The 72,089-nt window shown below is 36.0% G+C and overlaps 3 protein-coding genes and 3 long non-coding RNA genes across 9 annotated transcripts; 3 read left to right on the plus strand and 3 right to left on the minus strand.

Moving 5' to 3' along the window:
* The first annotated feature begins 7,951 nt into the window (after positions 1–7,951).
* On the plus strand, positions 7,952–10,759 carry LOC120265046. Of its 2 annotated transcripts, XR_005537604.1 has the most exons (3): positions 7,952–8,343; positions 8,630–8,706; positions 10,107–10,759. It is a non-coding gene; the product is annotated as an uncharacterized LOC120265046 (long non-coding RNA). The 2 variants fall into 2 exon arrangements; XR_005537603.1 differs by lacking the exon at positions 10,107–10,759 and having other exon boundaries at positions 7,955–8,343; positions 8,630–8,881.
* A 5,655-nt stretch (positions 10,760–16,414) lies between these two features.
* On the plus strand, positions 16,415–18,017 carry LOC120265055. Of its 2 annotated transcripts, XR_005537606.1 has the most exons (5): positions 16,415–16,495; positions 16,916–17,190; positions 17,294–17,386; positions 17,468–17,574; positions 17,699–18,017. It is a non-coding gene; the product is annotated as an uncharacterized LOC120265055 (long non-coding RNA). The 2 variants fall into 2 exon arrangements; XR_005537605.1 differs by having other exon boundaries at positions 17,468–18,017.
* Positions 18,018–23,928: 5,911 nt separating this feature from the next.
* LOC120280172 (secreted RxLR effector protein 161-like) lies at positions 23,929–24,390 on the minus strand. The gene has a single exon (XM_039286960.1). The coding sequence runs from the start codon at positions 24,388–24,390 to the stop codon at positions 23,929–23,931; it is 462 nt and encodes a 153-aa protein (XP_039142894.1).
* Positions 24,391–26,633: 2,243 nt separating this feature from the next.
* On the minus strand, positions 26,634–29,198 carry LOC120270441 (tRNA dimethylallyltransferase 9). Its single transcript, XM_039277485.1, has 2 exons — positions 28,914–29,198; positions 26,634–28,830 (listed from the first exon to the last, which is right to left on the minus strand). The coding sequence occupies exons 1-2, from the start codon at positions 28,924–28,926 to the stop codon at positions 27,536–27,538; spliced, it is 1,308 nt and encodes a 435-aa protein (XP_039133419.1). The 5' UTR covers positions 28,927–29,198; the 3' UTR covers positions 26,634–27,535.
* Positions 29,199–30,026: 828 nt separating this feature from the next.
* On the minus strand, positions 30,027–55,191 carry LOC120265129 (sacsin). 2 transcript variants are annotated; one of them, XM_039273039.1, is made up of 14 exons: positions 54,773–55,191; positions 53,314–54,040; positions 45,414–51,391; positions 43,120–44,615; positions 42,679–42,942; positions 40,048–40,265; positions 38,271–38,542; positions 34,366–37,414; positions 34,007–34,139; positions 32,898–33,418; positions 31,878–32,795; positions 31,625–31,801; positions 30,286–30,515; positions 30,027–30,195 (listed from the first exon to the last, which is right to left on the minus strand). In XM_039273039.1, exons 1-13 carry the CDS (start codon positions 55,093–55,095, stop codon positions 30,318–30,320), a joined length of 14,274 nt encoding a protein of 4,757 aa, XP_039128973.1. In that variant the 5' UTR covers positions 55,096–55,191; the 3' UTR covers positions 30,027–30,195; positions 30,286–30,317. The 2 variants fall into 2 exon arrangements, with proteins under 2 accessions (XP_039128973.1, XP_039128970.1); XM_039273036.1 differs by having other exon boundaries at positions 30,027–30,515.
* A 2,831-nt stretch (positions 55,192–58,022) lies between these two features.
* On the plus strand, positions 58,023–59,022 carry LOC120251585. Its single transcript, XR_005533511.1, has 3 exons — positions 58,023–58,097; positions 58,199–58,553; positions 58,640–59,022. It is a non-coding gene; the product is annotated as an uncharacterized LOC120251585 (long non-coding RNA).
* Positions 59,023–72,089: the final 13,067 nt, after the last annotated feature.

The raw sequence follows: 72,089 nt of genomic DNA on the forward strand, positions 1-72,089 counted from the left end.
TGAATAATTCTCCCTATAATAATAATACTTTACTAATAATAATAAAAATAATGTTCAATAATTCAAATTATTAATAAAATAATTAGGAATAATTCCTTCTTTAATAACAATGAAATTATCAACAAAATAATTGAAAATAATTCTCCATATAATAATAATATACTAATAATAATAAAAATAATTTTCAATAATTCATACTTCAATAATTATCACTCTAATAATAATCAAGATATTAAAAAAATAATTTAAAATAATTCCGACTCTAATAATAATAATGAAATTATTACTAAAATAATTAGGAATAATTCCTTCTTTGATAATAATGAAATCATCAACAAAATAATTGAAAATAATTCTCCCTATAATGATAATAATAATAATTCCCGTTTGAATAATTTATAATAATAATTCTAATTTCAAATAATGTTTTATATTTAAATAACAATTTTTCTTAAAAAAAATTGGTTTAAACAAACCACAAATAAATTATTGAAATAATTATAAAAGAAATTTGGGGTTAATTTGCAAAAAATTAGTAATTAAAAACAAATAAAAGATTAAAATGATAAATTGTATAAAATTTAAAAATAACAAAATAAAAAAATAAAGAACTGGACAATCTGTCCCGTTTTCAGTGCAAATGCACTATAAATGGGATGATAAATCCTGTTTTTTTATAAAAAATAATTTTTTAAAAAGAATTAAAACAGTCATACTGTTTTCTGCGGAAACCCTTAAAAAAGATATACTTCATACCATTTTCTAACAAAATACACTAACACTGGTATCATCCTTACCGTTTTACCTAAATTCATAAATAATTTAAAAAATATTTATTTTTGTAATTAAAAAAATCGCATTATTTAAAAATAAAAGCCTTCAGGGAATGTTTATGCAAATTTATTTAGGCTGTGTTTGATTGCCCTTTTTTTCCCTGGAAAAATTTTCCACAGGTCATTTTTCATCAATTTAAGCTGTTTGTTTGCCAAAATTTTCCATGGAAAAATTTTCCACAACCCCTGTCACGTGACCTTACTTTCCCTCAAATTAGTGGAAAATTTTTCCTGCCTCCACCATGGGAAAAGTTTTTCAGGGAAAACATAAGGGCCTATGTGAAAAAATAACGTAAGGGCCTATGTGAAAAAATAACATGCAAGGCAAATATATTTCTCTACTATGCCTACCCCAAATCCCTAACTTGTTTTGAAACCCTAGAACCTCACCACCCCTTGCTTTCGGTCTCAATCCCTATCCGCTCTCTCCTCTCGATCGCTCTCAGTTTGCAGATATTCGTTAATCGCAACCCTTGTTATTCTAGTTTTATGGCATGCTTTTGATTCTCCATTGATTTAGGGTTTCTTTACTAACAAGATTATGCCATAGAGATGATTTGATTCTGGCAAAGACTGTGGTGTGGTGGCTCTCATGCAAATATTTGTGCATGAGGAAAAAGAAGCTCGTTTCTTCTTTAGGATTAATGATGAAGCGTTTTTGCATACTTGGGTTAATCACAAGCTCGGCAAGTGATCTATGTCATGGATTGTGTTTTGATTAAACAAAAGAAATATGTTTACATTACTATGAATTTTTTAGTTGTATTTGAAGCAATAGACATATTTGTAAAGATGATTTTGAAGTTTGTGGTTTACTAAATCAATGTTTTTAGGGATATATATTACGTTATTTGAATGGTTTACTAAATCTTTGTTTTTAGATATATATTACGGTGTTTGAATGGTATATATTACGTTGTTTGAATGGTTTACTAAATCTTTGTTTTTAGGTATATATTATGGTGTTTGAATGGTATATATTACGTTGTTTAAGGTAGCCAAAAAAAAATACAATTTCCATGGAGAAAATTTTCCATGGAAAATGTGACTTTTTACAGGGAAAATTGATGCAATCAAACAACAAATAATGTTTTTTCCACGGAAAATGTTACATTTTCTGTGGAAAATAAGAGCAATCAAACAACAAAATAAGAATTTTTCATCGAAATTTTTTGATTTTCTAGCTAGAAAATAATGCCATTCAAACAAGTATTTTTTATTTTCCACGGAAAATTTTTCCATGGAAAAATATTCCATGGAAAAATTTTCTTTTCCACCCATTTTCCATGTTGCCAATCAAACACAGCCTTAGGGTTGTTTTTGGCGTGAAAAGAAAAAAAAATCAAAAATGGAAGAGAAAGCTGGCATTAATTGCTTTATCACTTGTAATAAAGTGTACCTAAATTCAAATAAATAATTGCATTTAAATATGGTATGTTTGTTATTAGAATATTTATGAAAATTTATTTAGAATTATTATTATTATTTATTTTTTTTTAGAAAGGCGACAAGCACCAGAATCCAGGGACGTGCACGTGTGGGGAGCAAGGCTCAACGCCGACCCACGTGCCCTCACCTTGCGTAGGACATGAGGTTCGATCTCGGGTCCTCCCCGAAATGAACGCCCTATGCAAAGAACCCGATACCAATTGACCCAAAGGCCGTTGGTTTTATTTAAAATTATTGCTTGCCAAAAATAAATTGAATGTGATAAGTGTTATCATAAATCAATTGCTAAATATAAAAGAATCAAAATTAGCACAATGAAACTAATAAAAAAATAAAATTAATGAAAATGAATAAATTTTATAAACAAAACAGTAATACTTTCTCTACATTTATAAATTTTTTTAATAAAATAGTTTGAATTATCCAATGTTTTCAAATGTCAAGCCAGCAGGGCTTAATGACACGTGGTAGGAAGCGAGTGAGATGAATGGTTGAATCTCGCGCTTCTCTCGTGCTTTTTCACCGGTTCAATATTATTCTCCATTCCGGTTTGCATCGAACCAATGAACCGAACCGGAAATGAACCGAAAATGAACCAACCCGGATCTTTGATTTATGAACTCTATATAAACATCGAAAACCGTGCACTGGTTTCATTTCTCTTCCAAAACTAGTTTGCTCGTTCGCTTTGCTCTTCTCTCTCTCTCTCGCTCGGAGCGTCTCCTCGGTTGCTTCTCTAGCGATCGATCGAACCATTGCTTCAGATCTTTCACGTGATGCTGCCTGAAATCCCGATAGCACTTTTGTCGACAATGTGCATCCAGGTATCACCATCAGCGCTTGACGATGGCACTTAGCATCGAGTGACTTGTTGTTTGATTCTTTTTTATCTTTGGTGTTGAGTAGAAAGTGGGAGAATAGTTTTAAAATATGTTTTTATTATTTTCTCTCACTAAATTTACAACACTCACTCTATTATTTCTCTCACTATCCTCACTCTTAGCACTCACTCTCACTCTAGGATGATCAATTCACTCACTTAGCTTTCTTGTTTTTTCATGGTTACATTAGCAATGGAGAGCATGTATTTATAGGGTGGTAAGTCGGTGGTTAGAATGCTCTAGATTTATAGATTTTTTTAAATGTGTGAGGTGGTGAAACTTTGTGTGAAGCTTCTTTGATGATTCAGGAATGTTCTAGGTGCTGCTCCTTATCACTCCCCCTCAGCACCGTCTTCTCTTGAATTGATGCTTTCTTGAGTATCCCTAGTTGTGTACGTAAATCCTCAAATTTCTTTGTGCTGGGGCCTTTAGTGAAGATATCAGCAACTTGTTCTTCTATGGGCGTCAGCTTCATATGGATCTCATCTTGCAGCACATTTTCTATTAGGAAGTGGTAGTGCACTTCAATATGCTTGGTTCTAGCATGAAACATTGGATTTTCTGCTAGACACACTGCTGACCTGTTATCATAATGAAGTATTACCTGTTCAATCGGTTGATGAAGATTTCTTAGTAATTGCATCAACCACGTGCTTTCTTGTGCTGTCACAACTGCTGCTCTATACTCAGCTTCAGTGGTGGAGAAAGATATGGTAGGCTGCATCTTACTGCACCATGACATTACTCCTGATCCCAAACTGAAGATGTAACCTGTAGTCGATCACCTCGTATCACAATCTCCAGCGTAATCAGCGTCACAATATCCAGTTACTTGGCATTCTTCACCTTTACGATATAAAATGTCGTAATCCATAGTTCCTTTTAAATATCGAAGCATCCGCCGTACTGCTTCCAAGTGTGGCTTCTTGGGATTTTGTATATAGCGGCTTGCTACTCCAATTGCATATGCCAAGTCAGGTCGAGTAAGAGTTAGATAGATAAGACTACCTACCAATTGTCGATACATCCTTGGATCTTCCAAATCTTTCCCCTCTCCTGCATGAAGCTTAATGTTTGGCTCCATTGGTGTAGATAGTGGCTTGCACTCCAGCATCCTGTATGTTTCTAGAAGATCCTTTACATACTTTTGTTGACATAGGAACATACCTTCCTTTGTCTTCTCGACTTCGAGCCCTAGGAAATGCTTCAATTCTCCAAGCTCCTTCATCTGGAATCGGATTGAAGGATTTTCCTTCGTGCGCTGGATTTCTTCAATGAGATCTCTGGTTAAGATGATGCCATCAACGTATACCAGTACTATAGCCATCTTGTCTCCTATGTGTTTGACGAATAGGCTCGAATCTGATGCTGTCAACTTGTAGCCACTTTGTATAAGAAACTCTGCAATTTTCCCGTACCATGCTCTTGGAGCTGCTTCAAGCCATATAATGCCTTCTTGAGCTTGCATACATACTCTGGATGAACCTTGCTCTCAAATCCTTGTGGTTGATCCATGTAGATGTCTCTATCAAGCTCTCTGTGTAGGAAGAAATTCTTCACATCCATCTGCCAGAGCTTCCATCCTTTGCTTGTCGCTAGTGCCAATAGTACTCTCACCGTTGTTATATTTGCTACTCGACTAAATGTCTCATCGTAGTCTATTCCATACTGTTGTGAGAATCCTTGTGCCACAAGTCGAGCTTTGTACCTTTCGACTATTCCATCTGCTCGAGTTTTCACCTTATACACCCACTTACATGAGATTGGTTTTGCTTTTTCTGGCCTTGGCACCAACTCCCACGTCTGATTTTGCTTGAGAGCTGCTATCTCTTCCTCCATAGCTTTCTTCCATTTATCACTTTTAATTGCCTCTTGATAGGATGTTGCTTCTTCAACTTCCATGATTAGTGCAGCATTTGCATACTTAGGATTGGGATGTCTTATCCTGGATGATCTTTTTAAGTGTGGAGGCATTTCTTCTAGAAAATATGTAGGGTCTTCTTCAGCTTCTCCATGAACTCCTATCTTCCATGGGCTCTTAGTCTTTGATAATCTTGGACTTATGTCTTCTTTAGTTGTTATTGGTACCTCTTGAGCCTGGTCTTATAACTGTTCATCTACTATTGGCTCAGTCTCCTTCATATTTGGTTGAACTGAGTCTGTTGAAGGGCACCAAGCTGAAGCTTCATCAAAGACCACATTTTTGGATGTGTGGATGCGTCCAGACGTCGGGTCACAGCATCTCCATCCTTTTCTCTCATTATCATAACCGACAAAGATGCATCATACCGCCTTCTTATCAAATTTGGTACGAAGATGGTCTGGCACAAAAACATAACACACACATCCAAAGACTTTGAAATGACTTACTATGGGTTTGATTTTCCATAGTCTTTGGAATGGAAAGAGAAAGCCCATCTTCTCCTACGGAAGCCGGTTGATGATGTAAGCTGCCGTTCTCATGCATTCAGCCCAAAATCTCCTTGGCACATTCTTGGCATGTAGCATACTTCTGCATATTTCTGCTATATGCCGATTCTTCCTTTCAGCACCACCATTTTGCTGTGGAGTGTTGGGCAAGGTCAGTTGTCTTCGAATCCTATGCTCCTTCAGATAGGCATTAAACTCTTGAGAGAGATACTCTCTTCCATTGTCAGTACGAAGACACCGTACGTTCTTGTTGAGCTCACTCTCTACGTTCTCCTTGAACTCTATAAACTTGAAAAATACTTTAGATTTTTCTTTCATAAAGAATACCCAAACGTACCTTAAGAAGTCGTCAATAAAGGTCACCATATATTTGACACCACTTATAGATGCTTGTTTGACTGGGCCAAATACGTCAGAGTGCACCAACTCCAAAGGCTCCTTAGTTCTAAATTTAGATTGCTGAAAGGGAAGTTGATGAGCCTTACCGAATTGATACCCAGCGCATACTGTGTCAGTTCGTACTTCTATATCGGACAGGCCTTTGACCATTGACTTCTCCACCATCAACTTTAGCTTATGGTAGCTCACATGCCCCAGTCGTACGTGCTAGAGATCAGACGTCTCGTTCTTCCGGGTCTTGTCCACATAGGCTGATTCCGCAGACATCACATAGATAGACTCCAGTTTGCGGCCCTCCATTACTGGTGTACCTAATGCCTGTAGATTGCGGTACACCTTAACTTCTTATGGCCCAAATACCACATAGTTTCCTTGTGCTATCAGTTGTGAGACTGACAACAGGTTCTTCTTCATCCCGGGAACGTGATAGACGTCCTGCAGCTTAATTTGATTTGAATTGAAGCGTTGAGAGATGAGTGTCTTACCGATGTGGGTGATGGGCATCTTGGAGTTATTAGCTGTCACAATCACCTGCTTCCCCTTGTACTTCTCCAGGCCCTCTAATTTCTTGATGTCACCTATTATGTGGTTGGAGCAGCCAGAGTCGATGATCCAATCACTTTCATAATTGATCTTCTTCTGCTTTGTTAATGCTGTTAGAGTTACCTCCTCTTTCTCTTCTTGCTCCTCCACTTTAGTGGTGACCATTGCAAATGTTGCTTCAATACCTTCCTTGATGTTTGGTATCTTGGAAGCTTCTTGATGTTGCTACATTTCCTTGGCCTTTCTTCTTATGCCAACAGTTTCATGCATAGTACCCTTTCTTTCCACAGTTGTAGCAGATATCATCTCGAATGTCTCCTCCTTTGGACGGACGGTTGGTGCTACTTCTTTGATTGTGAGCTCCCCCTGAAAAGTTGGTCTTCTCCTTCAATCTTCTTTGCTGATTAGGTTTGTTCTTCGGTGTGGGCTTTTGGTCTTTTCTCCGGTTGCTAAACAACGCCTCTTCTTCCTGCTTTAGCGAGACATCAGCCATCTGCTTCGCTAAAGCTTCTTGATTAGCGAGCATATTTTCTAATTCCAACAAGGTTGGTTGAGTTGACCAACCTCGAATGGCAGCCATAACCCCACTATACTCAGATTTAAGGCCATTGATAATTATCCTCTTCATTCGCTGCTCACTAATCTTCTCTTCAGGGGCGACTTGTGCAATCTCACTACATAGGGACTTTACCTTGGTGAAGTACTGACTAATCGTCATACTCCCTTGCGAGATTGTCATCAGCTCACTTTCAAGTAGTTGGAGATGGGCGTCATTCTTCTTGGAGAATAGTGTAGCGAGAGTGTCCCATGCAACTTTTGGTGTAGCATCATCTCTGATATACTCCAACAGCTCATCTTCAACAGCTGTTCTCAGAACAAACATTGCCTTACCGGCCTTGATGCGCCACTTCCGCAGAGCTTCATCTTTTGACTTCTTTGCTGCTAGAGCCTTCTTCTCCTTTGATTTAGAATCACCAGCGGCATCTGCCACTTCTTCAAAAGTGACATCTGGTGGAGTCGTTTCCGACCCACCTACGACCTCCCATAGGTCCTGTCCTTGCAGATAGGACTCTATGCAGGCCTTCCAATTTATGTAATTATTATTGTTTAATTTCTTTAAACCACCAGTCGTACCTGTGAACTCCATCTCCATGTCTGGGTCACCTGATGTCCAGAATGCCGCCTCCTCGGTAGAATATCGGTACTTTACTTACTTCGACTAACGAACTTCTTATAGTACTGGTGAACTCCTGATACTATGCTCGAACACTCGTCAGTGATTCTGACAAACCGACCCGACAACCTGGCTCTGGTACCAGCAATGTTGAGTAGAAAGTGGGAGAATAGTTTTAAAATATGTTTTTATTATTTTCTCTCACTAAATTTACAACACTCTCTCTATTATTTCTCTCACTATCCTCACTCTTAGCACTCACTCTCACCCTAGGAAGATCAATTCACTCACTTAGCTTTCTTGTTTTTTCATGGTTACATTAGCAATGGAGAGCATGTATTTATAGGGTGGTAGAATGCTCTAGATTTATAAATTATTTTAAATGTGTGAGGCGGTGAAACTTTGTGTGAAGCTTCTTTGATGATTCAAGAATGTTCTAGGTGCTGCTCCTTATCATTTGGTGTAGGTTTTAAGGGTGGATTAATTGAGGGTAGGATTCGAGTAGGGTTTCTGCGATCGTGAGGATGGAGCCCGGGCGCCGGATGGGTGGCAACCGGGCCAAGTCGAAGGAGGAGTTGGTTCGGGGGATCTGGTACTGACCAAAGTGAAGGGATTCCTGGTGTGGCGTGCTAAGGTCTGTTCTTTTTCACTGGATTTTGAACTTTTTCTTTTTTAATTTGGAGATTTTGTTGTTCGGCTAATGTGGATGCCCTGTGTTATATTTATTGATGGAAGTCGAGATCTTTAGGGTTTCGAATTTTTGTTTTCATTGTTTGTGTAATGGTCCTAGTTAGGGTTTACTGAAATTTAAGAATCTTATTCTAATAGCTATTGCTGATCTTTTCGCATTGTTTAGGTTCTGACAAGTCAATAATTTTCATTTTTTTTGCTTTTGTTGTCTGACTGTTACCCTCTTGCAGATAAGCAGGCCAGAGGATTTCAACATGGAGCCTGAATCCCAGAAATTCTTTGTTCAGTTCTTTGCAACATGTGAAATGTGAGAATTATGATGAAAGAAGTCTTGATTGTTAACATCTTTTGGCATATGGTTAATGTTTTGATGGTTCTGATAGTGACTTAACAAACTTTTTGTCGTATTTATATGTCATGTATGTTTGTGTTATTTACACATTCTATTGATTTGATGAATTAAAAGTATTGTTTTCTCTCCATTTCAATCAATTCATATTAATTTAGCATACATTTGAATGTTTACATAAATGATTGTGTGATTTGAAGCATTGATAGTTGGGGCCACGATATGCTGTTAGCTTGCATCCTATGCATTTATCTGCCTTCTTTTATCCTTTGTTTTTCCCTGAAGCAATAAGGAAATGTTCTTAACTTTATATTTTTTATAACATTATAACAGCAGTTGGTGATCTTATTAATGTTAAGGTTTATTAGGGATTATGCTTGACCTCTAATTGGCACATACTATTTGGCGTACTTACATGCCATCTGTAATCACTATGGGTTTGCTGACTAAAAAATGCTCATTCTTTCCATCTCATTCAGTTTATGTTTATTTTATCGAATATGCCAATGGTCACCTTAATTTCTGGCTGATTGGAAGCATGCAGTTTGGGATTTATTATAAATTATGCTTGATTTCTAATAGTCACTTACGTATTTTTTGTCGTACTTGCATGGCATGCCATATAAGCTTATCATGGATCTGATGAATTAAGTGTGTTCATTCTTTCTACTTCATTTATGTTTATTTTTGAACAAACCTATGCTTACATGAATGACTGCCTGATTGGAATCATTGATTTTTGAGTAGTATTAATTATAATTTATGCTTGATATCTAATAGGCAAGTATTTTTTGTCGCATTTGCATGTCACATACATTTACTATTGATTTGATGAATCAGATATTTACATTCTTTCTGTTGTATTCCATTTATTTAGTTTTGCCAAACATGCCAAATGTCTTGAGAATAACTACCTGATTCGAAACAATGACCAGACAATATGCTATTGTGATGTATGTCTACAAATTTGTTAAAAACCTCTTTATGTTTTCTCGGAAGTAGTGAGCAACTGCCTTTTCTTTTGAATCGTTTATATGTTAAAATCAAGAGGAAGTTGCTTTTAGATTTTAAAAAGATAGGAATTTTTTCCATGACTACATAGATTAAGAAAGATGAGAGGTATGAATTTGTGAATCCTTTTCGGTGTTGGAACTTGATTGTTGTGTTAAGACTTTGGGATGATGATAACCAATCCTTTTGTTTAAGTTTACAATTACCATTTCAAAATTAACTTTTTATGAAACTATCTGTCCTGTTGCAACAACATCCCATTCTTTATATCGCTTGATTTGTATATGCTAGCTGTGAAATTTCATCCTTTCTTATCTCATACAGTCTTCACTTATTTTCATCTGCAGTGGTTTGGTTGCCTTGGCTGATATTTAAGTATTACTAGTTAATCAAAGACAATTAAATATTTTGCTCGTGCTGTGGAGGAGATATGTGATGCTTTTGAGAAAGAGCGCAAGAGCAGTTCAGTTGAACTCAGAGAGGTCAATGATGGGCATGCCCCTGTATCATCCTCAGCAATTGATAATGGAAATAGTGAGAATCTTGAATATCTTGAAACATTTCATTTAAATGCCTAGGTGACAAGTGAAAGCGATAGTCCCGCCAGGAAGAAGGAAGAATCACGGAGCAATGTGGGGATCTCAAAAATTGAGCATGTTCCTCTGTTATTGATGTCTGAAATATCTTGCCAGAAGGAGAAAAATTCAATTAGCCCTTGCTCTTGTGTTAATGAAGTCAAAGTGGCTCAGCTGAAAAGTCCTGCTGTGATAGGACGTAAATCTCTTGGTACTTGCGAAGGAGAGCACACAGATCAAGTTAATAATCAGACTTTCGTTGTACTACAATTTGATTCTAGAGAGGCATGTGACTGATAGGATCAAGTACATATAAATATATGTATTCAATAGAAACACTCAGACACTCAACTAACTTAACTCACCAATTGTATTAGAAGAAGAACTGATGAAAATAGAAACTGGAAAACTCTCTATTTCATTCATTGATGAACTGGGCATTTATACAAACATCTAATGTGCATGCCAGTAAAGCATCACAAATAGCACAACCAGAACATCCATACACTTAGTACAAACATACATCAAATTACCAATAAAAGCATAATAAAACTAATACAAACATTCATATAAGACATATGCAGCAAAAACTGAGCTTGTTACTGCATATTAGTCTAGCTTCACAGTTCTGTCCACTAGGCCTTGCATTTGAGGTTCTCCAGGTTGTCCACAGTCGCCTAGTATCACCCGAACCCTCTGATCAAACTTTAGACCTCAACACCTTCCCTTTGATCAGAGATATCTCCCACATGTAGCATGGTTCTCAGTGTCTCAAACTTAAGTTTGGGTAGTGCCTTAGTGAAAATATCAGCGACCTGAACATCTGTCTTGCATTGCTTGACTTCAATTGCATCATCCTTTATAAGATCACGGATAAAGTGAAACCTCGTATCAATATGTTTTGTCCGGCCATGAAGAATCGGATTTTTAGCAATAGCGATTGCAGATCGATTATCACAAACAATAACACTTGGAGTGCTCTATTTTCCACCAAAGTCTTCCAGCAAGCGCCTTAACCATACAACTTCACATGCTGCTGCAGTCAGAGAGATATACTCTGCTTCAGTACTTGACAGGGCAGTGATAGCTTGCTTTTTAGAGCTCCAAGCAATGATCCCTGATCCAAGTGAGAACACCCATCCAGTGGTGCTTTTACGGTCATCCTACGATCCACTCCAGTCACTGTCAGAATAGCCGAGCAGCTTGAATTCTTCATTTCTTCTGTAATGAATCCCATAATCAATTGTCCCACTAATATAGAGCATGATTCTCTTCACAGCTCCCAAATGATGCATGCTAGGTGACTGCATGAATCTAGATGCTATAGAAACAGCATAAGTTATATCAGGTCGGGTGTGAGATAAATAGAGCAACCCCCCAACAATCCTCCGATATCTCAAAGGATCAGTTTCACCAGAATTGTCAAGTAGATGGAGCTTCTCATTTGAGTTCATTGGTGTATCAATTGCATTACAATTCATCATCCCTGTTCTGTGAAGAAAGTCAGCTGCATATCTCTGTTGTGAAACAAAGATTGACCCTCTCTTCTGTACTACCTCCAGACCAAGGAAATACCTCATTGGTCCAAGATCAGTCATTTCAAAAGTATTCATCATTGAGCTTCTGAATTCCTTCAATTTCTTCTCAGATGATCCCATATATAATATATCGTCAACATATAAACATAATAAGATAACACAACCATCTCCTTCCTTCTTACTGTAAACTATGGGTTCATTCAAGCTGCGAACAAACCCTAATTGAATAAAATGAGTATCAATTCGACTGTACCAGGCTCTAGGCGCTTGACGGAGACCGTACAGAGCTTTGTGCAATTGATACACATGGTCTTCTTTGTCTCTGATAATAAAACCCTCTGGTTGCGAGACAATAACCTCCTCAGTGAGCTCCCTATTAAGGAAGGCGGATTAACATCGAGTTGATAGATAATCCACTCCTTCTGAGCACCAATGGATAGGAAAATCCTTACAGTTTCCATCTGTACAACTGGAGTGAAAATTTCTCTGAAATCTATCCCTTCTTGCTCTAAGTATCCTTTGGCCACAATGCGAGCTTTCTTCTTCAGTAATGTACCATCAGGCTTAAACTTTGATTTGAAATCCCATTTCAAACCAATTTCTTTCTTTCCTTCTAGTAGTGTGGTCAAGCTCCATGTTTGATTTATGTTAATTGCTTCCATTTCTTCTTTCATAGCTGCAATCCATTCACTGCTCTTTGCGGTGTCTTCATAGAAGATAGGATCTCCAGCTGTAAGCGCAAAAGAACAAGAATTGTAAATATCGGTGAGTTTTCGATACCTCGTCGGAGCACCACCATCTTCTCCGGCGACCATTTCTTCATTTGAAGAAGATGAATGATTAAGAAGATGATCATCTTGCCATTCATAGATCTGATCGAACAGTGTGGATTGAACAAGATCATTGTTAACTTGAGTCACGCCTTTATCACATGCTGACTCATAATTTGATGCATCCGAGTCACCTCGCTTCAGCCAATACTATTGCTTTTCTTCAAAAAAGCGCACGTTCCTGCTGACGTGTACGCGCTTAGAATCTAGGTCCAGGATTTTATAGGCTCTTGAATTCCAGCTGTAGCCAATAAACACTCCCGCCCGTGACCTGGAATCGAATTTAGTTCTCTGTTGTGAGTCAACGAGCATGTATGCAAGACATCCGAAGACCCTGAAATGCTCTACATTTGGTTTTCTCCAGTCAGTGCTTCCAATGGCGTCTAAAGCTTCACGGCTGAAGTCGGTGAGCGATTGAGAACGTAGACTACGGTAGCAACTACTTCAGCCCAATATTCTGGTGGCATCTCCATCTGCTTTAACAGAGTGTGTGCTGTCTTCGTGACAGTCCGATTCTTGCGCTCGGCAATGCCATTCTGCTGCGGCGTCCGAGGAGTGGACAATTGACGGTGAATCCCAGCATTAATACAGTATTCATCAAACTCCTTAGACATGAATTCTCCTCCACGGTCGGTTCGCAACACCTTAATTGGAAGAGAAAATTGTTTCTCCACTAACAACCTGAATTGCTTGAATTTTTGAAAGGTTTCCAGCTTCCTCTGTATGAAATACACCCATCTATACCTTGAGCAGTCGTCAGTTAATAATAGAAAGTACACATTACCTCCTATGGACGGAGTTTTAATTGGTCCGACGAGATTTGCGTGAACAAGCTCCAAGGGAACTACAGCTCTCCTTGCTGTACCCTTTGGAAATACCGTCCAAGTTTGCTTTCCCTGTAAACAAGCTTCACATGGTTGAACATTTGTGATTCTCGGTAAGCCCTCCACCAATTGTAAATCTGATAGTTGTTTTAATCTCTTTAGATTGATATGCCCGTATCTCTTATGCCAGAGATCAGTCATGTCTCCATCTTGTGCCAGATAGGCAGAGAGAACATCATCTGCTTCTAAAGGAAAGAGTTCGTGAGTAGTCATACACACTTGCGCCACCTTTGTCTTGGATTCGACATCTTTGATGTAGCACACACCCTTAGTGAATTCAACATCATATCCAGAATCCATCATTTGTCCAACGCTCAGCAAATTGTGAGCAAGATTTGGGACAAATTGTACATTATTCAAAGTGGTAGCCTTTCCTCTGCTTGAACAGAGAATTACACTTCCTGTTCCTTCAATTTTGAGAGCTTTTCCATCTCTGACTGTGATTGATCGACTCGGAGTAGCTTCAATGTACTGAAATAAATTCTTTTCACCTGACATGTGATGAGAACAACCGCTGTCAATGAGCCAGGTACCACCTGTCCTCTTTGACTCTTCATCAATTGCCATAAATGCAACTTCTTCTTCTTCTTCCTTTCCTTTCTCTTCTTTTACAACATTGGCTTCTTTATTCCTATACCAACATTCAAAGCTTCAACTGGGCTCTCCTCCTCAACTTGCCTCCATACGGCCAGCTTCAAAGCTTCTGCCGGGCCCACGTCCCCTTCCTCTGGAGAAGGAACGGCCTCGTCCTCTTCCACCTCTGTTGGGACCATCAAAGTGGTGCACAGAGCCACGACCAGCATGCAATGCCTTTTCTCCTTCAAGGTGAGTACCCTCTATATTGAGTATGGCTTCATGGTTCTTTAGTGAGCCACTTAGTTGCTCAACAGTAAGAGAGTTCAGAGCTTCAATAATTGAGTGAACTGCTTGTGAAAATCTAGGGGTTAAACTTTTGAATATTTTAGAAACCACTGCCTTTTGAGGAAGATCTTGCTTTAGCACTCTAATTTGATACCCAATATCCAAAACCCTGCTTACAAAGTCTTAAATACTTTCTCCTTGCTTCATCTTAATGGCATCAAATTCTCTTTGAAGTGCATGAAGATGTTTGTTGGAATTGTCTGAGTCTCCTTGAAATTCTGTTTTTATAATGTCTCATGCCTCCTTTGCTGTTTTTGCTTCAGAGATCCTCACCAGAATTCTAGCATCAAGGGCACGCTGGATCAAGTACATGGCCTTGGCATCCTTCTTGAGACTTTCATTAATTCTGGTTGCATCTCCTTCTTCACTGAAGCCTTTCTCTACTAGCTTCCATAGGTCTTTTGATCTGAACATAGTGTTCATCATCAATGCCCAAAGATTATAATTTTTACCTTTGAAATAAGGTACTTCAGTATCGTTTGTTGAAGAGGAGGAAGACATTCTCAACTAAGAATTTCAATAAGCTATCTCTGATACCACTGATAGGATCAAGTACATATAAATATATGTATTCAATAGAAACACTCAGACACCAGCTAACTTAACTCACCAATTGTATTAGAAGAAGAGCTGATGCAAATAGCAATTGGAAAACTCTCTATTTCATTCATTGATGAGCTGGGCATTTATACAAACATCTAATGTGCATGCCAGTAAAGCATCACAAATAGCACAACCATAACATCCATACACTTAGTACAAACATACATCAAATTACTAGTAAAAGCATAATAAAAGTAATACAAACATTCATATAAGACATATGCAGCAAAAACTGAGCTTATTACTGCATATTAGTCCAGCTTCACAGTTCTATCCACTAGGCCTTGCATTTGAGGTTCTCCAGGTTGTCCACAGTCGCCTAGTATCACCCGAACCCTCTGATCAAACTTTAGACCTCAACAATTGTGACGATGAAGGACTGCTACATGAAGGATCATCATCTTCTACGGCAAACAGACGAGAAGAAACCCTTGACTTTGGTTGGCTTTTCCGTGAATCAACCTACTATTGGTGTTGGCAAGATGAGTCCTCTATCTATGATCTATTACAAAATAAATCAATCTCATCCTCTTTCTTTGCCTCATGAACTAGCTATGGCTCTGGCACTACCTGCTTTTTTGTTTGAAAATGAAACTCCAATATTAGAAGAGTGCGGTAGAGCTTCATTTAAAAAGATGATGATGCTGATTGGGCTTTTTATTGGGTTGATAGAGGTTGGCTCTTCTCACTTAACTATCACAAATAGTTAACACGATGAGGTTGATATGGCAAATTCACATTTAAAGATGTTCAGAAAATTTTTAAGCATGGGCTAAATGATCCCTAGGATTTTTTTGGAGATCCATGCTTAAAAAGCTTCTAAACATCCTTAAATCTGAATTCACCATGCCGGCCTCATCATGCTAGCTATCCGTGCCCATCAAGCGAGAAGAGCCAGCCTCCATCATCCCGATAGAAAGCCTGGTTGACACCATCATCTTCTTCAACGAAGCTCTGCTGCACTCTTCTAACATCAGGGTTTCATTTCAAACGAATGTGTGGGTAGACCCAGAGCCACAACTAGTTTTTGAGACGAAGGACAATGATATTGATTTGCCTGGCAATAGATCATAGATTGAGGACTCATCGCGCCAACACCAATCGTCGGTTAATTCATGGAAAAGCTAACTGAAGTTAAGGATAAAGGACTGCTACATGAAGGATCATCATCTTCTATGGAAAACAGAGAAAAGAGCCGCATGACATCAGGAATAAAAATTATAAAACAGCTATAACTGATTAGGTCTTCCTCCTCCATCTCCTCCTCTACCTCTTTCGCCACCAGCATCGTTACTGGCGCCACCATTCATATCATCACCATCTCCATTACCCCTCGCTCCACGAGGATTCTCACATCTGCTCAATAATATTGCAGGACCTCATCGGTAAGTCTTTTGTCTCCTAATTTTTATTTAACCTGCAACTATGATTTATAAACCTAAATTGAGCTCAGATGGCCCATGCACATGGTGTTGTTTCTGCAAATACTGAAATGGTTTTACCGTAACCTCCTATGTTCGGGACAAATAATTTTGGTGTTGCACAGTTTATGCCTAGTTTTACTCCCAGACCATGTGAACCTAGTTGTAATGATGAGCACAATATTTCCCGAACTTCTCATCCCAACCCCTAGTTTCAAATTTTCAATCTGGTACTGGATTATTCCTATGAAGGCCCTATCATTCCCTTCCACCTTGGCAAACACCTACAAATTATCCCCATCAAATTGCAAAAGCTCCACAAAAGTACCCTCTTCCAACTACTCATTTGCTGATGATTTCTCAAATTTAAATACAATGAACCAGGAAGACGGTCAACACCCATACTATCCATAGCCACAAGTCCCACCCAGTAGTTGGGGACAATACTTTCCAAATTTGCAAACCAATGATGCTGCGGTTCCTGGAGGAATATAATCTTCAAACCCAGGTGTACCTTTTCCCCATGATGGTATGATATCTAAGCTTGCTATCAACCAACTATTGAATATCTTATTTGTTTTGTAAGTAAGGCTCACACCATCAAGAGACAAAGAATTCTCAAGAGGAGAGTACCCTGAACCTCTTGACTTTTTTCAAAGGTGAAACTTATAAATTTTGTTATCTGTGTTAAAGTCAAATGTCAGGTTATTTTTTCCATGTATGATATTATGCTTCTGTTTTCTTATATTTTTCTCTTGTTAGGATTTTATATGTAGATCATTGAGAGGCCTCACAAAAATTTTGTTTACGAGCTTCTTCTACATGGCTCCGTGTCTGTTAGATCTTCAATTCATGGTATAATTTTTAGTATTAGTGTTTGGCATCTCAGAATTTACTTCCTTTCTATGTCACAAGTGCAATCCTTTTGTGTTTTAGTTTCGCCGAATCATGCACATCCTCACAAGTGGCCGTCATTTGATGTTCCTGCTTATTATTGAAGACCAGTGTAAAGTTAAAGCAGAAGGTTCTCTTTCCTGATTCTGGTATGAATGGTCCATGATAGATGATTATTATGTCCTATCCCACAGGAACATGCCCTGTTTCTGCTATCCCGAAAGCATATCTGAATCTTCTGAACTATGAAAAATTTTATTTTCCTCATTTCAGCTGTCTTGTGAAATGTCAAAGTTTGCATTGTTCGTTTTACCTCAAGTTGGTCGATGAATAACTTTCAAAAGGCCTGCTTCAGTAGAAGAGAATGTGATATGGTGTGGGCTACTGGCAAGGCTGTGCATGTTATATTTTGTGTTGATGGCTCCATCTAAGATGTTGATCAAAGTTAAGAATAATAACTTGCTATTCATCATGAGATGAAGCCTCTATGGAATGACTGTTATCTAGTTTAAATAAAACTAGTGTTGTTGCATTAATTAATGATTATGCTGGCCAGAGTGTTCTGTAGTGATACCTTAAGACATTTTGAATTGTTGAGAATGGATCTATGTAGTTCTTAACTTTTTTATACTACCATGAGGATGATGCTATATGAATGGTCTTTAAGTATGCATGTGAGTTTTAATATTCATGTCCAATTTTCTATCCCCTGTATTTGTTACTGCACTTAAAATGCAATAATTTAGTAAAAACAAATGGCCTTTATGCGGCTAATTTCAAAAATTTTAGTTGGAAGCTGAGAAGAAACTTTATAATGCTTGCTGTTGTAGCTGCCATAAATGCAAGATATTCGAACCTAGTCTCCATAGCATTTCTATACAAAACTGTGATTATAAACCAAGACCCATTTTTTAATTTACATGCGGGGAGTAATGAAGTAAGAATTTTTATGTGTGTTGTGTGTGTGTGTGTGTGAGAGAGAGAGATGTTCAAAGTGTGATGATTTCCATGGGGATCAAGGAACATGATTTACATTATAAAGAGGATGATATTTGCACACATGGTGAATTCTTTTAACTCTATCCACTTGCTCATGCATCCAAATTTTGTTAAGGAATTTAAAAATTGAAGAACCAAATATTTCCTCAGTTCCTTTTTATTTGTCGTGATTAACCGAATTTCACCTACTAAAAAACTTAGTTATTTCACAAAATTTTATACAAAATTAGTTATCTTTCTAAAATTACCCTTAATTTATATCTCCACATTTCTCTCTTATGTTTAATTTCAAGAAAAAAATTGAATAGAGTGTTAAGGGTAATTTTGAAAAAAAAAATAATAAATGTTTCTTGATGTTAGAAAATGACAGATAAAAAACAAATACAAAAGCTTTAATTTTATGAAAACAAAGAAAGAAAAAGAAAACATCAAAAAAAGGAACATGGATCTGTGACATAAAAAAATGGAGGGAGTATTTAGAAGAAAATTATTCTGATTTTTGGCTCAGTATGCCATTGCCGCCGTGGTTATCTATCTATTGAACTACATTTGCAACTTTTGGATCCAAAAAATGTGGTTGCTATCCTATCCTTGGGATATTTTGGAGGGAATCGTTTAGGTGGCGTTTGGTGGTAGTTAGGGATGGCAATAATACCCAAATCCAATCCGACCAAACCATACTCGACCCAAGTTTGACGGGTAAAACTCGATTTGACGAGATTTCGAATCGAGTTTGGGTAAAACCCGACTTATATAAAACAGGTGCAGGTGCGGGTATGGGAATTCTAATACCCAACCCGTACCCGAACCCGTACCCGACCCGAAATTAAAATTACTAAAATATTTATATAATATATATATATACTAATATGTTCTACAACTTAACAATTTAGGGTTTTTTATTTTTCCTCTTTGTTTAGTCTTGTAATTTTATAATAATTTTTTTTATTTTATAAAAAAATTATAATTACTTTTAAGTTATTTTTTATAAAAAATAATATTAAAAATAATATATTTTTTTTATTAATTTTTTCAATATGGGGGTGGGGGCGGGTATATCTGTGGGTACACGATTATCCGTCGGGTGCGGGTGTGGGTTGGGGTTTTTAAACCCGTCGAGTTCGGGTTCAAGTTCGGGTATATTAACGGGGTAGCGGCGGGTACGGGTATGGTAAAACCCGCACACGATCTGACCCGACCCGACCCAACCCGTTGCCATCCCTAGTGGTAGTTGAGACAAAGTACTCTGGATTTTTAGAACTAACTTGACAAGATAGAAAAATGTTGTTATCCTTGTTGTGTGATTTGTGCACTATGGCCGGAATAAAGCACTAAGCATGTGAAATGTTATGAATCAGCTTTTACTGTATCATAACTTCCTCCAAGTTTTGATAAGAATTTAATTTTTCAAATTTAAATTGTGGAAGTTTGTTGGAGATGTATAATTTTTGAAGAATCACATAATTTTATCAAAATGTTTTTAACACAAACATGAATAACAAATTATAAATCGGGTGTTTTCTTGGTGGATTGGCACTTGCAAATTTATTTTGCTTTGATACTCTTTAAAACCCAAGGCTCGAGCATACATTCCCTCGTAAGGGTATATGTGTAAATATTAGTTTATAATTCATTTCGCATTCAATCCTTTCAAGGGATATGGATGCAAGAAACTTGGAAGGTGGTATATATGTAATTGTAGTTAAAACTTTTGTTGGGGGTTTGTATATTAAGGACTTTCCATACAAGTTTTCGGTGTCTAATTGGCAGTTTGTACTTAAAAAATCTGTTACATTTTCACTTACATATCAGACAATGCAAGGTATGACAGAATTTACCATAAGTTTTCTTTGTAAGGATAGAGCAAAAGGTGGTTTTTGTCTTTCCTTTGAATTCAATGAATGTATTAAAGAATTGTGTTTCCCTATATACATTTTCATCCCATGTACCAAACACACCTGTAACCTGTATGTATGCATATTACCAAACATACAGAAGGGGTAGTACGTATGTGATTGTGGTTAAATTTTTTTTTCATTTAAGATAGAACCAAATGTGGTTATTGTATTGTTTTTCCTAATGTAATGAATGTACTAGAGAAATACATTTTGCTATATATATTTTCATCCCATGTACCTAACCCTTCTCTAGTGTATGTGTGCATATTTCCAAACAGATTGAAGGTGTGGTGTGCTTTGAGTGTGGTATATATTTTTTTCAGGGATGTACATATGACAATTGCCATATAATTTTTCGTTGCCTTGTGCTATACTTTGGGCAATTATGATACCAATATGTTTTTCTACCAAATGTGGTAGTTTTCACCTAAAGAATTAATTGTATTTTCACTTAGGTATCATACCACTAGAGGTATACTACAATTAACATAAGTTTCTCCAGAGGGATTGAACAATGTGATTTTTGTCTTTTTCATTGGAAACAATGAACGTATTAGAAAAATTATGTTTTGCCATATGCATTTTCATTCCATGTACCAAACACACCTTTACTGTATATGTATGCAAAATCCTAAACAAACTGGAGAGGAGATACACATGTGATCGTAGATAAAATGTTTTGGAGGGATATATATACATATGAGTTTTCAATGCCTTTCATCATAATGTGGGCTAGTATGATATCAATGAGCTTTTGTGCCTGAATTTACGGTTTGTACCAAAAGTTCAGTTGCATTTTCACCTAGGTATCATATTACCTAAGCTATTGTAGAATTTACAATAAGTTTTCTCAGCAATGATAGAACAAAATTTGGTTTTTGTTTTTTATTTGGATGCAATGAATGTATTAGAGAAATATGTTTTGTCATATACACTTTCATATCACGTACCTATAACACCCTATGTGTATATAAATGTATAGGACCAAACATATGGCAAGTGGTAAAAGTTGGTTAAATATTACCATAAAAGTTTACTCTAGGGGTAAGACAAAATTTGGGTTTTGTTTTTTCCTAGATGCAAGAAACATGTTGGAGAAATAAGTCTTGTTGTGTACATATCAATCTCGCATATTTAATGCACTTTACATGTCTAGTTTATCTGTTTATAGTACATGTAATGTGCGATTTTGAAGTAAGTCAAAATTGAAACTTCTTCATAAGCAAAGGAAATCAAATACAAATGCCAGTTCCTACAATGTGCTAAACACAAGAGATTTTAAGAGGAGTTGAGGGAAAGGGGGAGGGAAAGGGTAAGAGCCTTTAGAATGAATTGACTGCTCATGCCGAAAGAGGAAAGCGCCTCTCCTGTTGCTTGACATGAGGCTCCATAATATCAAATTTGATTAAACTCATAGAATCTCTTTCATTTGTTGCATGGGGTACAAATATATGTTTGTGTGACTATATTGGGCTGCCCTTATCAAATAAGGTAATAGCATCAATGGAACTTTCTGTATGCATATGAGACTTGATCTTTTTTTTATTTTTTTTGTGTCCTTTCTGTTCAGCTATTTCTGCATTGGGCTATGACAGCCTATATCTTAGATATTTGCTTTGGCATGTAACTATAATAAGTGATTGTCATGTCATTAAATTTTATTTGTGACAATATAGCAACTGTTTCATATACCATAGTATAGGATGATCCATTCGATTGCAAACTGGAGTCAGATATTTTAGGCTGCAGAATTTTATAGATAGTTTAGGATGCACTAATGCTTTCTGGTCTTTTTGCATTGCGGCATATAATAAACTCTATTCATTTTGGCAAAAGTATGACAGGAGCTTTGATTGCTTTGTTTCTAGTCTTTGTAGTGTAAAAGACCAAATTTGAATATTTATTTCAGTGTAGAATGAAAAATATTGATGGTGTGTTGATAAATTTGAATTTTATAGATGGTTTAGAATGTCCTCATGCTTCTTAGTCATTTTTCATTGTGGCATACAATTAACACTGTTCTTTCTAGTAAAAGTATGACAAGAACTTTGATTGCTTTGTTTCTATAGTCTTTGTAGTGTAAAAGACCTAATTTGAACATTTATTCCAGTGTAGAATGAAAAAAGATCGATGGTGTGTTGATAATGACAATGTTACTATCGGGAAACAAGCGCCTTGATTTCTGAAAGATTGGTTTTTTTTTAAACACTTGCATTATGTTCTTGTTGAAAGATATCAAAATTGAGCATTTGTTCCACTGTAGGAAAAAAAAAACACTCTGATGGTATATTAGAATTGTCAAGTTTGTTGTGAAGGGATATATGCCTACCTTGTTGGAACTTCAGTTTCTTGTAAAAATTTACTTTATGCTCTTGCTTTAGAAGTGTGAACCAATAAATACCATTTCAGCCATTTGTCATTTGAATTGTTTCAAATTTTATTTAAGCATGCACCATGTGATGCATTGATAACCACATTCCTGATTTTGTGAAATGTTGATTTACGTAATATTTTTGTTTGATCTGATCTATTTCTCATCTTGAATTTCAATAATAATTTCATGAAAGTTTGCAGTTGTAGTGAATCAATCCGAACTTTTGTTCTATTACATCGTCTTTCAGGACCTGATTCTGTGTAAGATGGGTTGCTCTAGTGATGAGCCATGGGTCTGTTTCCATTTCACTTACCAATTACAATTCATCATACAGGAAACAAAACAAGCTAATTGACTGTGCAGTTTTTGAGCTCATTAATTACATATTCAATTCTTTCTTGACAAATTTTGTAATGTACTACACTTCTTTCATTGAGCAAAGCACTAAGTGCAGGTATTGGGCTGAGTGATGTTCATTGGAAAAGCTTCTTTGTTGGTAAGAAGACAATATGGAATTGCTATGAACTTGTAGATTCCATAGGTATTGATTTTAGGACTTCCCTATCTAAGTTAATATTCTTGTAAATTAACTAATTATTGCTCTTTATCAATATTCATTTAGATGTATAGGACATGAACTTTGTTTTGTCAACACAATTTATTGTACACCAGGAACAAATGGTGACCAACTTGATAGGATCAAGTACATGTAAATATATGTATTCAATAGAAACACTCAGACACTCAGCTAACTTAACTCTCCAATTGTATTAGAAGAAGAACTAATGAAAAATAGCAACTGGAAAACTGACTTACTTCATTCATTGATGAACTGGGCATTTATACAAACATCTAATGTGCATGCCAGTAAAGCATCACAATTAGCACAACCAGAACATCCATACACTTAGTACAAACATACATCAAATTACCAGTAAAAGCATAATAAAAGTAATACAAACATTCATATAAGACATATGCACCAAAAACTGAGCTTGTTATTGCATATTACTCCAACTTCACAGTTCTGTCCACTAGATCTTGCATTCGAGGTTCTCCAAGTTGTCCACAATCGCCTAGTATCTCCAGAACCCTCTGATCAAACGTTAGACCTCAACACCTTCCCCTTGATCAGAGACATCTCCCACATGTAGCATGGTTCTCAGTGTCTCAAACTTAAGTCTGGGTAGTGCCTTAGTGAAAATGTCAGCGACCTAAACATCTATCTTGCATTACTTGACTTCAATTGCATCATCCTTTATAAGATCACGGATAAAGTGAAACCGCACATCAATATGTTTTGTCCGGCCATGAAGAATCGGATTTTTAGCAATAGCGATCGCAGATCGATTATCACAAACAATAACACTTGGAGTACTCTGTTTTTCACCAAAATCTTCCAGCAAGCGCTTTAACCATACAGCTTCACATACTGCTGCAGTCAAAGATATATACTCCGCTTCAGTACTTAACAGGGCAGTGATAGCTTGCTTTTTAGAACTCCAAGCAATGACCCCTGATCCAAGTGAGAACACCCATCCAGTGGTGCTTTTCCGGTCATCCTGCGATCCACTCCAATCACTGTCAGAATAGCCGAGAAGCTTGAATTCTTCATTTCTTCTGTAATGAATCCCATAATCAATTGTCCCACTAATATAGCGCAGGATTCTCTTCACAGCTCCCAAATGATGCATGCTAGGTGACTGCATAAATCTAGATGCTAAGGAAACAACATAAGTTATATCAGGTCAGTTTTCCAGTTGCTATTTTTCATCAGTTCTTCTTCTAATACAATTGGAGAGTTAAGTTAGCTGAGTGTCTGAGTGTTTCTATTGAATACATATATTTACATGTACTTGATCCTATCAGTGGTATCAGAGAACAACTCATTGAAATTCTTAGTTGAGAATGTCTTCCTCCTCTTCAGCAAAGGATGTTGATGTACCTTATTTCAAAGGTGAAAATTATAATCTTTGGACATTGATGATTAAGACTATGTTCAGATCAAAAGATCTGTGGAAGCTAGTAGAAAAAGGCTTCAGTGAAAAAGGAGATGCAACCAGAATTAATGAAAGTCTCAAGAAGGATGCCAAGGCTATGTACTTGATCCAGAGTACCCTTATTACTAGAATTCTGGTGAGGATCTCTAAAGCAAAGAAATCAAAGGAGGCATGGGACATTATAAAAACAGAATTTCAAGGAGACTCAGACAATTCCAACATACAACTTCATGCACTTCAAAGAGAATTTGATGCCATTAAGATGAAACAGGGAGAAAGTATCCAAGACTTTGTAAGCAGGGTTTTGGATATTGTGTATCAAATTAGAGTGCTGAAGCAAGATCTTCCTTAAAAGGAAGTGGTCTCTAAAATACTCAGAAGCTTAACCCCCAGATTTTCACAAGCAGTTCACTCAATTATTGAAGCTAAGGATCTGAACTCTCTTACTGTTGACCAACTAAGTGGCTCACTAAAGAACCATGAAGCCATACTCAATATAGAGGGTACTCACCTTGAAGGAGAAAAGGCCTTGCATGCTGGTCGTGGCTCTGTGCAGCACTTCGATGGTCCCAACAGAGGTAGAAGAGGACGAGGCCGTTCCTTTTCCAGAGGAAGGGGACGTGGGCGCGGCAGAAGCATTGAAGCTGGCCGTGTGGAGCCAGGTCGAGGAGGAGAGCCCAGCAAACACTACAAGAATGTGCAATGTTTCATTTGTAAAAAGTTTGGTCATGTTAAATCTCAATGTTGGTATAGGAATAAAGAAGCCAACATTGTAAAAGAAGAGAAAGAAAAAGGAAAGGAAGAAGAAGAAGAAGTTGCATTTATGGCAATTGATGAAGAATCAAAGAAGACAGGTGGTACCTGGCTCATTGACAGCGGTTGTTCTCATCACATGTCAGATGAAAAGAATTTATTTCAGTACATTGAAGCTACTCCGAGTCGTTCAATCACAGTCGGAGACGGAAAAGCTCTCAAAATTGAAGGAACAGGGAGTGTAATTCTCTGTTCAAGCAGAGGAAAGGCTACCACTTTGAATAATGTACAATTTGTCCCAAATCTTGCTCACAATTTGCTGAGCGTTGGACAAATGATGGATTATGGATATGATGTTGAATTCACTAAGGGTGTGTGCTACATCAAAGATGCCGAATCCAAGACAAAGGTGGCGCAAGTGTGTATGACTACTCACAGACTCTTTCCTTTAGAAGCAGATGATGTTCTCTCTGCCTATCTGGCACAAGATGGAGATATGTCTAATCTATGGCATAAGAGATACGGGCATATCAATCCAAAGAGATTAAAACAACTATCAGATTTACAATTGGTGGAGCGCTTACCGAGTATCACAAATGTCCAACCATGTGAAGCTTGTTTACAGGGAAAGCAAACTCATACTGTATTTCCAAAAGGTCCAGCAAGGAGAGCTGTAGTTCCCTTGGAGCTTGTTCATGCAGATCTTGTCGGACCAATTAAAACTCCGTCCATAGGAGGTAATGTGTACTTTCTATAATTAACTGATGACTACTCAAGGTACAGCTGGGTGTATTTCATACAGAGGAAACTAGAAACCTTTCAAAAATTCAAGCAATTCAGGTTGTTAGTGGAGAAACAAGTCTCTCTTCCAATTAAGGTGCTGCGAACCGACCGTGGGGGAGAATTCATGTCTAAAGAGTTTGAAGAATACTGCATTAATGCTGGGATTCACCGTCAATTGTCCGCTCCTCGGACGCCGCAGTAGAATGGCGTCACCGAGCTCAAGAATCGGACTGTCACGGAGACAGCACGCACTCTGTTAAAGCAGATGAAGATGCCACCGGATTATTGGGCAGAAGCTGTTGCTACCGCCGTTTACATTCTCAATTGCTCATCGACTTCAGCCGTGAAGCTTCAGAGACCATTGGAAAACTGACTTACTTCATTCATTGATGAACTGGGCATTTATACAAACATCTAAAGTGCATGCCAGTAAAGCATCACAATTAGCACAACCAGAACATCCATACACTTAGTACAGACATACATCAAATTACCAGTAAAAGCATAATAAAAGTAATACAAACATTCATATAAGACATATGCAGCAAAAACTGAGCTTGTTACTGCATATTACTCCAGCTTCACATCTGTCCACTAGGTCTTGCATTCGAGGTTCTCCAGGTTGTCCACAGTCGCCTAGTATCTCCAGAACCCTCTGATCAAACCTTAGACCTCAACACAACTCTCTGAACTTGTTTTGTTCATATTCTTGTATTATTCTTGCAGGTTTAGGTCACAGAAGTGTGGCAAAAATATTTGTAAGATCATGCAATTTGATGTCCCGGAGATGAAGCTTTCATATTCTAATGTTCTTATATTGCCACTGATCAACATGGCGTTCCTTCTATCAATGCGGTCTGTTTGTTATAAACCAAGCTCTAATGGTCCTGCATACCAAGATTCTGAACTTATTTGCTTTTATTCTTGCACTAACCTTGAAGGTTTGGGTTACTTAAGGTTGCCAATAATATTTATAAGGTTATTATCCATATAAATTCTGACATATTGCTGATGTTCACTGTCTGAATTGTTTTCTCAGAGATGAAGCTTTTCAGAAGTTGGTCTTCCACTGCATGTAATTTTGGCTACTCTTATATTTCAATGTCCTTATTTTGTCATTAATCATGTTACATCCAGTAGTTGGAATCTCCTGCTGTTTGCACTGGTCAAGATAATTCAGAAAATCAGAGGTTTGATTATTGAATGTCATGCATATAGTTCTACATGAGGCTTTATCATGATTTCAGTTTTGCAGGAAAAAAAAACAAGATGTGCCCCAGTTTTGAAACATCAGAAGAAATCCTTACAAAGCTGGATTCCTACTAACTTCAACAGTTTGACACTGTGTTCTCCGGACCCAATCCAAAACACGATGGCAATCTTCATCCTCGATGAACAGCTTATTCCTTGGTCGGTAAGATTTTAGCTCATAAGTTTCCCGCTGGTTATTGACATCCTTCTTCATCTTCAGTTTCTGAGGTACAATGACCTTCCCGGTTCCAGCCTCCTGATAAACACTGCAGACAAAATCAATCACTTCTCTCATTGGTCGGGAAGCGTCCAGCCAGTGATAGATCTTTTCATTTCTAAACCATGTCATTTGTCGCTTTGCGAAATTCCTTGATGCTTTCTGGAACTCAGAGAGGAAGTCAATGAACCCTTCAGCACTGCAACTTTTAGCTTCTCTACAACTCAGTAAGTACTCCATTGCTTGTCTATAGCCAATAGCTCGAGTGGCTGAGTTAGTGCTCGGATGGAGTCCGATATCAAGAAGCCATGATGCCTCTGAGAGCAGTCCTTCGGTCTCCATGAGCATCTCTTCACATCTCAAGTCTATAGCCCTGTAAAGATCAACACGCGGCCCCGATAAGAACAGGCAAATGAAGTCATAGTCCAAATTCTTTGCAACATCTCCACCTTGAAACTCATCATAAGGAACTGCAAATGCAGATGGTGGCGAGCCACTAGCCCGGATTATCTCTAGGCTCCGTCGAAGCCGATACCAATTATTATACGGCACAGACCGAGCTCTCAAGTCACCAGCATTAACTACCAACTCCACAGCTTCATCCCACTTCCCCCTGTCCTGCAACTGCATCAGCTCAGAGAACACTTGAGAGCTAATCCCCATCGACGATTTTGGTACATCGGGTTTTCCATACATATACCATCTTAGATACAACCCTGTGCCACCGGCAACAATCGGCACTCTCTGGTTTGCAAGAATTTCACATGTTGCCTTCCGGGCATCCTCATAGAATTGTCCGGCAGAATATTCTTGTGATGGGTGCAGTATGTCAAGCAGATGATGCGCAACTTCATTACGGTCAGCAGCCGAAGGCTTTGCCGAGCCGATGTCAAGCCCACGATACACTTGCACAGAGTCTGCGCTGATGATTTCTCCATTGAGAATCTTGGCGAGCTCCAATGCGAGCCTGCTCTTTCCGGCGCCGGTTGGGCCTGAGATTACAATTACCTTGTCCTTGTTCTTGATTGGTTGTGCAGAGGAGCAGAATGTTGATAAACGGGAGGCGCGTGGGATGTTTTTGATGTTGATGTTGATGAGTGGGCGGATCAATGGGAGCGCCAAATGAAGGTCTGGCAAAGATTTAGTTTGAGCATTTTATCAAACAGTTGATGGGTGATGAGTTGGATGGGGAAGATAAAAGAGAGTGCATTACCGATTCGTTGCATTTGGATAAGAGCGCTTGGCAAAAATATATGAATTAATAAGTTATAGGGCTTTTCCGAGGAACGAGGGATTGCGTGTTGAGAATCACTGGCTGGAATTGAGCTCAATCGCTTTGAGATATGGCAAGGGATGAATGAAAAGATGAAGGATATGTTCTTGTTGTATGTGTGTACATATATAGAAAGTTAAGTTTAGTTAATTTTTGTGTGTGTTTTTTTGGATAAATTGGTGATAAGAATCTTTTTATTTTTTTTTTATATTATGTTTAAGAGTTTTTGAATTCGAGGTCTCTCAAACACAATCACAATCACAATCACAGTAAGAAGAAACTTCCTAACTTTTGTGTGTATGTATGAAAATGAATAATTGTTATATAGAAAAATTAATAATGTCTTGAATTTTTTGGGGGATGTAGTGCAACATTAATAATTTTTTTTAAGGGTTTTCCTGTCATGATTAGATCCAGAGTTAAATAATATTGCTTCATGGATCCAAAAGGAATTAGAAGAAATATATGAATTAGAAATATATGGTCTTTAGAACCGACAGGACGAATTTTGATTTGTTGATCTTAAAATATATACTGGTATATTATTTATTAAGAAAAAAGGCACTCTTAAGAATTTCTGGGAAAATTTTTGCCGTTCAGTTCTAGAGCTGTGCGATGATAAATTACCGTTTAAAGTATAATTAATGTAAATTTTAAAACATATTTCTAAGGATATAATCCTGACATGTGTAGTCACAACCCATTCAAGCATTGAGTAATCCTTTGCCTCCTAAAGCAGTTATGACGATGCACCAGACCAAAACATTAATTACATACCACCCCATGACAAGAAAATTTAAGATCAGTGGCATCAATGCATCTCACTGCGCTCTCTTGCATTTTGTCAATAATTAGTGCCCTACATATCACTAGGAGATAACAATTAACAAGTAAAATAGTCAGTGAAACAAAAAGCTGCTAGTTCTTCTTTTACTTTTTTTTTTTTTTTTTAACAAGTGAAAATAAGGAAGTAAAACACTTATTTTCCAAGTATGTTGGCTGAATGCTAACAGAATGAATAGAATCACAGAGAACAACACCTGCCAACAATCCTGCTGAAAAATGGATTCTTTTTCATTAAATTTTAATTTAAAATTCCTGGAAACTTTACATGATCTTTTTTCAATCTTAACTTGTATTCACACTACTGAGTTTCTAACTCTGTACAATCTTCATTCAATAAGAACAATTTTTCAGGCAATATCTCCTGAAATTATAGTGCCTGCACAGATAGTATGTAATTGTTTTGCCAAATATGTTAAAACATCTCAAGCAGATAACTTCATATTGCAAGATCCAAGTCTGAAAATACCTGCGGAGTGCGGATATTAGGAGCGAGGGACTTCATGGACGGAATATTTTCATGATTTTAGAGACCTGGGCACGGCAAAATGGGCACCTAGAAACAGCAGCCGAGCATCTCTGGCACAAAACATGGCCACAAGGTACAATTGTAACATTCACCTCATTGTTAAGACAGACCCTGCATACCCATGCTGCCTTGGCTACGTCTGCTTCTTTGGAGGAAGCATCAGCTTTTTCCTGGAAGACATTATCAAATTTAACTATAAAACAACAGCTTTTTCCAAGGCAACATCAGTTTACAATCTACACGCCTGGTTCAACTGACTTAAAGTTCTATTATTCCCTTTGGGCAAACAACTTGCATATCCAGTATGTACATCCAATTACCACCGGAATATACCCTATTCATATTTATGCAATAATAATAGAACATCAACTGAGATTGGCATCAAATAATCTTATGTGTGTACTTCACAAAAGCCACATTTAACTACACCATATTTTTCAATCAGAACTGATTTTTTATCACATAGAATTCTAGATGAATTTCCAAAAGCAAATAAAGAAACAGAAAGCACTAGTTCAATTTGTTCTCAGTTTTGGCTACATGGAGCTGAAGACAGGTAGACTATTTGCCAAGAATGCACATTTAAAACCAATGGACTCCATGTCAACTTTAAATGACTGTTTCTCAGGCATCTTCGTGGCACTAACATATGTTTGGTAAGTGAATGAACAGATTTTCTCCAACCAAACACCCATGTACTATCTTACCAACTCTTCTCTACAAAATTTAATTATTTAAAAAAAGTATTTACAAATCAATTTTTAAAATATATTAATATTCATTACAAAAGTAAAATTTTAATCTTAAGTTCTTTAACTTCAATTAGTATTATTTATAAAAAAAAAAAAAAAATCTTATAGCTCATATAAATGTTTTCACTTCAAAAAAATTCCCAAAACATGTTCCATTAAATACACTCTAACCAGCCAAACAAACACAACTCGAGATACTGCCTTGATGCAATCACAACTAGATATCTAAATTTTGTAATCATAACTCGATACACTCATAACCACCAAAGCCACTAAATAGCTGAAAACATGAAGCCATCACAATTATTGTTATGACATGGGAAATATACACAATAACAGTATAACCATCACCTAATATATGCTATATATTTGATTGAATGTAATTGACTTTCAATTTTCACAGGAATATACCACCAATATATTTCACACAAATGGCCAGGGTCAATAGAAATTAGGATAATGCGTCTACAGCCAATTGGAAATGCAATAATCTTAATCTTATAGAAGCCACAGGCTAAGGAACAAACCTGCTCAACCAAAAGGGCCACCTGAGATTCTTTGAGCTGTTCTTGCAGAGTGAGAGTGGTGTGTATTAGCGACTGCTTCTCAGCATCCATATTAATTCCAGCAGATGAAAGCATGTCTTGAACTGCTTGCACTAGTTCAGAAGCAGATACTCTGCCGTACTGCAGCTCTTGGGCATTCTGTCAACAAGTCTTTCAGCTAGAGGCAAAAACAGACCAGAAGGAATTAAAAGTGGTTAAGTAAAGATAACCTAACCTTAGAAACTGGTATCCCTTTGCCACGAGCTTCAGATGTCTGGCTATGCTGCGTCAAATTTTGGGTCTCACTCTCACTTCTTTCTGGCAAGGATGATGAGGAAGCCAATTCTATTGTTGAAACACTTTTAAATGAGAAAACTTGAGAAGAAAGCAATGCTTGATTCTCTCCGGGTGCAATTTCCACAGGAAACCTGTAAAGTGCCTGACCAGCTGAAGGCCTTGCATCTTCCAAGACTCTACCATACCTAAGTTTCTCCCCATTTTTCAATGTCTTCCATGCCACTAATTCTCCACTGTAGACAGGCCGTAGAGGAAGGAATTGCACCTGAAGAGCATCCTGGGGTAACAGTTCTTCTCCAACTAAAAGTTTATTCTTTCCTGAAGACTTCACAACTCCTCCTTCAGACCCAAGATTAAGCAAAGACAGAAGTGCCTTATCTGAATTTTCAGGGCATGAAAAAAGCAGCCCAATAGGTAATACTGTTGGTGCCCTTAGTACCTGGCTCACCACAACAGCGATGACATCATACAGGGATATACAACTAGGAGGATCTGCAACCAAGATACGGCTGTGGGTTTTGTCCACAAAATGAACAACTCTGTGCCCGGTACTTCCTTCCCATTCTTGAATAACAGAAACTTTTGTTATTCTTGTAATGTCCACATACTTTGGAAGCAAAAGATAGCGAGTGTGGAGGGACCTAACAAATTGCAATTTCTCTGCCACATGTCTAAGTGAGCTTTGTATCTGACACAAATTCCGGCCATCAAATGAAGGAAAGTGATTGGTTATGCTATTCATCAAGATCCAGACAGCATCCTGAAATGATTTGCTCAACAACTTATCTGTTATTTTATGCACCAGGACAGACCCAATCTGATCCACAACCTCTAATTGCAAGCTTTCATCTAATTCCTGTGAAGAACAAAGAAGATATTCAAAGAGGCCTTGGGGCAATGCTTATTAAGATATCTACTGTACAAGAAGGTCTAAGAGCCCAGAGATAAAGGAACATACCTCAACAACGACATCAGAGAGCTTTTTGATTCCCAAGGCCATACATATATTTTCTGCAAGCTCTGGATGCACAAATCTTAACCTGGAGGTATCAATGTTACCAATGAAATGGTACCCATAAGAATCCATATAGACACATGACCTTGCAAGGACAAGCCTGCATCCATCATCTGGTACTATTGCATCACACACCCATTCTGTTCCAACCGATCCTTTCTGACTTCCTCCATCACAAATAAAGTTCAAAATTTCCATAACAGCACGAAATTCATTCGGATTTAGACGCTGATATCCACACAATTTTTGGATATTTGAAAGAAAGTCCCTTGCATGCATGATGGAAAGAATCTCTTGCATCCCCATCTCCTTTAGGATCTTCACAAATGGGAGATACAGGGCAGGCAGTTCGAATGCAAATGGTGAGAGATTAATAGTTAGACGTGCAAAGAGACATTTTCCAGTTGCCAAGCGAGTGCCATTTGCAACTGGCACAAATGACAGTCTCTGCAACTCTAATATATCTGCAACATGGAAGAACATCATGTGAATATATATGGCTTAACCCTTACAGAAGCAAAGTGGCTTTTAATGTTAGGATGAATAACAAAGCACAACCACTTCAGCTCTAATAGTTGGTTCTCTGATCTTTGATAAAATTAACGGGCCCTTAAGGAAAGTTTTTAATAAAATCCTTCTGATTGCCAGGTTAAGGATAAGGCTTGTGCAAAGTTAGAAGGTAGAAGTGCCAATCAAACTTATTTCATAATTTCCATAAATATCAACTTTCAAACTCTTGATGAAGTTCCCACAGGACCTAGTTGATCAACAATACCTTTCCTTCAAATAGTTGAATGGCATGCAAAACTTGGAAGTTTAAATAAATGTATAAAAATATAGGAATTATACAGGCAAATACAGAGCTGAAGGGCTTGTGAGAGAGAACTAGTATGCTGAATTCTACTGTCAGTTCATTACTAATGGAGGACTGTGCAGTTGTGAGATAACACCAAAATTACCCAACATGCAAGCAAACAAAAATATGATAATCTCTTTTAGTGAATGGAAAACGTCAAATTGATATTTGAAGTAAGAATTGCACTAATACCAACCTGAAGAAGACAGTGTTCCCCAAACTTTTTCCAGGTACTTCAAAATTTCAACACAAGCATCATCAACTGTCATCATGCCTGATGTAGTTGGCCAGTGTGCAAGTGTATCCTCACCATTATTTCTCCCAACAACCTGAAGAAGATTTAAATATAGAACACTCATTATAAACTGAGTCTTGTCAACTACATAATCCACACTCCAGTTTCCATCCCCAGCTCATTAACCCAGTTTTTAACACTTGACAAAGGAGATAGTTGGTGCCCCAGAAAAAACAACAACAAAAATTATTAAAAAATAATCGTAGTAACAAAGAAGAATAATGATAAGAATAAGAAAACAACAAGCATGCATTTACTACCTGCAGGTGCTTCAAAACAGTAGAAAAGGCAGGAGGGCTCCTAAGGTGGAAGGCTCCCCAAGAAAATTCAGGAGGGATGAAACTTTCTTTAATTAGAATGGGAGCAACACTCCAGGCAAGAGGCCAATCCTTTAACAAGATTGCATCCCTATAAGAAGTCAGTATCCTCTTCCCACCTCTTTTACCACCAATACTTGGGAAGCCTCTCTCAGCAGGAATAAATGCAATCTTACCAATCATCTCACAGAAATTGTTGTCATATAAAGTTGCAAAGTTTGCAAATAAACAATCCACAACAGATCCAGCCAAGGACCATATCTCAAAAGAAATTTCATTGTGGGCACCAGAAAATTCGGCTTCAAAATCATCAGAATCTTCCACATGTGCCATGGTTTGACTCCCCAGAGTCTCCAGTTTTCTTGCACATTCAACAATCACATCTGCTTGAGAGGATGTTCTTAAACCTGTTTTCCTCAGTATATGAAGCCAGCCATCTGACATATACCTTTCCCCAGGAAACTTGTTACGCTCTCCAGAGAACACTGATGCCAGTAGAGAATCAGAGGGATCAAGTAGGTTTCTTGGTTTAAACAAGTCCTTGCACTGTTCATTTGCGCTTAACACAAAGTTGGTCTCCTTCAAACTGGTTACTATATTAGAATCTAATTGCAGATCCTTCCAATTTGTGTATAGATAAGAAAGAATTTTTTCTTGCTCATCTGGACCTTTTCCTTCGAATCCAGGCAATGCAAATTTTAGAAATACTTCCTGATCACTCAACTCTTTAACTCCAAGAGCATGGAAAAATATGCCTGCCTCTGCTGAACTTGACAGACACCGCTCATCATTAGGATGAAAGAATCCAGTTGGAGAAACAATACATTGTTCAGGGCCATACAATCGGGTGTAAGTTCCCAAAACTGTTTTATAGATAGGAAGTTCTCTAAGAAAATCTAGTTCTTCTCTTTTGTACACATATGAAGTGGAAGGTCTAAAGTCAGACACAAACAGATCAAACAATCTATCACGATCTTCACTTGATAAATCTGTAGGCTCAGTAAGATAACCATTCTGTTTACTAGCAAGCAGTTTGGATACAACTATCTGGCCAAGTGAATGATTGGGTGCAGGAAAAATACTGCAAAATGCACCGAGGTCCAAAAAGGACACATCATATACAGGCACATTAAACTGATTTAAGAGGTGTAGTAGCCATGGATTCCTCAATTTCATCAACTCAAATTCACTGCGGTATAACTTCACTTCCTCAGATTGAGTGGTGTCACTCTGAGAAGAATTTAGCATCTCAGATCCTTCATTGTTTAAGTTAGAAACTCCATTATCGACAGTTGTATCAGTAATTGGGGGACAAAATACCAGCTGGTATTGTTTTACACGACATAATATTGGCCTATTTAAGAAAGCTGGAATTAAAGGCCAATCAGATATCAGAGAAAATTCACCCTTCAAAGTCCAAAATGTTTTCCAGAAGAGTCGTATCCATTCAGGATCAGGTTCATCACTCCTTGACTCTGGACTTCTTTCCCATGAAACCCAAGGCATCAGCTTATGGTTCATGACATGGCTCACCCATCGTTCAGGAAAAAGAAACTTGAGATGGCTAGCAAGAAGTCGAGGACAGAAGCTTCTCAATTTTAACAAATTTTGAAGAGTTGGGTTGGAGAGTAACTCGGTCAAAGTTGGTTTATCTAAACACCTGTGGTGGATAAAGTTTTCTGCAAGTGGATGCATCAATTCTTGCTGCTCCTTGCTCCCAATCCAAAGTTCAGTTGTCCCCAGCCTTACAAGACACTTTGATGAAGTTGGAAATGGCACACCCTTGAGCTCAGTAGCCATTAATAAAATTGACTGATCAGCAACAATGGTGCTACCTGCTTCAGCAGTCTTCTGAATTTGTAGGCCTCCTGCCACGCTTATATCCTCAACTACTCCACGGCCAAAATCATATAATGCCCTGCCCAAGCTTGACACAATTTCAAGTGTGTCAACCCCTGAACTTGCTGAGCTCTGTGCACCACTATGATTAGATCTCCTTGTATGTGAACTTGATGACGTTGCCAATATTATAGATGAATTTAAATTCTGAGTAGGCATACTCTCTAAAGCATATGAAGTCCTGGCCTCTCCCATTGCACTTCTTAAATGTTCCGACAAGTGCTGAAGGTGAATATCTGACAAGCAGTAATCAAGCACTTCCACATATGCGTCAACAAATTGAAGTAAAAGAGTAGAAACCTTGAGCAGATCCCGAACCATCTTAGGCTTGATTTCTCTCACTTTAACTCCAACAGCCTGAATTTCACTAACCAATTCAGAAGGCACAGAAAAAACTGGATAATGTTCCTTGATGAAGTTGCAAACCTCAGCAGGTGGAAAGTCATTGTCTTCACCATTTCCAGGTTGAAAAAGAAACATACCTTCATCAGCTCTAACAACATTTCCACTGTAAAGCTGCCAGACAGGAAGATCAACAAGGCGTGCATAGAATGGTCTTATTACTTGTTCAATTAAAGATTCCCAATCTGCTTCAGTAGCTTTAAATGGATTTGAATCATTAGCAGAATCCCCAACTTGAACAGGAAACGCTGATCGCTTCTTAGATCTGGGCCAGAATGAATAAATTTTGTCACCATAAGCACGCAAAATGTAACTCACAAGACGGGCTGAACTTGACTCAATGTCTGATGTCAAAGGATCCTTCTTAAGCTTTTGAAATTCCATAACCATCTCAATGTATGAATCACGAACACATAATAACAATTCTTTGTTCCAAGATTCAATTAACTGATTCCTGGAATGACTTTGTTGTTTCTGAAAACCCACTGTGCGTGCATTACTGAAAAGATAGCGCCCACCATTGTGGCATGCAAGAAAGCATCCGAGAACAGTAACTGGCAAGCTTATATTTCCAGATAAGGGGAGAGGTGACAGCATACAGCTTGAAAGATGCGCACTTATTGGCTGTCTATTTTGAGATACGCAAGCTGCAATTCCAGCAACTGGGGTCAAGTTGTAAGCAAGATACTGCCTGAAATGAAGAGGAAGGGAAATTGAAGCTGTAAGAAGCGTAAAAAGCAAGTATGAAGCAGGTTCAAGAATCCACTACAATGTATACTGCAAAGTGCAAACACAACCTATGCATACAAGTATAAAACTACAAACATTAAAACAATTTGTAAACACATGGAAGAACAAAAGGCTGGAAGGTCCAGAGTTGTCCAGTAAAAAGGATTGCATAATTTGCCAATTATCATTCCAATCGGTTTCAGCACCTAAGAAACTGGGAGTGTTCCAGGACTAAACATTTAAATATCTGTAAAATGAGAACTAGGAAACTGAAAGCAATTCAAGATGTTATGCACCCTAGAAATGTTTTTTATGATTCATCATGCTGTTTAATCTATGTCTGTGCTGCTAAGGACTAATTAATTAAAAAAGCAATAATATAAGACTAAGAATTGCAAATATGATCACTAGAATCAAAATTTTACTCAAAAGCCCATTAATATATACAATATATGCCACTCCATGTCAACGTGAGCAAACTGCATCCTCACACGGCTTGCTTTTGCATCTGCTCCACACACAGGATTAACTGCCCATATCTTATTATTATTGGATCATCTTGATAGATTAAATTCTGAACATTGAAAGCTATCATATTCCAACAACTGCCAAAGGTCTCTAACCCAAGGTTATTGCGGTCAGGCTCATTATAGTGTCCTACCTTCAGCATCATCACTGATTCATGGAGGATCATAGTGAATTATATTTTCATGATTACCACATTATTTTAGCCAAAGAAAAGCAATTAAATGCACATGCATAAACAAGAGACAATAGTACATGTTAACTTCAGTATTAGTAAGGCACATGGTCCATACTTATCCAGAGCCATGTTTCTTGTTTGTCCTGATCCCAAGCAAAGCACAACCAACCATTTATCCGTGGTGTTGCTTCCACTTCGGCTAACATGAACGTCAATTACATGTGTTTTGATTGCTGCAGAAGAACTGCTGAATAACCTAGCTATCTGGAACTTTCTCCATTTCTTTTCCGAAAAAGGATTCCTCATAATAGCAAATGATGGATCAATAGAAACAGAAAAATCCAAGGAAGGCTGCAAGTTCCCCTTCTCCCATGATGATATTGATACCTGAAAAGTCAACAATTGTTTGGGAGAATTTGAAGAACCCACAAAAATCAAGTCAAATATATTTACCAAAGAAATATACTAGATCCTAGACACAAGAATGAAAATTTCAATCTATCAATCATAAAGAAAATGATATATTAACTACAGCAGGAATCAATTGCAACCTTTAATGCTTAGAATTTACAATAAAATGCAGTTTGAAGAAATTCTTTGTACCCAAATCTTAAAACAACAACAAAATGTCTTCAATGCTTAAAATTTACAATAAGAAAAGCAAGTTTGAAAAAATTCCTTTGTACCCAGATGCCAATTCAATATTCCTAGATTCAAGCAAGCTAAAGGGCAAAGATTGGACAGTATGAAAAGGGCCAAACCACAGAAGCATGGTCTTTATGAAAGGAGGAAAACACTTAAGGTCAAATTTGACCCACATGGAAACAGTTCCAACATCAGTCAGGTTTTAGATTGGGTGAGACTCATATTCACTTCATAGAGTCCAATTCAGATTCACTGTAAAGAGCTCTCTTTCCCAAAAGGTTCAATGATTCAGTATATGTTTAAAATCAAATTATCATCCAGAAGATCAATTCAAGTAGGATGGTTGATGATGTGGGAAGAGCTGGATTTCTACATATCATGAGATGATTCATTCAAATATTGCTAAAATAAGACAGCAATTTAGGTTCACATTCAACAGGGAAAGGCCAAATTTTGACACCATGAAGAGAGATGGCCACATGTTCCACACCTGAATCAGTTAATGTTTTGCCACACTAGAATCAAGTTGCACTAACAGAATGAATTTACAAACTACTTAACTTTTATAAACCAGCATCTGAAGGTCTCATCCCAATAGTTGTGTTGCTTAAATATCCAAACAGATATGAATATCTGGCTCCGAGCAAGTTGAGCACAAACTAATGTCTCTTCAGTCCATCAAGAAGCTTCCTCAAAATGAAATCAAAATTTACTAAAATGAAGGAAATTGTTAACAAATATAAGCAACCAAAGCTTTTGTCCACCAGCAACATTAGCTTGCTTTGATTCACAAATAGATGATGATCAGTCAAATGGGATTATGTCATTTTTAGTGTATTTCACAATTCACACTTCCAGTATAAGATGTTCTAAACAAGACGGGTAATCCAGTTTATGAGCTTCGATTAGAATTTACCATGAATTGATCAAAACAAGTCATCCGCCTACCAATTTTATTTCCTTCTCTATTTCTCCCTAACAATTTGTCACCTATGGGAGATGCTTAAGCAATTGAAAAATCTCAACTCTGAAGTGCATAAGAACGAAACAAAGCAGAGATGGAAACATCTAACTTTATCGATACATAAAAACCATAGTCCAGTAGTGCATAAGTTAGCTAAGAGGATGAGGATCACATATAAACAAAAGAAATTTTGACGCATATGGAAGAATTTAAGAGAGAGCTAGCACATGCAACCCATGGAAACAGATGTTTTGATAATATAGGGAAGTACCAACAAGCATACCTGCAAAACGGACTTCAAAAACAGAAGTGTTGATGATGCTTGATGAATGAAACGGTCAAAAATCTTCATCACTCTATTACCACCAGTCTCAAGTTCATTCATAAATTTCACTGATAAAGGCATGCGAATAACTGTGGAATCAGATGACACCAATTGGGTTTCCTTGTCAATGATCATTGGGATAAATTGGTCATGAAATCTCCGAGTCAAGTCAGTGCCTGTAAACAAACAATTGTATATACCAACATGATTGTTAGAATTCCTCCATTATTATGACCTCGATTCCAAAACAATTAAAAGCGTCAAATTTCATCTATAAATGACTAAATGTACTGTACTTAATAGTTTATGACAAGTTATTGCATTGCCTTTCTCACTGATTAATACAGTACAACAACAATAACAATAATAAGCCGTTAGTCCCAACTATTTGGGGCTTGCTACATGAATCTTTTCCTTTCACATTGCTTTATCATGGGCCAAAAGGCTAAATACCCCAACCTCAAACAAATCATTTCACTGATTAATATAGTGTTAGGATTAAAACTCACTGTGCTATATTCTACTTAGTAAAAATTAAAATAGTAATGAAACATTATAAACAGGCATACCTTCACCACACCTTCTATCTTATTTAACCAATGATGATTCTCATGGATGTGAAGCGCATGTTCGAACATCCAAGACAAAGGCATGGACCCAAATTACTTGTGAGCAGTCATCAGAAACAGAAAGAGAGAGATAAGGCTATGAAGAGGAAGAAAGAGAGTGTCAGACCATAAGGCCAAGGATGCCATGAGAGGGACTATGGATTATTAGGCCCTCAATGGAAAGGAAAGAAAGAAAATGTGAAAGAGATCGGGAGGATGATAGATAGAGGAGGCATCATCTGACAACCAGTGTATCCCTAGAGGAGAGAGAAGGAAGGTGATCAATGTCCATTTTTAGCTAAATTGATGATTGAACCAATGATGTGGTTGAGTATGTTCAAGATTACAAAATTGCTAAGAGAAACAAGAATGCCAATGTAGCACAAGTTGAGAAAAGAATTGCCTTTCTCATGGACCAATTTGAAATATCGAAAACCCAAAGGACTAAAAGGAGAGGAAATTTTAGCCACAGAAACTGTACTAATTTTTCCAAACAATTATATGAAGAATTGGCAAGTTGGAAGGCCAGTTAACAAAATATCCTAGCAGCAACCAACCAACAGACCATGTTGAAGGAATATTATATTGGAAAATTTCTCCAATAGAAGTAAATTCAGAATGAAAATGGCATCTGCTTTTAGTCCCCATCTGTCAACAGAATCTCTATGCCTAAGCAGGCCATCAACTATCAAAGGATGCAAGAGCTTGTGCAGAGGAATTAACATTAATATAATATCTATACATTCTACACTAAAGTGTGTGTCCATGAAAGGTAAAGCAAGGTTCGGCAAGTGCAGAGTAGGAGATTAATTTTCTTACACCTACTATCTAGAAACAAATCAATCTAGCACAAACATAACGTAAGGGTTCAACTGCATGGATGTGCTGTTTGAGTTACAGCAAGGAACTCCGCCAATTTTAGAAATGAAAGACGGACACATATAATATTAGCATTTCCAGATAAATACTGAGAGTTTGATTATGAAGAATCCCATAATCATAAGTGGGGTATAACCATCTGAGCAAAAGTTTTAAAAAGTTTTGTTCTATACATCCAACTAATAATAACTTTTTTTTAAACTAAAAACAGGAATTATTAAGTTTGCGTATTTATCCAAGATATTTACACATAGAGGGCATCAGAGCGTAAAATGAGCAATATACAAAACCAAGTAAAATTAGCACAAAGTTAGTCACCTACAACAAGAATTAAAAGCTAGTTTTGGAATTTTAAGAGAGGCTTAATGGTTGTACATCAGGTTTTTTCAGGGATCAAATATGAAAAAATAAATTTGAAGACTTGGGATATTTGATACATCAAATTATTTTTAGTTAAGAAGATTGAGCCCAAAAGTTACATATCAGAAGAAATGGCCAAGATCAAGTCCAGATGAAGCTGAAATTCATTAGAGTAAAAACTTCACTGAGACAAACCAAAACAAGACAAACCCAAGTATCAATTGGGTACATGGCCTTTGAAGTTTAATCTATAACTATCAACCTCAAGTTGCTTATAAGGAAAAACAATAGAGATCCCAAAACTTGAGCTGGACTAAACTTAACCCAGACTCAATTTGTTTGTACCAAGACTTAATCCGGGGGAATCCCAAAACATGTCTTTCATGGCTAGGAAAATGCAAAAGCAGGCAGCAATTTAATGCAAAGACAATAATTAGCAACATGTGAACAGGCCGAGGATTTGACATAATTTTCAAGGTAGGACCTTGTTGGAGTTATGTTATAGTTTAGATTGGTTAATGGGCCATTTGGGCCCATACCACAAAGCCCTAATATTCCTCTATATAGGCCCTTGTACTCTTTTCCTAACCTGAATATACAAACTATTTTTCCTATCATCTATCATCATAGACCTAAAGTAGATGATTCTCTCCTTAACAGCTTTATCCTAAGAATGCATTGTAAGGATGTATGACTCATGCAAACACTGTTTGTTGGGAGAAGTATTATTCAAGTTCCATACCTGATAAAGAGAATGACTTTGCTGAGGGACCAGCACTTGAGGATGCAGCAAGAGCCAAACCAAGGGGATCAAACATGTAGAAGTAGCCAGATGAAATAATGGTCAAGAAATCACATATAAAGTAACTGCTAAGTAGCCCGAGACCATAGTTAAGAGCATTGCCCTGAATCTTCCATGGAGGAGAATGCTGGAAACCACATATTTCTTCCATACTCAAAGTTGCACCTTCTAGAACAACCGTCAAAGAAGAACCTTGAAACTCACCTATAAACAATCCAAAGAAGAAATAGAGCATATAAATGTAAGTCATATTAAACAATAACTGGAAACATTTGAAAGCACGACATTCTGATGAAATAACAGCATGAAAACCAGTAAGGGATCATAAGTTCAGAATTTACTATAACCTTACAGGTTAAACAAATGACATAGATTCATTACCAAAATTATGCTGGAGCAAAGATTGTCGAGGATGTTCCCTTTTATCATATATAATGTGCAATTTCTTCGCCTTGCAGCAATCAGCTAGCTCTAGAAGGTCAAATAATAGAAACTCGTTGTCTCCATACATTGTGAGCAACTCACAAATCCTAGCATAATCCATGCATGGTAGATCTCTTGTCAATTTCTCATCAACCAAAGACAGGAAACAAAGAGATTGCACCCCCAGCTTCTTTGCTAAATCATCACTGATACATGGATGAACAAAATACTTGTCAGCTGGCTTTCCATTGTCCATCCATGGGGCATCATTATAAACCAGATCCAAAGTACATCTCAGGACACCAGATATATCAGGAATCAATATTGAATTTAAAACTGCATCAGATGCATTTATCTCAGAAGAAGCTTCAGCAAAAGCTTCCAGGATACAATGAACAAAATTTAACTGCTCAGCCGTCAGTTGTTCCCCTTTTAAGTCATGTTGCAAACGCCACAGAACATGCAAGTAATCTGAGGTGTCTAATGTTAGCTTTACTCCCAAGTCTAAAAGCAATACTCTAAATTCTGACAGTTCTGATGGAACAACATACAAGTAAGGATGATATTTCACAGGTGAGTCAAAAGCAAGTGCTTCAGCCAAGACAAAATTATCACCCACCCATACCCATGGAATGCCATTCAGTGCTTCTTTTATATCTTTGAAATCATCCGTACCAACAAAATTTTGCAATTTTGAATAAATTTGGGGGATTTCCCTCTCAAGTGCAGAATATAAACGAGGTTCTTGTTTAGAAAGCAACTTGAGCAGTTGATAGGACTTGGAGAGCTCAATTAATTGAGTGCACAAGACACCCACATTAGGTGAATCCATCCATCCAAGCTTGCATTGTAGGTAAGTTGTGCAGCATTCACCATCTAATATTCGCATTTTAGATGACACAGTCCACATCTGAGACTTAGGCCTCGTGATATTTGGAGGTGCGATGCGATAATCTGAGGTAAACCATGGGACTCCTTCAACTGGCGGGGTAATTAAAACAGGACACCATGCTATAGTTTTGATCTTCAGCCAAAATTCATCCTCTGACATATCATAAGAAAAATCTGAAAGATGAGATACCAGATCCTGGTCATATGCACAAGGCTTGCATTCATGGTTCTCCGATTGCACACGCATACCATGAGATTTATCATCATTTTCTAGTAACATGCTAGTTGTTCTTTGTCCCTTTTTTTCACTATCAAGCTTGCACCCTAGAGCATTCATATAAGCAAGCAATTTCTGGCCATAAGTGAGAGCATCCATATTCCCTGAGTCATGCATCATTGAAATGGACCGGGCACTATCGAGTAAGCCAGTAAAACCCAAGGTTCTTCTAAGCCCAAGGCTGACCAGCGTCTCAAGTATTTCAGCGTTTAAAAACTTATCACAAGGAAAGAAAACCTCTTTGTGTAGCAAATTCTGTAAGCCAGGCACACGCGGATCATAAAGCCTAAAATATACATATAACCCTAAATTAGAATAGAAAAAGTGATTTGAATTCTTGAAGAGCAACAACCACAGTTGATTAATATGAAAAATAACACAAGTCATAACCAAATTAAATATTTTAATGTGTGCTTGATTTCATGACCAGCACTATAACCAAATTTTCATCAGAACCAAAATAACAATACAGGTAACCATTTATTAGAAAAGAAGAAGAAGAAGAAGAAGAAGAAGAAGACTATGACATCTTTTTAAGTTTGCTCTGTGATCCAAGAGAGAAACCTCTCCATGATGGGGTGTATGCACATCTAATATCCTTCAGATGTTGGCAGTAAGTTTTATTAAAAGTAGGGGAAGGACAACGGCAACAAATTATTTATGGCTAAATTATTAACTTTAATAATTGTAAAAAAGAAGCTTGTGGCTGAAGGTGCACAAGTATGGTTCTATGGCATATTAGACATAATCCCAAGAAATGGATAGTGGAAGAATTCATGTGAGCAGAGAAAATTCTCAGATGTGAAATAATTGGCAATGATAGCTTGGAATTAAGGGGCACCTGGTCTACACTCTACAAATAAAACCTAGAGTAAGTTTTGCAAGTAGTACATTAACCTTGAAAGAACCACCCTTCTTTACCTAGCAATGCCCATGGTGAACAGCCCATTATACAATCTCTAACACAGTAGAATAGAATCCAAGAATAGGTGTCCTTTTCATCTTTTTTCATTAACAGATTCAACAATGAAATTAGTGTTTGGAGTAAAAAGAAAACAAATGCAGTAAGCATAGAAGAGCATACCTGGATGGGTGTTGCCAAGACCCATTGGCTGTTAAAACAAAAGTTGTCTCAGACAATGCATTTTTGATGGCTGGATTATCTTCTATCAGAAGCTCCACATCAACAAGAATTGCAGAAAGAAGATTTGAGTGTGAAAGGAAGTCTGACATGCGGTTGAGGACATAATCCTTGTAAAACTCAGCTTTTGAAAGCTCCTGTATACCTAAATAACCTTTCAAAATGCTCTTTTCCCTCTCAGACTCAGTCTGAATAAAATTTGCATCCAGAAGATCATCATTTACACCAACTGGTTTAAGCCATTTTCTGGAATTACCCAATTTACCAAGCTCTTTAGTTCCATAAAATTCAAAGATAGGGAGAATTCTAATGATATTAGTGTGCTGAGAATTTATCTGGCCACCTGAAAACCACCTAGACTGGAATATGAAACTTCTCAGTTCATGCAACTCTCCTCTAGAGGCATTCATAAACAACTTGTCAATATCCTGCACTTGATGAGCAACTGCTCCCACAGCATTTAGAACACCACTTGCTGTGGCGTCCTGCACATACTTTTTCAACTGTGGATGATCTATTGGCAGGTCTGATCTCAAGAAAAAACAACCTAATTTCTGCAAGAGTGAAATCATGTTCTCACTCCAACCATCATCTCTGATGACATTTGAATTTTCAACAAGCTGCAAGAGGCAGTCATTCCCAACAGGCAATATAGGCCACTTGGAAAACATTGAAAGCTCAGTGCATGATTCCTTCAAATAACTCCACAGCAATCTCATCCATTCCGAACTTGGTTGTCCAAGGTGACCAGGAGACCAAGACACCTGCCTTGCATACTGCCATTCAATTGGTAAGATCCTAGGCAAGAGTTCCACAAGAGCATGACATGTTAATGGAGATAGATTTGACTCTCCAGAATGAGCCAAATCATGAAGTTTTTTAAAAATTTCATCAGGAATAGAACAGTCTAAAAGAAGGTGAGGAATAGAGTCCTTAAGAAGATCATATTCCTTTTGGTTTGCAACAAAGATTCTGTCATCTTCTCCCTGCTTGCTGAAAGTTGTGAAATGGCCATTAGCCAAAGGAACCAAAGGTAAACCCTGCAGATTAGCAGAGAGTTTGGATCCATTCATGTCACTCAAGCTGTACTCCAATGCCATAAGTACTGCAGCTTTGCTCTTAAATTCACGCTTGCGTCTGATCAACAAGGATCTTAACAAATTAGGGCTTAGAAAATGCAATGATGGGCATGCCTCCATGAATCTATCAACAACTTGCTTTGAGACACAGACCAAAGGCAAACCAACTTCAGATAATGTTTCTGCAAGCTCAGTGACCTTAGGAAAGTTAAAATCAGGAAATATGGCTTGTCTTGTTGTTATCCATTTCCCACCTCTAGCTTTGGTATATAAGACAGGAAATTGAAGATCAATGATGGACAAATAAAGCTTCCGCACCATGGATGCCCATGGTTCCAGTTTTACATCAGTTGGCCATAAAGAAAAAAATAGATCACATGGACCAATTTCTTCTGCAAGGACTGCAAGCAGATGACCGTATGCGGGACCAATAACATCTTCTAGAAGGCAAACATTGCATTCAGATCGTATTCTGCCACCCCCTGCCATGTCATTACCAAACCAGATGTCTCTTCGATTAGAAGATAATTCAAAATGAGCATTAATGTGTGCTGGAAGGCGAGTATTTATGGGAAGAGGAAGAAAGCAAAAGGCCCGACCTTCAAATTCCTTCCTATCAAATTTCGAATCCACTGGCAATTGAAATTGATTGATATCAATTTCTTCCTCATCACTCATATTATGGCACACTTCTTCCGCATTTTTCATATCAACAGAGTGCAGATATGCAGCAACAGATGCCCAAGGAATAAAATTTTTATATCTTTTACCTAAGGTTATAGCTTGGGTTTTCGCTTTGCCACCTCCTATACATTCACTTATCACCCAGAAATGTGTTCTGCAATAAAGCGGACTACGCTCCACCACAGCAACCTTTTGGCAATACCACGGCAAGTCCTTGTCCACTATTTTACTCAATTTGTCCAAAAATTGATCCCTGTCCATTCCACTTTGCTGGTTTCCATGAACAAAGTTGAGCATGGGATGGAGTGAATGGGGCTCTTGCTGAAGCCCGACAACCTTTTTCCTGGAAACACGATGAACTAGTTGCATGTCATGACCAGATCCATCTTTCACAAAAATGCTTATGCATTTGACATTACGAAGAAAAAGAAGGGCCTCGGATATAACTTCACTGAAGCAAGAAAAGAGTGCTTCTACATCTCCAGGGGTATATCTTTCCTGCTTAATTTGGCTTCTAGAAGCTGTAACCTCATTCCTGAGAGGAAAACGAAAGAGGGTTCCAGGAAAAGGATGTTGTAAGTTACAGCCAAAGTGCAAAAATGGTGTGAATTGATCAGGAAACTGTTCTAAGATCCTTCTTCCGACAAATCGAATCCTCAAACCTGGGTGACTTGGAGAAACACCAGGCAAATAATTGGCATGAGGATCAAAAATTACAATATTCTCACCAGAAACAAAACCAGGAATATCTGTAAAGTGATAAACACAATTGAAGCCAAGCCCAAATCTACCAATTGAGAAAGGTTTTTCAAGTTTACTGTCTTGACCAATGCGAGAGATTGCATAAAGATCTTGCGAACTAAAAACAGAATTGTTGAAACAGTAAAGAGCAGGTCCTTGCCATTCAGCCATCTCAGGAGAAAGAATTGATGACGTCCCATAATGAGTTTTATCCAAAAGAAAGACCACTTCAGATGCTCGTGCATCCTCTGCATTTTGGACAAGCTCAAAAAGAATTCCAGGCCCATCTGCATACATTTCAACAATATGTTTTAGCCTGGTTGTCAATGCCTCATGCTGTCCAAAAGCTTCAGCTACTCCTGATAAACTCAAATTCATTGAATCAGAACTCTCAGCAAGCAATAGTCGACGAAGTGAGCGGACACCAAGTCTCTCAGCAACATCATTTGAAATGTTGCTGTGGGCAAATTTATGAACAAATGTTGCAGAATTAAAAGCAAAATTAGGGATATCTCTAGAAGCATGTTCACCAATATCAAATAACCAAGGAGCATCATTAAATACCAGATCAGTTGCCAGAAACAATCTACAAGATGTGTCAGGTAGATAGATTTCAGCTGGTAAATCTTGAAATTGAACTTCAGCCAGATGTTGCACAACCAATACAGCTGCTCTAATTTCTTCCCCATCAAGTGGATTGAGAGCTTTCCTAACTGCCATTCTAGAAAGAATGTTGGCATAGTCTATTGGTTTCAAGTACTCCTTCACACCAAGTTCCAAAAACAAGGCCTTAAATACTGCCAGATCAGCAGGAATCACACGTATATAAGGAGCAAGATGAAGGTGCCCATCAAGAACTACTTCATTAACTGTTGCAAACCCATCTCCCACCCAGATCCACCGACAACCCTCTAGAACAGCTTTAACGATATCCATTTCATCTGAGCCAATCAGATTGGTCAACAAATTGTATATTCTTGGCATTTCAAGGGCTAATTCTTGTCGAAGCAATTGCTCTGTCACAATCTCATTATCTTTGCCAAGCTCAAGAAGTTGAGCAGCAAGGATGCTTCCTCCAGGAGGAGAAGACCAACCCAGGCTAACTGACAAGCATGATGAACATTCACCAGCAAGCAGTCGCGTGCTTGCAGAGACCAGCCACATGTCTCCACGTTGCCGAACTAGTTTAGGTGGAGCAACCATAGATGAAACAGAAGGCCATGGTAGAGAAGGATGCAGTGCATCAACCAGAACAGGGCACCAACATATCATTTTTAGGTCATTCCAGAATCTATGCAGATCTGCCTCCAAAGACGTATCATGACATCTGCGTCCAACTTTTGACAACACGGTGCTCACTAATCCTTGGCCAGCATTATGTGGATTACATGACCATTTGGATGCATTAATTTCTAGATACGACAAAAGAACCTTACCGCGTAAATAAGCTTTTGACTGATCCTTCTGAATCAAAGATTCAATCTGACGGGCACTCTGTAAAATTGTGTCAGCTGAAACTGATGTTCTAAGGCCCAAAAGTAATAGCATGTCCAATATATGTTCTTCTTGAAACATATCACAAGGAAAGTAATCTGATTCCTCCAGAAGTGCATACAGTTCTTCCATACGAGGATCATACAGAGAATGAGGACTTTCTAAACTTCCATTGTTTGTGGGAACAAATTTCATAATTCTTAAATATCCTTTAAATGAAGAATCTTCTACAGCCAGTTGAGGAAGATCTTGCAGAATGGATAGCATGACACTGTCACGAACTTGTGGTTGCAACTCATCTAACCTGTTTAGAATTTTCTGTCTATAGAAAGTAGTCTTTTGCATGTGTTCCATTCCGTAAAACTTGACAAGTATAGCCTCTTCAGATGCAGAAGTACAAAAGAGAAACTCACCATCAAGCAAGTGGTCAGGTATGCCCACAGGAGGCAAGTACTTGCGGGAAATCTGCAAATCAGAAAATTGGATGACGTCAGAATATCCTCCGCAATGAACTCTATAAATAGGTAATCGTTTGCACATCTTTATATGGATGTCAGATAAATTGCGTCCATAGTACCAGTCAGGGTTGAGAAGGAAGGAATGCAACTCATTTTTCTCATCAACAGAAAGTTCTTGAAAAAGAATCTGCAATTGGTTTACATCAGAAGAAACAGTGTCAAAAACTGAGTTCAAAACACCAGCAGCATCACCATCATAAACATAAAGCAATAGTTGTCGATGCTCAACCCCATATTTTGGGTTAAGAATCTTGCAGCCAATCTTCACAAGAAGCTCATTCATGATAGCTGATAAGTGCTGTGCATTAATCAGCTTTGAGGATTCTGAGGCCCTATAGAGGTACCCTGAAGTAGAAGGCAATATAGGCCATTCACTGTATACTGACAGATCATGACATTGATCTCGAAGGTATTGCCAGAAAAGCATGAACCATGTTCTAGTAGGATGCATCATGTCAGACTCTGGATTCCATGCAACTCTGAATTTGAATTTCCATTCTACAGGGAAAAACCGGGGAAATAACTGAAGAAAACTTTGCCCATCAAGGAATGTAATATTTGTCTTACCCTGAGAGGCTATCTCAGAAAGTCTATTGTATAAATTTGTAGGGATATTGCAGTCAATAATTCTATCTGGAACTAGACTTAGCAGCTTGAACTCCATCTCATTGCACAAAAAATAAGAGAAACCCATTGAGGACACAGAGAAGGGTCCAAACTCACCATTTGCTAAAGGAAGCAAAGGAAGACCTTCAATATGATCACAGGCATTGCTCAGATCACTGAGACAATATTCAACTAGAACCAATTTGTGTGATCTGCGCAACACGAACAAGGTGTCACATTTTTTAAGGAAATGTCGTACTGTAATAGTATTAACCAGTCTTTGCTTTAAATGAGTACAATATCGGAAAAACATTTCAACTAGGAGTTTAGGTAGATGAACAATGGGCATACCCAACAACACAAGGGCCTCGCAGAGATGATTATTCTTACAAAACTCCTCATCATGAATAAATGCTTCTGATGGTGATATCCATTTTCCACCTTCAGAGTTTGAGTAGCAAACTGGAGTCGAACAAACAATTTTGTATATTTGTTCCACCAAAATGCTCCAAGGTTCCTCAAATGAGCCATTTGGCCAAAAAGAATAATATAACTTAGTTGGACCCAAGACATTGCGCAAGTTAAGGAGTAATTCACTAAACAGTGGAGCAACAACATCTTCTAGTAGAAGTCTATTCCAATCAGAACGGAGTTTGCCACCACGGTCCATGTCAGCTCCATACCATATGTTGCGTCTGTTGGAAGATACTTCAAAAAAACCATTTACTTGCACAGCTAATCCAGTTCTTACAGGCAATGGGAGAAAACAGAAGGCCTGTCCTTGTTTGAGGACATCATCCTGCAGAAACATTTCACAAGCAAACAAGAATTAATCCAACAAAAGGCAGATTGGCATAAAAAGAATAAAGTGTTGCGTTAGATTGAATAAAAGTTTAAAATATAAGAAATTGTCATGCCATCTATATTGCCCAGTTAATAAGTATGGGTTGTAACATTATTTACTTAAATTGTAGATGATCAATAATAAATTTAAAGGAAATTTTGATAATAAAGATTAATAAGAAAATCCTATAACAATGATTATTTTAGTTTTCCACACATTTCTTATTTTTAATGTTTTTATTTTAGAATAATCTAAAGAAAAGCAGGAAAAAAAACAACAGAGACACAGAAAGCAACCAGAATAGCAGAAAATAAATCAATTTTGAAACAAAAACCAAAGATCAAACTGAGTTTTTGAAACCATGATCCTAGATTTCTGATTTACCTAGGTTGCTTAATTAAGAACACATTGAATACATTTCATAACCCAGCCTTCACGCAATAGTTCTCTTTCTGGTGATTTCATTGATCTCATGTATAGCTATCTAAACAAACCATATAGTTAATCAAATATGAGAAAATACAAGCATATAGGCAATTAAAGGAGTTACTAAAAAATTAAAGATAACATCAATGCAATATTATCACAAGAGGATTCGTCAAACCATTAAGGTTAATTGGTTGATAACAATAGTTTAACTATTACCCTCCAAATAGCAAATTACCTTTCTTTTTTCATTAAATAGTTATTGTGAGATGGAGGAGAATATGGGTATTATAAGTCCCTGGTGGTTGTTGCACCAAACTATCTTAATACAAGAGAAAAAAAGGGCAAGATAAAATCAAAAGAGTAAAGTTGCAATACAATCTCAAACAACACCCCACCCCCGGCAACAAACAAACCCCACAAAAACAAAAACAAAAAGTCCCACATAGGAACTCTAGATATTCAAATCTGAAAGCATGAAGAATAAAATGCCATGTTTGGAAAATATGTCCTGCCCTCGCAATGATCATTCTAAGAATACTATAGTTATAACAATGGACTAAAATAATATGTAGATAACTGAATGATTCTCTCCAATGGGAGACAACAGTAGGAAAATTTACTCTTCATGAGTCAATAGCCAAATGGTTTTAAAGGTCAAGAGGTAGACAATAATCTATGAGAGAAATAAGAACTATCTATATGCATTTGTTTAGTACAATGCTATATAAGTAAACTCAGTGTTCATCGGTGGCACTTTGTTCGAGGCAGCTCATGTTTTGTTCATGCGAGATTACCATTCAAATGATCTGTCCCGTTCTAGCCTTTAATTTACAATAAGATATCAAAAATATTGCACGACATACAAAAACAAAAAGTGAAAAAGAGAAAAGTTCCAGAAAGAAGCGGAAGGAAAGAGAAGAAAAATATATAAGCAAATTGCCACAGAAAGAGAGATGACCCACTTCATATTTAGCTTGTACGAGATACTAGAAAAGTAGATGGTATCATTGAAACAAACGCTTTCAACAAGATGAAAGGTTACAATGCAGAGGCCAAAATGAAATCTGAGCCCAAATGACCACTGGATAATGAGAAATTTCCAGCTGGCTATTGGATCATCCAGAGTTGTAAATAGGTCAATGGCTAATGAGGTGAATAGAAAATGATCAAATATATCAAAGTTATTCTCAAGATAGCATCTTTAGCAGTAACAGTTATTGTAATTCAATAAAACTAACTAAACTATTAAAAGAAAAACATGAATATCTGAGAATTAAAAGAGTAATCTTTCTCTCTAGACAATTGAGGCACAAACCTCAGTTTTCTAACACTAACATGGACATTTCTCCTCTTATACTCTAAATATATATTATTACTCTAACATCAACTAATGCAATATTATCTTAAATAGTGGTGTCCTTTGAAAAATAAATAAACTAATTAAGTACCTCAGTTAAGTTATCAGATATGCATGCTGCAACAGAGGCCCAAGGAAGAAGTTGAAGATCATATTGCTTTGCAGCAGCAGTTGCAAAAGCACCAATTTGGCTGGATATTGGTGCCATTCCCTGAACCAAGAAAAAAGTGTCCATTCTCTTCTCCACAGTTGTTCCCATGCCTGCCTCACTCAAAATATCCAATGAGAAGGAGTCCATCTGCCAGTTAGAAAATTCAGCTGAGCTAGAGAAGCGTTGAAGTGCCTGACGATGCCACACTGTTTTTTCATTCATTGAATTGATGGACCATGCGTAAACCTTTTGTGGTTCCTTCTCACCAGCTTCCCATATGTACATTTCTATAGAAACTATGTTCTTTTGAAACAACAAAGTGAAAACTGCTTCCTTGTAGAGTTGATTAAACATAGAACAGATGTCATCCTCCAAGTATGCCTGCCTAGACAGCTTGCTGGCAGCTGCCTGATCGGCACTCCTCAAAGGAAAGCGAAATAAAGTCCCATTGAAAGGGCTTTTCATGTCACATCCAAAAGCACAATATGGCACAAACTGATCTTTAAAAAGTGGCAAAGCAGACGAACTAACATAATTGAGACGCTTTCCAGGATTTGCAGCAGAAACATTTGGAAGGTATTCACCTTGTGGATCAAATATGACAACATACTTGTCACTCACAAAAGATGGCAGATCAGTAATATGGTAGACTGAATTAAAACCAACCCTAGAAAGAGAAAAAAACATACAGATAGGATCAGTCCAATTAAGTTGTTTGCAAATTTAAAAAAAAAGTACAGATATTAAGTAAATTTTGGAGAATTAACAAATATTCAAATAATTGCATCTGCTAGTGGACGTTTCTTGCTGCTAACATATAAGTTTTCTGGCTTAATAAGATGTTAGAATGTATTATAACTAATAGTAATCAACTAAATAAATCCGGTTATCCCTCATAAAAGCAATAAGAAACTCTACAGTATAGCCTCTATAGACATTCAGACATCTTGTCCTACAAAAAGTATTGAAAGAGGTATAACAACAAGCCATTTTACGCACTTTAAAAGGTAAAGTTTCACAATACGTCCATTAGTAAGAAAAAACGGAAATGTATATAAAAATCTTAAACTTTGTGTCTTTCCACCACTAACAACTTGCACAAAGCAGAAAACCATTAATATGAGTGAATGACCTACTTCGACTATTAAAGGCTTCAATACCTTTGAATGGAAGTGGATTTCAATCACCACAACTCATGTAGCTCCACCAATGATTTCTGCTAGAAAAGGAATTTACAAAGGTTACAAACCTTTTTGAGCATAACCCTAATTCTTTTGCGAAACGATTTTCTCATCCACCAAATGCAATTCATACCAAAGCTAAAAACTTCACTTGACCAAACCTACCAAACAATGCCAAGAAAATCAACACAAACGAGAAGCATACTGAAAGTTCTTACCCAAACCGGCCGGTCTTCCAGGCTTGGCCCTGCTTCTTGCTGCCCCCAATGCGCGAGATGCTAACGAAGTCATCCTCTGAAAACACAGCATCATTGTAGGCGAGGAGCGCCGGCCCCTGCCACTGCGCGAGCGATTCAGAGAGCAGAGTCTCAGTGCCATGCGACCGGCGATCAAGGCAGAGCCGAACCTTGGTCGCCCCAGCATCATCAGCGTTCTGAATTAGCTCCTTGAGCACGGTGGTGCCTTCGGGATAATTCACTAGAACCTCACGGATTCGGCGGGTGAGGTCCACCCGCTGCCCGAAATCCTCGAGGTGCTCCATTGGAAGCTATGAGGCTTGGATCGCGGATCGCATCGTCTGGAGAAAAACCCTAGAAATTTGGGAGAGATCTCGTCGTCGTCTTGGTTCTTGACTTGGCTCGCGATGTTTGGGATATGGGGAAAGAGGACTGTGTCGCCTATTTATAGGCATAGGTGTTGGGAGTCGGTGAGATCGAGATTGATTTGAGAACTGATCCCGAGGTGATGGTGCAATCATGGCCGTTGATTCATTCATTTTATCTAATTTCTTATCACTGGATAACTAGAATGTAGGTTTCATATTAATTGTCATATTTAAAAAACTTTATTTATTTAGTATTTTTAAAATTTTTATAAATATTAATTATTTTTTTTAATTTTATATTTTTTTCTTTTTTAAAAAATGGTGTATATTAATGAGAGTAAATAACTCTGACAAACATGAAAGTGTCTTAAGATGAATTTTTTGTTTTCAAATTTTAAAAGCTTTGATGACCACCTTAATATTTGTGGAAAGCTTAATTATTACAGTTTATACGAAACTGAGGAAATATTTAGGTTCGGCTACTTAAATATTTTTATTTCATATTACTTTATTAAAATGGGCTATTTAAAAAATTTTATTCTATATTACTCTATTAAAATTGAAAAAACTAGATAAAATTTCACTTTCCTCACAAGAGCATTTATTAGTTATTTAATGACATATATGATCTTGATCGATTCTCTTTTTAACTTATTATTAATAGATGTCACTCTTAATTTGTTTGAGATAAATTGGGATAGTGATTAACTTCTATAACACAATTAGTATGAACTAGTTAAAATTATTTGTTAATAATAATTTAAATTATTTTTTCAAGTTTTTGCAAATGATAAGACAAAAAACGTATTGTTTGCAATAATAAATATTGTTTTATTTTATTATTTAAAAATTAAAAATAAATTATTTAAAATGCTAATGATTTGATCCATTGACCTTTGAATTTATAAAGAGAATGGACAACCAACTACCTTATTGTTTATTTATCACAATTTTTTTATATCTAAATTATCTTTCATCTATGTTTTGTTGGGACATCCCATCCTATTCTTTTTTCTTTTTTCTTTGATTAATTATTTAAATTTATAAGTCTATGATTAAGTTTTGGCATGTTTAAGTATTTGTGTTTTAAGCTCAAGTACTATATTTTTTTTATTTTATTGTTTGATATAGCCCAATATGATAAAGCATAAAGTATAAATATTACGATCTTGATATTATCATTTGATAAAAGCCCAATATGATAAAGCATAAATTAATAAATATTGTGATCTTGATATTAAAAGTTTGGGCATACAATAGTTATATAACTGTTTGTTCTTATAAAAGTTGTCAATTATCAAATATTTAGGTTACCAAAGACATACATCAAAAAATAAGAGAAAGGAGGTACAAACTTTAGTAACACAATTTAGTACAATATGCCTACGTCTACAAGCCAAAACTAAGATAATCAATCCACTAACAGAAAAGACAAACAAGATTACAATGGTCACATAAGTTCAGAAAGAACATACATGCACTTCCTTTATAAACTTGTACACTCTCTCAAAATATATTGATGATTCACCCACAAGACCTTATCCCAAAAGGTTCTCCTCGACCAACCTCCAATTGGTCTTAACCTCAATAACATAAGACACCTTCCTTCCTCAAAATCTTATCGCAATCACTTTGGATAGTAAACTCTCTCACACACAAGATTGATTGGGCTTTTTTCCATTATAGCCATCCTTTTTTTTTAAATTATCTAAATAACTATACCCAAAATATATTCACCAAACTAACCATGAAACCATCACATCAACCCCATCTCATCACCCATGTGTTTTTAAAATATAAAATATTAGGTATTTTTTTCAAAAACACCCTTTATTTTAAAAAAAATATAAAACAAAAATATTTTTATTTTTTGAACCATTTTCTTAAGTTATTATTAATAAATATTTATTTTTATTTTTATAAAAAACCAAAAAAATAAAATAATTTTTTAACTGGATTTATTTAAAAATATATATTATTTTAAAATATATATTATTTTAAAAAAAACCAAAACTTTTTAACGGCATTTATTTTAAAAAAATATATCATTATTATTATTGGTTATATATATATATATTTTATTTTTAAGTTATAATAATTATTATTATTAAAACTTATTTTTACAGCTTTATTATTATTATTATTATTATTATTAAAATTATTAAAAATGATATGCGTTGATGCACACCATGTAATGACATATATTGATTGCACACCAAGTAGGCTTTAGATGTAAAAAGCATCTGATTCCTCCTATAAAGCTGGTTGTGCATGCTTACTTGACAGGAAACAACATACATTGATTACACACCAGGTAGGCTTGACATGCATTGATTGCACACCAAGTAGGTTTCAAATGTAGTAAGAATATGATTCCTCCTATAAAGCTGGTTGTGCATGCCTACTTGATAAGAAACAACATGCATTGATTACACGGCAGGTAGACTTCAAGATAGGAAATGACATGCATTGATTACACACCAAGTAAGCTTTAGATTTAGAAAGAATCTGATTCCTCCTATAAAGCTAGCTGTGCATGCCTACTTTATAAGAAACAATATGCATTGATTACACATCAGGTATGCTTCAGCTATAGCAAAAATAAGATTCCCCTATAAAGCTAGTTGTGCATGCCTACTTGGCAAGAAACGACATAAATTGATTACACACGAGGTAGTCTTTGGGTGTAGGGAGAATCCAAGGTGTAGAGAGAACCCAATTACCCTTACATGATAAGAAATGACAATGACACACCAAGTATATCTCAAATATAGGGGGAATCTTATTCCTTCACAAGGTAGGCAAAACTCCATGTATAAATATCTCTCCCTCCTTCCCATCTTCGTCAACTCTTAAGCTTTATCTTTCTCTTTTGCATAACCATCACCAGCTTGAGGATATCCACCGGATGAGTTTTAAAAGCTGAGAATTAATAAAAGGTTAGTAGTCATTTGTTAGATATACATATAATACATAGTTTATAATAATTATCTTATATGTTTTTTTTTCCTTAACCGGCCTTCTCTCACTCTGCTTTCAGGATGAGTAATACAGAGGTAACAGTGATTGTTTATTGGGTGGCTGTTTACTAGAAACAAATGAAAGACCTTCATATTCCGAGGGCTATAAAACAGTAATTGGGGTTGACACCGATAGCACTTTGAGTGCGTTACAAGAAACTATTGTTGCTGCTATTAACTTCAACTTGAGCAATAACTATATGAACATCAAGTGTAGATGGCCTATAAATCACGGTACTAGTACTATAATTAATATTGATAGCGATAGAGCAGCATCATTAATGTTGAGGTTGTGTACCCCAATATTATACGTGAATGAAGGAGGACTGTGTGTAATCCCAACCACTACATACACTGTGGACACTTTGTAATTTTGTGAGTTTTCACCTAATAAAAATATATGTCATTTTCTGGTCCTTTGTCTGTAATACATATGGTTTGGTTTTCTTTGTAAGCTTCAGAGGTGCGCCACTGATAAATAATGACGTTGGAAGCTCCAGTGGTCATCAACATTGGAGATGTAATGAAGATCCTATTACACCTGCAAATGAGGCTGATAATGTTAAGTTTGAAGCCCCTACAAATGACAACAATGATGATCACAGTGATGACCATGATGACAATGATGACAATGATGATGATGATGATGATCACAACAATGATGACAGTGACGATGAAGACGAAAGTAGTGATGATGATGCAAGTTTACCCAATGATGTGCAAGAAGGTGTAATAGCAGAAGATGCCATGCGCGCAACCACTTCAAACATGGAGCAAGGGGCAAATGTGGCCTCACATGATTACACACAATTTGAGCCTATTCCTGGTATGTCAATAATAGATGACTGGTACAACGCAACAGAAATAAATGATGTAGAACCACATATATCAACCGGAGATGAAGAGTCATTAAACTTCAATGATTGGGTTGGTCATATGTTTAATTCAAAAACACAATTAAAAGACTTGCTGAGTCGCTGGTCTTCAAAAAAAGAAGTTACATTTATTTGTGTGAAGAGCAATAAATCCATGCTCACTGTAAAATGTGCTAGTTCAAATTGCGATTGGCGCCTTCATGCTTCAATTTCATCCAAAACATCTCTATGGGTTGTGAAAACTTGTCCGAGGCGACATAGTTGCATCAATGAAAGAATCTAATCTGACAATCGGCATTGCACAAGTAAACTGATATGTGAATTAGTGTTATCAACATTAAGAGCTGATTTAAGCCCGAGCATATAGAGCACAAGTACAAACAATGGTGAAAGACATGTACCATGTTGATGTCGGTTATATAAAGGCTTGCAAAGGGAAGAATAAGGCTCTCAACGTATATTCGGATCATAGGAGCAATCTTATACTGAATTGCGGATGGATTTTTTTGCTTTGACCTGCTCCAACCTGGGTACTATTGTTGACTTTGATTCTGAATAGGGTCCTGGATGGGAGCGTTTTAAAAGGGTATTTTTGGTCTTTTGGGCCATCTATAATTGGTTTCAATTCTTGTCGTCCCGTTTTCTCCGTAGATGGGATATTTTTGCATGGAAAATACAAAGGAACTCTATTAATGGCTACAGGGGAAGATGCTGAAGATCACATATTTCCTTATGAATTTGCTATAGTTGAAGGTGAGAATAGAGAAAGTTGGTTTTGGTTTTTAAATAATGTATACAAAACATTAGATTCTACTCGTCCTATATGCATTATCTCTGGCAGATTCAGAGGTAACGTAAATGTTGTTCGTGATGCTTTCCCTCCACAATACGGCTATGTTCATTGGTATTGTTTGCGACATCTTACTAATAATTTTTTATAGCTTTGCAAAAGCAAATTTGGTGCTGATCTTTTTTGGAGGGGGTCAACAGTTGTTTCGGCACAAAAATTTGAAGAGTTGAAGAACATATTGACCGAAAGATATCACATGTTTGTTGATTTCTCCTCGTCTATTGGGCCAAGGAAAATGTGGACAATGGTGCATGATAATGGTAGACGTTGTGGACGGCACAACACTAACTTATCAGAAAGTTTTAACTAAGTTCTTAAAGGTGCTCGTGGTTTACCGGTAAAAGCTCTTGTATCATCCACTTTCCATCGTACTGTGATGTATTTTTTTTAAAAACCATGAGTGCGAACTTGCTATGAATCGAACTTTGACAACAAAGCAAGAAGAAAGGATGCATGATGGTATTGAGAAAGGCCGGTATTTAAGCGTTCAGCGCTTTAATTATAATGAATTTCAAGTTACAGAATGTGTTAATGAGGACACAATTGATTATGAAGTAGTCCTTAATGGAATTCATTCCAGATGCACGTGCGGATTTATGGTTGCTCATCGATTCCCATGCATACATGTTCTGAAGGTATGTAATGCTGCAAATGCAAATATTAACCCATATGTGTTGTGCCCTCCTTGGTATACTCTAGGCTCCTATTGACAGACCTATGCTTCATGTTTTCATCCAATACTGAGTTTACAGTTTTGGCAATCTGTTCCTGGACCAAAGATGGTTCCACTTGTAGGACGACGGATCACCGGCCGACCAAAGATCAGACGTAGACGCATGCACATGGATAGAAACCCTGATCCCAGCAAACATAATTTATGCTCTTTATGTAAACAAGCTGGACATTATAGAACTACTTGCCCAACACGGGGTAAAAATATGTAATGTAATAACATTGATGAATGTATTTTCTATTTGTACTTGAATGCAATTATTGTTTTCTAAACTACAAATAAGTAGTTCGATCAAAATAATAATAATAATAATAATAATAATAATAATAATAATAATAATAATAATAATAATAATAATAATAATAAAGCTGTAAAAATAAGTTTTTAATAATAATAATTATAACTTAAAAAATAAAAATATATATAAACCAATAATAATAATGATATTTTTTAAAAAAATAAATGTCGTTAAAAAGTTTTGGTTTTTTTAAAAAATAATAATATATATTTTAAAATAAATCCAATTAAAAAATTATTTTATTATTTTGGTTTTTTATAAAAATAATAATTATTATTTATTAATAATAACTTAAGAAAATGGTTCAAAAAATAAAATATTTTTGTTTTGTATTTTTTTAAATAAAGGGTGTTTTTGAAAAAATACCTAATATTTTATATTTTAAAAACACATGGGTGATAAGATGGGGTTGATGTGATGGTTTCATGGTTAGTTTGGTGAATATATTTTGGGTATGGTTGTTTTGACAATTTAAAAAAAAAAAAAAGATGGCTATAATGGAAAAAAGCCCTTGATATTTTCACCTTTCCCTCGAGCTTTTTCACTTTGCATCTTGAATCCTTAAGAAGAGACTTACATAGACACCCATATAAATTTTCTCTTGAACTTTCCTCTTCTATCTTAATTCTCCACTAGCTCTAAATCTAGTATTATAACTATTGTAATTGGTTAGGTCACAACTCTAGGTTACAATACAACCTCACAACACTATCAACCCTCCTAGTTGAATCCAAGTCAAATATGATCAAATCACCCACTAATCTCGGCTAAATCGTAAACCAATTATGCTTAGCACACCCCATCAACAGGAACCGAACATGGTCTTCAATGAAGCCCCCAAATTTGGCCTTCTTCAATCATACCAATCTAGCTTCTAATCATCTTCATTGAAAATCTTCAATTAACCAAAGATAATCTTCAATCAATCTTCAATCAACAAAATATACTCTTCTGTCATTCCAAGTATAATCTTCAATCAATTGAAATATTTACACTCACGTGATATAGCTCAAATGGAAGATAGCTTTCAATCGATCATTAAATAATCTACATTCAGTAAAACTTCAATTAATGAATATTCAATAAATTAATAATCTTGATTAAATAATATTTTTTTCAGTTCCCAGAGTGGGACCAATATGCTATATTAATAATTTCGCTAAATGCATAAGATAATATTTTTTTAAAATTCTTTGGTGCCCAATGAAAATAAAAATTAATCATTCATTGAATATATAGGAAAATACCATAATAAATTTATAGCATTGAAGTTTTTTCAAACCACTTTCATTTTTAAATTTTACCTTTTTTCTAAAAATATGTATTAAAAGTAATTTGTTTCATATTTGTCTGTGAACTAAACTTAATCTCATCCTTAATTTTTTGCAAAATGCACATCATATGTGATATATTGGTCTTATGTTCAAAAGTTTATATTGCTAGAAATTCTTTTTTTCAAAGAAATATTTGGTAAAACATAGCTATCATTTGGATCTTGATCATCATTAGTAAGCGTATTTATTACCCCTTAAATAATATTTTCATTTGTAAGTAATTCCATGGCTTGTTCAAAAACTGCTTAGCATCAATTTCATGTCTACACTATACACTAGAAATAACTTTTTTAGTCCATGGATACATTTCTCTTCACCAACTTGCTCAAAAGTCATTCCATCTTATAATTGGATTTTGGGATATAGAAAACAATTTGCGATAGTTGTTGTACACATCAGTGTTCCAAGCTGCATTAATAAAGTTAATAGCTTCTAATATGTTAATTTTTTCATATTTTGTTGCTCCTACTCAATTATTTTAAAAAATATTCTCTCTCTAAATTAATAACTATTCATTTGTCGATAGATTAATAATTTATTTTTTATTAATTAATAAAAAAACTTCTATAAAATAATAATTCATTTGGGTCCCGAGAGTATTATTTTATAAAGGTTTTACTGTAAATAGCTTCATGTTTGATTTGGTTCACCTATCAATGAAAGATAAGCTCTATTCCGATTTAACTCACCAATCAATCATTAAAGGCTAGTTTGGTATGATGTAAAGTAATAACTTTCCTGTAAAGTAAAGAGGGGTTGATCCTTTTCAATCATTTGGTTCTTAAAAAAAAATGGTCTTCTTGTAATCACTTTCCGTTTGACTAGGGAAAGTGATTTACAAGGGGGGGTGGTGTGAAAGTGATTACACTCTTGAATGGGAAAATTTGATAATTATCAAATTACCAAATTATCAAACCACCCTTTATGACATAAAACTCTTCTTTGTTTTTTTTTTTGTTTGGAAAAACCCTGGAATCATACTTCCCAATTCGGCAGAGAGTTGTCACTTCTGATGAATCAGAGCAATACGCACAACACTTAGTATTCATCGTTTACGACTAGGACTACTGGGGTGTCTAATCCCATTTGTTCCCCTAGATTTTGTCTCTCAGTGTCAGTGTCAGCCCAATAGAGTGCTTTCACCGTTGGTGTTCTTTCCGATTTCTACACATTTCACCACTCCACCAAAAATTCCCATTGCCCCTACCGTACTCCAGCTTGGTAGTTTCCACCGCCTGTCCAGGGTTGAGCCCTGGGATTTGGCAGCGGACTTGAAAAGCCACCTACAGATGATTTATGCCCAATCATTGTTGATTACTGTTTTTTAATTGCTTTCCTATTTCAAAGAATCATTTCGCCTTTTTTGTCCCCCATAGGAGTGTAGATTTGTAGTAATCCTGTGGCAAAGAATGTATTTGTTGCAAGAAGTGTCAGCTTCCACCAATTCAAGAAGGTCCTGATCCGAGTGTTTAATAATTACTTCATGCATTATAAATACAGGGAGAGATAGGAGTAGTCTGACCCAGCTACGTTTGCTCCCGCTTTGATGATTGGGCTGATCAACAACAGTCAACGAGTAATCAAAACGAGACGAGCTCTACAAAACCACTCCTTACAAGCAAGCAAAGCAATCAGCCACTCATTAAAGCATAGCTAGATCTAAGGTATATGGATTAGAAGGCAAATCCTACCCTCAACCCACCACCCTTCTTTAGGCTTCACTCAATTTGTCTCAGGCTAGCTAGTGAGAGTTGTTCCATCAGTTTCATTTCCTGCGGGTCAATGCAAAAGAAAGTCATGGGAATCCAATGGCTCCACCCGACAAAAAGAGAATCGTATTTTAGTCCCTGCTCGGTAGTTCTGTAGTAGGTCTCTCGAGTTTGGTTTTCAGATAAGTTATGCAGATTATTCTATATTTGTTAAGAAGAGAAAAAAGGAGACGGAGGTTCTAGTGGTCGAATTCCAAAAACTAGCAAGAGGTTCCCCACTCTTCTTTGTTCCGTCTTAGGGCCTAGTGGCAGCCTCGACCCGAGTGGAAGTGCAATGTATCTGGAAGGCTAAAAAGAAAAAGAAAAAAGATCAATTCCTTTTTCTTCTTGGGGGCTTCAAAAATTTTCTATTAGAGTTATTGTAAATCGGAACGAAACTTCATTCGAAAGTCGGTTCAAGGCAAGGATCAAAGCTCTTCCTTGAGGCTAACTCAACTATTAGCTAGCCAATATGATGCCGAATTCCCTGCTCACTTCTCTTTTGAGCCTATAGTCTTTCTTGTCTTAGGTGGGCTGTAAGAGAAGAAAAAGTGTCCACCCCTACTTCAAAACGTAATGGCGTTCTGATAATTTTTTTCCTCATGATTGTTAGATTATCATTGTGTTAAATTTTGGTTATGTTATTTTTTGTATAAAATTCATGTTATAATTGGATCAAAGACAAATTAATTTCAAATTTGTTTGGATAATATTTTTATGGGAGAATCTATGTTTTGATTGAATCAAATCTATGTTAATATAATAATGCAACATGATAAGATGAGAAAGAGAAAGAGTGAAATACTTGAGTCATATATATTTCATTGGCTTCTTGTTGTCCACGATTGTTTTTTTAATTCCCACGAAAAAGTGTTCTGTATTTGTGTATTTGTACTGAATCAAAGTTTTAAAATCTACGAGATATATAAATAAATATTAAGTAGAAGCATTCAAATCAGAATATTAATTTCTTAGTTTAACAATATTGTTTCTTGTCTCTTTTATCATGTCTTGCATAACATATATTCTAATATTTATGGTATTTTATTGTAGATATAATGGTGCAAACCTTTTTATTATGTTAATAAATTCCATGTTTTGGTGATTTTTTGTTGACTTGGTAAAATTTAAGTAAACCAAAAAGGATTCCTTTTGATATTTAAAAAGTTAATGCAATTCAATGTAATTCATCAACATTTTAGAGTTTTGCTTGCAAACTTCATAAATTCTTTTGAAAACTGATTTGTTGAACTTCATATATCCTTTTTTTTTTAAGGAATTATATTGTTGTAATGTTAAGTTATAAGATTTACTATAGTAATTATACTTTTTTATCCTAATGTTGAAGGCTCATCTTTTGTTAATAATGTTGTTATTTTCCCTTTGTCTCTATATACATCTATTAGAGAGAAAAAAACATGGAATAAATCATTTAACAGTCAAAGAAAAATCTCAAGTTTGTATATGTGAGTTGGATTTCAAGATTTTTCAGAATCTAACTAGTTGGTGTTGGTTCATTTTCAATTTATTTAAATTTCTAGTAGAAAATCATGAGTAATAGATATGATGTAGATAATAAAACTATTTTGAAAACAAAAGTCATGTGATATCATGGTTCTTTATGCTATCCTATAAGACTAGTGTGGATAATAAAAATCCTTAGAGCGTTTTGAATGTGTGAACTTTGTTTCTATTGATTTTTGGAGGGTTTTTTTATGTATAAACCCTTATAAAATCTTAATATTGTATTCGGTTCTTAATTTTTTCACATCCAAATCATTGATGAAAATATATTTTACTTAAGCCATAAAAGAAATTGAGTTTTTTTTTTAATGCCAAAACCCCCATAAGACTTAAAATTTTCAGAATTTTTAAAAGAGTCATTGTTTGAGTAAAATGATTACGTACTACAGTAATGTCAATTTTAATATGTGTACTTTATTAGCTAGTAAATCAAGATTAAATATTTGAATTTATTTTAATGCGTGTGTTTTATATATATGTTTGTAATTGATGAATTTATTTTCTTAAAGCATTTGAAGAAGCTTTGTAAAATCAAAAGGGAGTAGACTCAGTAACCACCTTCAATCAAAGCTACCCGGGTATATCCCTATGCTCTCCTCTTTAATTTAAATTTATGTAAATGTTGTTATCTTCAGAATTGAGGGTCAACTTGGTTGTGTCATATAAATTATTGATTAGATATATGTGGACTGTGTGCCCTAGTCCCATTTTCTTGAAAAATTCATGGTATTTTGGACTACATTTCTTTTTCTATTTTAGTATATATCATGTTAAGTATTAATAAGTATTATTATGTTATAGTCATTTTATTAATTTTTATGTTGAGTAAAAATAGTAAGTTGTTAAAGTGAACCTTAACATAAGCTAATCATTGTTCAGCTTGTTTAGCTAACTATTTACTTGTCTAAATTTTATTTGGTCTCTTTCTATTAGAGTTTAGAGCACATTCATTAGATTAGTTGAAGAAAAGCCTTTTTCTGTCACTCAAATATTTGAGCATTTTCAGTAGGTATATAAATATTGTATTATATGCTTTCATACTTTTTTGTGTATTCAAAAAGATTTTTCTACATGATTTTATTTCATCAACCTTTTTAGGGCTTAATTTTATCATATGTTTTTATAGGTCTATTTTGGTTATAATTGATGAAATGTATGAAATTATAGAAGAAGATCATGCAATGCTCTTGCTCTTTGTTGTGTATACAATTACTCTACATCTCAACAACTTGCTTTCTATAATTGGTTCAATTTTAGAGTTCTATGTCTTAAAGTTGAAAAACATAAAGCGAAAGAGAAAATTGAGTTGTAGTTATGAGAGGCATCTCATTAGGCATGTCAATTTTAGGAGGATGGTGTTTGATTCGGATTTGACTTGTATGGAGAACATTGGGATGAATAGGGCAGCCTTTTATAAATTATGTGATATGCTTCAAAGTATTGGTAGGCTTGTCCCAACAAAAAATATGAATATTGAGGAAATGATTACTTTGTTCCTCTATATCCTTTCTCATCATGCTAAGAATAGGATTGTGAAAAGAGAATTTGTAAGGAGCGGAGAGACAGTAAGCAGACAATTTGGTCTTGTCATACTCCTGTATAGAGGTTGCATACAGAATTCTTGTCATTATTTTTAGTTCACTAATATATAAATTTAATCAAAATACATAACTATCATAATTAAGCAAATATAATTTTATTTAGTTTGATTTATAAAGTGAGAAATTTTAAAATTATATATATATATATATATTAATATATAGGGGTATATATGTAAATTTTTAGTGGTGCAGGGCGAGGGAGGGGGCAGGGGCAAGGTAACCCCCAATTTTCAACAAAAAAAACCATCCATTCGGTACGGATCGGTTGGTTCAGTTTTTGCCATCCCTACCCGTGCCTCAAGATTCCATAGACCTCTGGTGGAAATAGTTTAAGGTAAAAATATATTTTATTCAGTCGGACATTTGTTAATAATATATTTTCAAATTTGAACTAATTAATAAAATAATTATTGTGTTTCACTCAAAATTTTAGAATTGTTTAGGTGCTTTAGATGGGATTTATATAAAGGTCAATATCTCTAAAGTTGACAAGCCTAGATATAGGACAAGGAAAGGAGAAATTGACACTAATTTTCCAAGCATGTGTTCACAAGATTTGCAATTCATATGCATATTACCTGAGTCGGAAGGTTCTATAGTTGATTCTAGGGTACTACAAAGTGCACTTTCCAGGCCAAATGGTTTAAAAAATCCTCAAGTTAATAATCACTTATGTTCTCAAATTAGCTAAACAATAGTGTAACATTTATCATTTATATTTAAAAATCTAAAAAAAACTTTTTATCTTCAAGTTTTTACTATCTTTGTGATGAGGGTTATACAAATGGGAGGGATTCTTTGTTCCATGTAGAGGTTAACGTTACCATTTGAATGAATAAAGACAAAACAATCATCCATAATCAAAAGAAGAATTGTTCAACTACAAACACTCAAGTGCGCAGAATGTTATTGAAAAGTGTTTTGGATTGTTGAAAATGAGATGGGTAATACTCAGAAATAGGTCTTGGTACCCAGTTAAAACACATTATCCAATTATAAGTGCATGTGCACTGCTACATAATCATATCAGGAGAGATAACTCTTGATCCACTAGATGCTAAATTGGATAAGTTGTATGCAAATTTCAAACCTTTCTCAAATGTACAAACACTACAATAAAATTATTAATTACCAATGGAAATTACCCAAGAAACATTTTCCTGGCTACTTAGCCAGGGAATAGAATGGAATGATTAGATACAAAGGTTAAAAACATTACCCAGGGATTACACAGGGCAATAGCCGCAATACCTAGGGAATTAACAAGGGCAAAACTTTCCCAAGCTATTCCATTGCTAAATATCGCGGGAATTATGCTGGTAATATTTAGTAATGAATTACTATTGAAAATTATCCGTTAGTATCTATACCCTAGCTAATCCATGGGTAAAATTAAACAGTTTTAACATTACCCAGGGATTAGCTAGGAAAAATGTTCGTTGTTATTTGTCCCTAGCTAATCCATGGGTAAACTGAACAGCTTTAACATTATCCAGGGATTACCTAGGAAAAATAGTCGTTGTTATTTGTCCGTAGCTAATCCCTGGGTATTTTATTTCTTAGAATTTTTATTTAGTAAAAGATTAGTTTCCGTAGGTAAAATTAATGATCTTACACATTACCCAAGGATTAGTTAGGGACAATAGCCATCATGTTTAGTTCAAAGCTAATCCCTAAGTAAATATAAATTAACTTGATTATTTTAGAAGTGTATTAAATTGTTTTTTTTTTAAGATTTGCTATCGAATTTAAAAATTTTATTATTAATTGCATTAACTTCATTATGACATACATAATATTATAGTATGATTTTGTTGAAATCAAAAGAAAATAAATAAATAAATGCACTTTTTAATTAGCATTTAACTAAAATAACGCCAACAATTGCTAGGAAGAATACATTTTTTTTCTGATATTCTTGATAGTAGTGGAATACCAAAACATAAGTAAAATTACAAATTTTAATATGAATCACCAACAAAAGATTACATTTTTAATTTCATAATATACCAAGCTTTAATATTGATAGTTGTTTTCTAAAAGATAATTGAACACCATCTTTTATAAAGACTTACAAAGATATATATTTATTAATAATAATATGATAATTTTTTAAGTTAACCAATAATCATATTTAAATCTTGCAACTCTTACAAGCTCTCTGATTCTCTCCATCACCTTCCTCTAAATTTATAGAACATTTTCTTTATCTCTTGTCCAGTTGTGCCATCTTTCCATCTTTTTTTTTAAAAAAAATTAATTATTTATTTACCATTTATTTGTATTTTGTTAAACAGTCTACTCAGTTACTATAATATATTATATTTTTTAAGTTTAGGATTAAATATAAGTATATAGCTAGTTCAAATTAACTAAATGCACTTTGACTTAATTAAAACTAATCAAAATTAATTTTAAATTTGTAATTTTTTTAGTTAATAATAAGTATTTGTTAATATTAATATTTTAAATAAGTAAATAATTTTATTAAAAAATTAATAGAATAACTAAAGGTTGTTTGCTTAAACGATTTCGTTGATTCTCCTGGATTAATGCTTAGTATAATTGTTAACAAAATGATTTTATTTTTATTAATATGTTTCATCATGTAATATAGGACATATATAACTCCATAATGGATACAACATCCGTGACATAAATATATATATATATATATATATATATATTAAGATCATGTGCATTCACTATAATAATAATAATAAATATTTAATAAATTAATTATTATTAGTTATGACAATTAAAAGAAAAAAAAAACAAAATTTATTTTTCAAAACTTAATCCCCTGCCCCTCTCTTTTATTGGCATCGTCTCCTTCTTTTTTTGGATCTTGCTATTCATTGCTCCTCTCTCTCTCTCTCTCTCTCTCTCTCTCTCTCTCTCTCTCTTGCGGCCGCCATTGGAGGAGCTACGAGGAGGAGGAGGAGAAGCGACAGTGAAAGGGGGGATCGAGGGCGGATGCGATCGGTGGTGAGCTCTTTAGGGTTTTTGAATTCCAAAGATCTGGAGAGAATTCAGAAGAGGTGTTCAATCTAGGGTTTGAATATGTTTTTCATATATCTCTCTGTTGCCATTGGAGGATCTGGAAGGAAGAGGAACATCGGTGATGATTGGTAGTGAGATCACTATCATTCCGATTGAAGGAGCTTGTTGGAGAAGGAAAAGAATCGGGAACTGTGACCATTGGAGGTGAGCTCTTTAGCTTGTTTCTTTTCTTGAAAATCCGGAGGGGGTTCAGAATAATGTGTTCTTCTTAGGGTTTGAATATGTTTTCTTCTTAGGGTTTAAATATATTTTCTACCATTGATATCTTCCATCTGAGGAAGGACGGATTAGGGGTAGTTACGTTAGGGTAGATTTAGGGTTGCTGGAGAATGATAGAGGTAGACTAGGAGAGAGTAGCTTAGGGGTGGTTAGGTTGGGTTAGATTAGGAATTAGAGTAGAACATGGATAGATTAGGGTAGGATATGTCCCTAGAATACCCTATTAGCCATCAACCCACTAGTCTACCCACCATCTGATCTCATCCTAGCCTTTGCCCAACCTTTGAAAATCAATCAAATCAAATTATTTATTGTGACATAAAGATGAAGATGTTCTAATCTATCTATCTGTGCTTCTAAAAGATCTTTGATACTGGTTATAGTTCTATACTATGTAAATGACTGTAATGTTAGATAGAAGAGGATGGGGTTAAAAGAAGGGGGGGTGATGGTGGTGCAACTTGTGGGTTTTTGTGGTTCAATGGAGTGGAGAGTTGCTTGTTTTATCTTTTCTTTTATATGAATATATAAGGATTTATTTATTTTAGGGAAAGAATATATATGAACAATAACAATGTATGTGGAATAAGAGCAAATATGAGTTGTGTGTGTGACTTTTTGATAGCTTGGTGAGTTTTGTTGGTTTATCTTTGCAAAGGGAGGCAAGACTAGTGTTTGGCAATTAGGAGAAAGCAATAAAATTATGTATTTAAATAAGATCTAAAAGATAAAAACTTATATTATTTATTGACTCATCAATCACATCTGCAATTAGTTTACGCGTATTAGAAGTAAATAATAATATATAATTCAATATGTTGCATAGTCTACACTCATTCAGATGGTTGCTTCTTCTTGTTACTCATGCTTTTGCACTCTTGATGACTTCCCTGACTGCACTGCGTTAACATCACACTATGTTATTTACTTGAACAAGACAATAATATCAATAACAACAACAACACCAACAATAATAATTACAATAATAAGAAAACACCAGACTTGTCTAAAAATTAAAAACTGTAAGTCTAACCATTGTCTGAAATCCAACAAGATTATGGAATCTATAATTATGGAATCTATCAACTCCCATCTTTGTACTCCTATGTTGCAATGTTAGATAGTTATGAATGGCTATTATATGGAAAACAATCATAGTCTATTATATCTTTCCTGTAAAACCACCGGCATTGCCATTTGCTAGGAAGCTTGACATATAATCTTTTTTTTTTTTTCTTTTTCACAAGTGTTGTTTCTTCAAGTGGAAGAATTATCCTTGTAAATATTGAATTTGATCAGTAATTTTAGAGTCTCTATTTGAGTTCCATGGTGAAAGTCATAGTCATTGCCATTATGGTGTATACTTGATCAGTCTTCCATCTCTTTTTCATCTTTTCTATCTAATTTCATTTTCTTGCAACTCACTTTTGCAACACTTAATTTCAGTTTCAAGTGATGGTATTTATCTGTAAATTTTCTTATATTTATAGGTTCATCATTGAAAGAGCAAACATCATCATCGGCAGGCCGGGCTCCAAGTTATAGATTCAAATCAAATGTTCATGCTGCACCTTCTAATACAGCTGTAGGAGGGCAGGCATCACTACTGCCAAAACGAACCCCTGTATCTGAGAAAGAGATAGAAGCTATTTTGGTAAGGGAAGCA

This window comes from Dioscorea cayenensis, chromosome 1 (genome assembly GCF_009730915.1).
Source record: "Dioscorea cayenensis subsp. rotundata cultivar TDr96_F1 chromosome 1, TDr96_F1_v2_PseudoChromosome.rev07_lg8_w22 25.fasta, whole genome shotgun sequence".
Lineage (NCBI taxonomy): Eukaryota > Viridiplantae > Streptophyta > Magnoliopsida > Dioscoreales > Dioscoreaceae > Dioscorea > Dioscorea cayenensis.

Coding starts and splice junctions, on each gene's coding strand:
- LOC120280172 (XM_039286960.1), bottom strand. CDS start 24,390: ATGCATCATTTGGGAGCTGTGAAGAGAATCCTGCGCTATATTAGTGGG.
- LOC120265129 (XM_039273039.1), bottom strand. CDS start 55,095: ATGGAGCACCTCGAGGATTTCGGGCAGCGGGTGGACCTCACCCGCCGA. Junction 34,140..34,365: donor CTGTTTTGAAGCACCTGCAG/GTAGTAAATGCA, acceptor AATCTTCTTCAG/GTTGTTGGGAGAAATAATGG. Junction 32,796..32,897: donor TCTCTGATGTCGTTGTTGAG/GTATGTTCCTTT, acceptor TGTTCTTCACAG/GAATTAGATGAAAGCTTGCA.